Genomic DNA, 55,250 nt, shown 5'->3' on the forward strand with positions numbered 1-55,250 from the left:
ATCATGATAAATTATAACTTCAAAAATGTTTTTTATCATGAAATTATTATGAAATTCTAATTGATATTTTTTCAAATCTTTATCTAGAACTTGCAGGTTTTCCTTATGAAGCCACTATATTTAGATTATTACAAGAAAAATCCTTGCCAATATTATCAACGCCTAGATGATATTTATGACTGCGGTTTTCAAAATAGTGGCTTTAAGATCACATTCTCTTCCAAATCTTAGACTACCCTTTCATTGTCTTGTCTTTAAGGCACCATTCAAATTACCCTTTATTTTACATTCTGATCTGTAAAGGTACAAAATTATCAAACTCTCTTTATCTTATTTGTCAATTTCATGCATAGGAGAATAACAATAATAATAATAATAATAATAATAATAATAATAATAATAATAATATTATTATTATTATTATTATTATTATTATTATTATTATTCTCAACAGATGTTTAAGTCCTACATATCACTCCTTCCTGATATGATTGCTTGACAGTGGGAGGGGGTTAACTTTACGCTGCTGCAAACTGTCTGAAATACAACATCAAAGTTCACATAATTGTGCATGCTTCTTTGATCATAAATCACACTTCAGCTTTCACAAGGGGTGATGCCTATGGTATTTGAACATAAACCACCTGACTAGCAGCCTAGGTCTCATCCCACCACACCAAACCCCTTAGGTGAGGTTTTGGTTAATGCCCAAATTTAGGTATGTTTTTGTTTTAATTTCTCTTCAATGATTTTTATATATTGAAATATCACTACTAATAGTCTTTTTTTCTAAATAAAAAATTAAAAATATAGAGAAAGGATCAGGTGAGAGGCATCTATGCCGTTCATCTTAGAAATGAACGACACCTATCAAATAGTGAACAAGGCTCATTGTGAGTCGCTCATTTTTAAACCATTCAGATGCTGTCCATCCAAAACATGAATAGCATCGAGAAAAAAGTTCGGATTCGGGTCATTCATCTTGAGATCAATGGCATCCAAGGTGTTCGGAATGAGATGCCCATCAACAAGACTCAGGGTTTTTACACCAATGAGCTTGAGAATTAAAGGTGTTTTTTTCTGATTATCAAACAAAAGAAAGGAAAATTTCAACAAAAATATCAACTTTACACTTGACTTAGACCTAGGCTCAGTTGCACCGGGTGTACAAAGCCCACCCTGCAATGCAATTAGGGATGTAAACAGTTCGGATTTGGGTCAGATATAGCTAATACTAATTCCAACTAATCGGTTATTGGCTAATTGGATTCGGATTCAGATTCAAATGAAAAAAACTAATACCAAATCCAAAAAAATACATGTAATCAAATTTCAGGTATCTGTCGGATTCAGTCATGAGATCCTTATACTGAATCCGAATCCGATTAATCAGATATATCTAATCCATTGACATCCCTAAATGCAACCGGACAATCGGAACCCGGACGTAGTCAAAGCTGAGGCCTCCATGAGCCAACTCTGCCAACAACTACAAAGATTAGGGGACTTTTCCTTACTTGACAAAAACTAAACAACACTTCCCAATTGGACCCGACCCGATCCGGATCCTGCACTGATCACAAAATGCGTCAGCCAAACGCGATCGGAGAATTTCCTTGTTTCTCGCCTCCCTCTCCGAAACAGACCGGCGACTTCTCTTCCTCCCCTCAACGAAACTTTCCTTTATTACTTCAACAGATCTCTCGTGTCGCGAATATTAAGCCCCTAAAGATCCGATTTTTTTCTAGTTTTATTGTTAAAATCGTATTGATTAGATAATCTAATCCGTTTTGTTTTTAATCCCATTCCATCGTCAAAGAAACTGTTTGTTTCCTCGTCGAGTCGACATCCATCGATTTCTTAACTATTAAATTACAATATTTTTTATTGGTTATCCTTAATCATTCGTTTCGTGTGTTTCATCTGTTATTAAGAAATCAATAATATCGATCTCTCTTGCATAATGATGTAACTCCGTACGAGAAATGATCGGATTTTCTCCCTTTTTTCTTTATGGCATTAATTTCATGTGAGTTTTGTTTAAATATGGGGGTGAGATTGATGAGAATTGAGAATTACGGGGCTTTTGTGGGGTGCCCAATTTTGGTGATGCTTTGTTTTCTTGATTGGTGAAGGTGGGCATTTATTTTTCCTCTGTTTGGTTTGGTTCTGAATGGATTGTTGATGAATCGGACGTGTAAATTACGCGTCCCATGGTTCGGGTGAGGGATTCATTGGTGTAATTGTTTCTGCAACAATGGATCCTGGCGCTTTGAGTCGTAGCGATTCGAAGAAGAAGAAGAAGAAAATGGTTGTCGGCGTCGAGAAGGCGGAACCGGTACCGCAGCAGGAGGAGGAGGAGGAGGAGGAAGAAGAGGGTGAGATGAGAAGGGAAGTCGGGGAATCGGATGCCTTGTTGTCTTCTTTGCAGAAGAATAGGAGCTCGAAGAGAAGGACTAATGGGCCGACAAAATCGAGGCGGAAAGTTCAGTGGAACGATAAGAACGGCAAAAAACTCGTGCAAGTTCGCGAATTCGTGCCGAGGTAATCTATGTCGAACCCCTTACAGAAAAGTTCATCTTTTTAATCGTGAATTCTGGTTTGTTCATGAGTTTTCAAATGAATGCTTGGCGTACTTCTTGTTTGCTTTTTCTTTGTTTTTTTCTTTTTTTGGTGTACTATTCTTCTTTTCATGGTGTTTGTATCTTTCTGAATTGTTGATGTTGTATGTGAATTATTCTTTGCAGCAAATAACAAATGCATACACAAATTTTAAGGTTATTTTGGCAACGATCAAACGCGTTGTTGGTTTGAGTGGTGACAATCAATCTTCCATGTTCTTTAATTTTGGAACCTTGGTGTTTGTTTCCTTCGTTATGGCATTTGTGTTTCTTCAATTTATCATTGCAGTCGTTGTACAAGTCATCGTAGAGAAGAATGAACATATAGTACACAAGTTGTAAGGTAATTTTGTTTAGGACGTGCAGTCTTTCCTTAAGTTGTTAGTCCAGTTGGTGGCTCTGTAATTCTTTGATCTGTCATTAGATTTCTCACATGAAAAAATAAGTGCTTGGCAATTCAGATACGTAAAAGGGTTCGTATTCCCATATTTTTTAAGGTTAAATCGATCTTTTGAAGTGCGTAACGGAGTGGATGCCATATGGGGGAAATGGAGGTGTCAGTGGGGTCTGCCTTTTAATGATATCGGTCAGGATCTTGAGGGTCTCCACTTATGTTACATGCATATTGACTTCAGATAAATTGACCCTCAAAAAGTCTTTGAGTCACGTCAGAATCAGCATATCAACCCCAGCAGGTCAAGTAGATAAGGTGCTAACAAGGAGCTTTATTATTTTAATTTTCTGCAGCCGAGCTAATATGTTCCGTCATTAACTTCCAAGATGACTAAGATCTTGATGTCATTCACATGGATGATAAAGTTTATTTTTGCGGATTCAAACATTAAATCAATGTCATCACCCATTTTTTCACAAATCATATTGCAAGATCATCAACACCTTTTGATTTGCATCGATCGATATGTTTGGCTTTAAAAATGTGGTATATTAGATCGATAGAAAAATGTGCATGGCGCAGCTGCCAGCTACTTTTGCTTGCGGTACAAGTAGGTTTTATCTTTAATCTCTTTTAATTATAAAATACTTTTGATGAGAAGTTTTTCTAGTGCTTGGTTGTATGTGAAACACTGGATTATTGGTTAATTCAACACATCTTGGTTATAAGAAAGAATGGGAATGTGAAGATTCAGTTGTTATTGGGCATGTCAAGCATCCACAACTGCTCCATATCCTGTGGCAAGACCTGTTGTATTATTGTGCTTCTCCACTGGTTTTGCTGCTTTGAATTGTTTCATATTTTTTGTGGGAGAAGCTGATGCCACATCTTGATGCAGGAACCAATAATAAATTTCCATCGAAGTAAACTACTAGATAGGAAGGGTCTAAAATGTGGCTGATATGGTTGTGAGTTTGGTTTTTCTTCCAATGTATTAAGGATCCTCTTGACAACTCAAATGGACCACAAGGTGAATCTGACAACTATTTTATGAAGATCGTAGAGCACCAGCCAAATTATTGTGATGTATAAGCATTGTTGTGCCCTTCGCCAGCTTAAGAGTCAAGATGCCAAGAGCGTATGTTAGTCTTATGAAAATCTAAACTCAGTCACTTAATAATCTTATATATCTCCACTTGCTGACTCTCTCTGGACCTTCATTGGTCTTCCCCTTCTGCCAGCCCTTCCAACCTCTCTCATCTCACCCTTTTGCATTTACATTGTTTTATCTCTAACATGCCCAGAGGATCTTAACAGACATTCCTAATTTTCTCCTTTATCAGTCATGCGCTAAATTTACTGAAACTTATGTTTTCAATTTTATCAGTAATGCCCTAATTTTACTAAAATGATGTTTCTTGATCATGTTAATTTGTTATAGTCTGCTTACTTTACTCAATCTGCCACGTTCATTTTTTCTTCTACATCTTGTGTTTGTTGCCCATTAGTTGGCACATCCAAACAGTGCATACCTTATTGCAGTCTTATAAGATCACCTTTTTCAGTTTGAGATGCATGGACACCCCATTTCTTTCCACCCATCCATCTAGAAATATTACTATTTGTCTTCCTCAAGCCCATTACCTTGTTACATATCGAAGCTAGAATACTAAAATCTATTGTGATATGATACTACAAGGTTTTGCCTTGCCGCTTGATTTGTATGTCATGTATTTGGGTGTTTGCTTGAGTGTTCCTTGACTTTTCTCCAAGTTGATATAAGAAAAACTTTACATCTTGGGTGTATTCTTATGTTCTCTTCTCCTCTTAATCTTTGCCATGTTAGCTGGCTGCAGATTGCTACCAATTTTTTCTGCTCATTATTAAAAAAGGAAATTTTATGTTTTCATCAGTCTACCTTTGTCAACTTTTATTTTTGCCCTCTTTTTGTGCGTAACACTTGTTTTATTTACTCTTTGCCTGGTATCAATTTTTTTCCTCTAGGGTTCTCACCCTCTTCTCCATGTAACCTAATCCCATTTAACCCTTATCTTTGAGATTTGGGAGCTATTTCTGTTTTCCTTTTCCTGTCCTTTGGCTAAACATCTATATTTTATCTTTTTCCTTTTTCTCTCCTTTTTCTTCTCACTATTTTAACAGAAAATAATGGAACACATAGCAACCCACCTAACTCTGGAACCCTCTGCACATGGTATATTTGAACATTTTATACCTAGTGTAGGAGAACTTGATATAGTATAGTTCCAAAGCTAGCTATATTTCCTTTAAACAAAGAGAGACTGAACTGAAAATGGCATGAATGCCTTTGGACTGTGATGCTATTGCATCTTGTGTTCAGGGGACAGAACCTACAACAGCTTTCGTGGAAGATATAAAAGGAAAAGGTTTCTGCTACTGAGGGTGACAAATATGTAGAAAAAAATGTTAACATTAGAAGTTATAAAAATTTTGTTGACATTGTAAGTTACATCCTAGACATCAGAATGTTAAGAATATACAAGAAAGACATGGTCAAATCTGTTGGTGAAATACTACAGTTCTGTACAACCTGGAGCTCTTGAGTTCAAATCAATGTGGACACACAAAGACACATGAAAGATGTAGGTGGTGAACACTGTATTTGTGTGGGATTACCTGCATCCAAACCATGTAATTGGTATTGAATAAAATGATGATGTAGTTTCTGGACGAGTGCTGCAATCCATGTTTCTGTTGTAAGTCATTCCTAGCTGCATCAGTTATGTATGTTTGATGCATTTAGATGTCTCAAATGTAGCTTTTCATTGGCAGAATTCTCATTGCTTTTAGAATATATGATTGATGGAGTAAAACAATCATCGAAACATTGTTAAAAGAAGTATTGTTTGCTGGTAGATTTACAATGATTTGGAACCTTCACTTACTACGTTTTTACATGCTTAACTATCAGTTACCTTCTAATGCTGATGATTGAATAGAGATTTTTTCTTAGATGACGTGTATGTACATAGGAATGCAGACTTTTTTATGGCTATCACTTGCTCAGGTGACTAGTTATTTGGTTTAGACAGTGAACCTTGCAACTCATGACCCCTGGGTGTACCTGAATCTTTTTTAGCTAAAATTATCTTATCCCTGCATATTAGGGCCTTTGAGCCATGGTGATCTGTGATCTCGAGCCAGTTAACTGGTGCCAGGTCAAGAGCCAATCCTCACCTGAACCTGCGCTTATAGGACCAAGATCTGGATCTATTAAAGCGGTTCAATAGGTTCACTGGGCTGGTTCAGTAGGACTTAATTCCTGGTTGGCTGGAGGTCCAGTTATTTACTTGCAATTCAAACCTGAAGATGACAATCCAATTTTATTTCTGTGTAAGTTTAGGGTTGGTGAGGTTCTACGAGGTGATGCCAACTCAACCTGGACTTGGAATTGATTGTGACAGATCTGATAGGACCTGGAAGGTATGCCTTGTAAGGATTCCTTTGTTGGACCAAGAACTGAGCAGAAGTGGCTACTGCCTGAATCCGACCCATGGATAGCCCCCACATACTTCTGCCTGTAGAATATTTTTCAACCTGCTATGTGGATGAGCTTCATGCTGCAGGCGGCAATGTTAGTTTGGCCCACAAGGGACACCTGGTTAGGTGGGTTGGCTTAAGGCATTGAAGTTGAGTTACATTTGAAACCTGGGGTGGCCATACCTTGCTGCAAGGCTGAAGCCAACAGAAAATTATCTACAGTGGGCAGGGGGAAGTATTCATGGAGTTTTGCACACCAAAACAGGGCCATGGTTAACATGGCACCTCTTGGCCCATAATAAGACATCCAAACCAAAGCAGTGGCCTTGTTACACAAAAGAAAAAGTTACCTTTGCTTCAGCACACTGTAATGCCAAGAAAACTGAGATCTGAACACATTGGTAGTCAAATCCAAGGTTGTAAAAGGCTTATCATAACCGGTATCGGATGGGCCCAACATAAGATAAGTATCGTAGCATATCGTATCGTATCGTCAAAAATCATATGTTTTAAATAAAAAATTTAAAAAATCAGGAAAAATCTAAAAATAATTAATAATACAAGAAACAATGATGAATATCATAAGATAAAACTACAATATCACATAGCAAAACAATTATGTGCAATGAATGACATGCATAAGACATTGGAAGATTCAATAATCAAAATAATATGCTATAAATGGCATGCATATCTAACAAGAAAAATGTGAACTATGAAATAATATGCATATTAAATAATGAATCTAAGATAATAAGTGACAATTCATAATAATGTGTGTTTACATAAACAAAAAAAATTATCATAAAATGCTTTTTCAATACTTAAAATTTTTAAATAACCAAATATATTCAAAATTCAAACAAAAATGAATTAGATAATGTCAAGTATCATCATCATCATCATCATTCTCTTCCTTTTTTTGCAAAAAATCTCCCTAAATCACTCTTAAGCTCTTTAGGGATAAATATGAACTTGCTCCAAGGGACCTTATATGTTTAAAAAAAAATGAAATAAGTGCACTCAAACTGCATTTATAGTGCATCCTAAGATACGCCCCGTATCAGAGTGTATCGTAAGATACACACCCGTATCGAGATATGGGTGTGTATCATATCGGAAAACCGCATATCGTACGATACACTACGATACCTACAACACTAGTCAAATCTGTTACTTTATCACCTCTTTTTGCGGCTTTTAATCTGTGTTGAATGTGAAATTGTATTTGTGGCTTTTTCCTTATTGCCTCACTTTGTGTCTTTTGTTGTGTAGTGATTCAAGTGATGACGATTATGATGATGATCCCTTAGATTCATGTGTATGTGTCATAATGTAAATCTCAGTTGCTGGTTTTGACAAGAGCCACCCAGTTTTTGACTTGAAAGTAATGATGCTGGCAGCAAGCTAACATGATGGAGACGGGTTGAGGACCCCGTTTTCATTCAACTTAAAGGAAAAGTCTGGGACTTAATCATTGCTGAATTATTGGGTATTTGGACTGGATGCAGATCATGAACTGTCATTTACTTTGAAATTTCTATATTACCAGGTCCAATACAATTGTAACCTCATCTGGAGATATATCTAAAGAAGGTGCTGTCCTTGCTGCAGTGTGGTTTGTGTACCATTCAGTGTATATGGAAGGTGCTCAACTAGGTGGCTTTAATGATCACTTAGCAGCACTGCAAGTTGGACAGCAATGATTTGGTGGGGTAAACTGCATTGCAGCAAGGAGAAAGCATTCATATTTGAATTTGAATGTAATTGCGCTTTGGCAATAATCTCTTGGATTTTGATAATCTATAACCATGTACAATGAAAAAGTGGGAGGATGTTTTTTTTTTCTCTACAAGTGTACAAAACTTTAATCCTGTCGACCCTTTCTGTTCCTCTTATGACATTATAACTACTTTCTTCACCTCTAGCATTTCGTATGAACATGAAAAACAGCCTTTTCTGTTGTACATTCACCTTAGACAGCTCTTGCGGTAGTTGTTGGTGTCTATAATGGCTAATGATGTAAAAATGCGCTAGCATTATTTTATGTTGTTATATGTTGATACTGGTTTAAGAAGGTAGAAATGTGCAAGAAGTTTCTGTTTTATTGGCATAATGAAAAGGCTTTGAACGCTGGTAGAAATGCTTTATTTAAAATGAGGTCTGGTCAATTGTTGGAAACACTGAATCTTATACAGAATCAGGAGGTTTAGATTTTTCTTAACTTGATGGGGCTGCTGATAAAGGTCACCACGTTGACGAGAAATCATGAGTTCAGAGGCCATGGGGTATGTCCCTTGCTGCAAAGGTCGAAGCTGGGTGTACTCCCTAGCGGTCAGGTGGAGACCTCAAGGGGTTTACCAACCAGAGGCCTGCCAATGTGTGGTCGGTGATGGGGTTTTCTTTTGTCCAATCTACAAAAAAAAAAAAAAACAGAACAATCTAACTGATGAGGCTTCTGGGAAAATCTGTTGCTACCCCAAGCTTTGTGCACGTCATTGTGTGTTTTGTTCAGCAAGCCAGTGTTAGTTTGCAGTTTATGGCTCTTGAAGACTTAACTAAAACAAAAGAAACCTATTCCCATGACTCATGAGGCCATGACTGTTGATCATTAGAAGAGTTGGAGTACTTGTGAATCTGGATTGTCCGGTTTGGTTCTGCCAACCTATGACCTAAAGATCTAGGGGTGCATTCGGATCAGGCTGGGCTTTGTTTCGGTTGGGCCCACAAAAGGCTGTGCCAGAAACAAGCTTAAGCCAGCTTGTAAACTTTTGGGCTGGGTGATGAGTAGGGATGGCAGTGGACCGGGGGAAAATGGGGCCCCGCCTCACCCCATTTGGACCGGGGATGGAGGACATGAAACGGGGATGGAGGTGGGGATGAAAGTTAAAATAAAAACCCATGCAGAGATGGAGGCGGGGATGGACTTATGCTTTCCCCCACCCCGTCCCCGATCTCCGTTAGTAAAATAACTAAAATGCCTTTAGGGATAGCAGTGGACCGGCGGGGATGGAGGACATGAAACGGGGATGGAGGTTAAAATCAAAATCTGTGCGGAAATGGAGAGAGGAATTTTGAGACGGGGCAGGGGTGGAGACCTTGTCCATCGTCCACTGCCATCCCTAGTGATGAGCATAGCCCAAGCCTTTCTACTCGTCTCTTTAAAATGGGTCAGGATATACATATAATTGGCCTATGCCATGCCTAATTATTTTTAAAGTCAATAAATATATAAAAATATATAAGAATGTAAAGAAAACTTATCAATATAATTAAAAATAAAAAGTGTTAAAAGTATTGCCGGGGTATGATTGAGTCTGGTCTAAAACAATATCCAAACATTGTGCCTTTCTGTAATTTACTCTAAACAATTTTATCATTTGGAGTTGGATGATAAAGACTATTTCATTTGATTAAAAAAAATCTTTTTGGGCGTGGTGCATAAATACGGGATTTGAAAAATAGAACTTTTGAAATAGTATTCCACCTTTTAGTAGTGACCGTAGAGGTGTCAACTGGTCCGGTTTACCGGGACCCAACCTGTACCAAACTCTATAGGGTCCGGGTATGGTGATAAATAAGAAAACCCTGGTCCAGACCTGAAGGTCCGATTAATACATGAATCCGGGTATAGTTTGTGATTTTTTTTACCAAACCCAGCCTGACCTGAGTTTGGATTAAGACCCACAAAATGATAAAAAATAATATTTTACCAGGTATGGCCCGTTCATGTAGTTCTTATTGGGTCCGGGTATGGTTTCTCTTATGGTAGGTCTGATTAAACCTGGGTCCAGATTCGATACCATACCCCAAAATCATGGTCAGGTCTGGTTTCACCTGGGTACGAACCAAACCCGACCCACCTAACCTGTGGACACCCCTAAGTGACCGGATCCTTGATGGCTTTAAATGGAAATGTATCCTTCCACAATGAACAAATTGTCCCAAAATATCCAAATTAGGTTTGGTCGGTTTGCTGCAGGTCTGACATCTCGGCCTAACGGCATAACTTCGGGATTCAGACCAAAGCCAATTTTTTCAGGCCTCCTTATCAAATCCAAGGGCCTGGCTAAAGCCGCGTTCAAAAGTGAGAAAAGGATGGAAAATATTTGTACAAAATTTGAATTCGTACATTTTTCAAACGAGTGAAAACTTTTCCATGAAAAGGTTTTACTTATTTGTGTAAATTTTAGATCTTTGCAAATGAAACATTTATCCACCTGAATAGGTGGAGAAACTGTAATGAAATTTCCCTCAGCCGTACGCCCCATGGTTTTCATATGATAGAAATTCAACTGAAATTTTTACAGCGTCCAAACATGGCGTCTAAAGTCACAAGACATGCTCTATTGTCAGCTAGGCTCAGGCTAAGATTTACAGTCACTTATTAGGACAAAGTCTTTAGGATATTTCTGCGGGCCTGACACCTAGGGCTAATCACTAATGACATACTTTTGGAATTTGAACGAAGCCAGCCAAACCTTATATCCAATTGAAATAACCGGCTCTAGTTTAAATTTTAAACACATGAGAATAAATTAATAAAAAGAAGACATTGGTACACTTTTTTTTTTGCATTCATGCTTTAAGATGGTTCCTGCAATTTGTATTGGTTTTTAAAAGGGCTCATTTGCTGCTGCAGCGACATTCAGTGATGCTCATGCAAATTAGAATATTGTATACAGAATCGAAAGGAAAACTTTCCTTTAAAGACCGGCGCTTAACCTTGCTGAACTATTCTGCCGAAATGACTTCTTGGAAGACCATTGTTTTTGTGCGCGTGGAGAGAGAGAGAGAGAGAGAGAGAGAGAGAGAGAGAGAGAGAGAGAGTTTTCTGAAAGGAAGGGAAAGAGATTCAATTTAAAGATGAGGAGAGAGAAAATGACACACCACATCTGTTTTCCTATACCATATTCACAATTATGAGGCACCGCCCCCACCTCGAAACTTTTCTTTTATCCCCTTCCCCATACGACTACTAACTATGTGTGCCCCGCATCCCCAACAGCTATATTTCTACACCTTGCCTATCCCTCCCCCGTACCAACGGTCAGATTTTTTTTCGAAATATTTGACCGTTTTGTCCTCTCCATTGCACCTAGCATTTTCCCAGAGGTCCAAAGGGCCAACTAAGCCAACCCACTCTCTCCTCTTCCTCCTATGATCACCAACCCTCTCTCCTCATCTCCTAAATCACCCCCCAAAACCCATATCCCCTTTAGAAGCCAACCTGAAAATGGGGTGTTTTCTTGCTTGTTTTGGCGGTTCTAAGGGGAGAAGAGGGCGAAGGCCAACACCCAAAGTCCTTCCAAGAAACACTGTAAGCTTTTCTTTCTTCCGTTATCTTCACTTGCTTTTCTTTGTATGCGAGAAAAAAAATTTATTGGTGCTGACTTATCTTTGCTTTTCATCATTTTCATGGCCTAATCCATGCTCTATTTAGTTGCAGAACCATGAATGCCATGACTCTCAGCTACCCACTTACTCCTTGATTGTTCCAACTTGTTCCTTGAAGCCACCCACCACAGAGATCCAGGGAGGTTCAAATTTAGAATCAAGGTTTAGATATGGGGCTTAATCTTCTATCTTATGGCTGCTTATTCGTTTACATGTTGCATCCTTTTTCTCTTTTAGAATGTTGGTTCAAAGGCCTCTTTTTTTTCCTCAGAGAGGGAACAGAAACAACAGAGGTCTTGAACTCTAGATCCCAGAAGAAGGTCACGTTTGATCTTCAAGTGAAAACATATTCAGAGGTTTCTTCTGAAGAAGAGCCGAAGTTTTCCTCAGAGGAAGAACGTAAAGGAGCTACTCAAGATGAAATAGAAGAGAAAGACCATACTTTGACTTCTTCCAAAGATTATTCAACTGCTTCTACCACTGGTTCATACCCTGCTTCTCACAGATATCAGAATTGCAGAAACAGTGATGATGAAGATGATGATCCTACTGATGACGACTATGATGATGATGATGATGATGATGGTGAAAATGATGATGATGCAGATCATGAACGTGAGGTGTTGTTTGAATGGTATTCTTCTTCTTTTGAGTCAGAAACAAAAAGTGATTCACCTCCATCTATCAAGAAAGAAGCTGATGCTGTGAACCAGAGACCAACAATGGTGGTTAGTCATCCACGCGACCGGAGTCAGTATGTTCATTCTGTGCTAAACCCAGTTGAAAATCTTTCGCAGTGGAAAGTACTAAAGAGTAGAGACTCGAAGCCGCTATTGAAAGAGAGGAAGGAAAATATTCCATGCAACCAAGAAACACTGATCAAATTCCAATCGGAACCAAGAGAGGAAATGCGGGTTGATGCTAGTCTCTCAAACTGGTTAAGCCCCTCTGAGACTGCTGCAGAGGCCTATTTCGGCATTACCCATGCTGGAATTTCTGAAAAATCCAAGGATGGTACTATTTGCTCGAATAAGATTGATGGAGAACGAAATTTTTTTGGTGCATTGACAAATGAACCGATCAATAGAACACCTCCTCAAAGATCACCATACTGGTCCCCTGATGGAAATTGGAACAAACCATTTGCCATGGAAGAATTTTCAGGAAAATCTGGTCGTGAGATTAAAGGAATACCAAATACAACCAGTAAATACAGAGAGGTACCAAGTCAAACAGAAGGCTGGCTTAAAATGTGAGTTTATGGGTTTGATAAGAAATGAAGCTAAAACTTGTGCAATTTATATGTTGTAGGATCAGAGAGTGTACTGGCATTCAACTCCATTTGAAGTGAGATTGGAAAGGGCCTTATGTAAGGGTTCAGCTGAAACATACTCCAGTCATCGTCCTGGTGTGCATTGAGAGTCTAGATATTGGAGTTTGGTTTTGTTTGTTGTGTCATTAGAGCTTGAATCTGTTTTGTGAAATTTATAGAAGACAGTTTGAAAATTTAGAGGGTTTTAGGATTTAAAGGATTCGAGTTCTCCGAGTTTGTGTGTGTTTGATGCATATCGTTAGTTGTTGTATGACAATAGGAATTCCTCTTTCGTTGTTGTATGACAATAGGAATTCCTCTTTCATTGTTGTATGGAAATAGGAATTCAAATAGGGTAACAGTGAATCATTTGGGTTTGTGTCAGTATAATTTGTATTCTTTAAGAACCATGAGTGAAATGAAATAAGGATGAAAACTTCTAGTGCATTCCATTCCAAGGAATAAACTTGCACCCTTTTGTGCAGTGAAATTTTGCTCTTACTCCTAACTTTCCCAGCTCTTGAAAAAACAAAATTTACATATACTTGCTAGTTAGCACTTCCAAAACTTGTGGTAATGCATATGAAATCTCTTGGAACCTGATGTCAGCAACTATGAAAATGCCTTCGCAATCTGCAGTACATATTTTCTTAAATTTTCAGTGGAGGAGGGTTACCCTTATTTTGCTATTGGAGTGGTCAAAGCAAGATATGATTATTCTTAGTGATGGTGAGCTAATCTTATAGGAAGATGATTGACGTCCAATATCCTCAAATTAATGTTGATCTCTTTCATGAAGCTTGTGAGTACCAGTTGGCTGAGTTTACAAACTTCTATCAAAGAGTTCTGAATTATTATTGGCTGCTAATTAAGTGCTTTGGTTCAAAGAGATGGCCTGGTATGTAAAATCTTCTGTTTATTGAAAATAATTTTTCACAGAACCTGTAGAATATTTCAGAATTAAACGAGATAGATGGAAGGTTAGGCCACATTATCATAACTGAGTGGTCTTGGGATTGAATCCCACCAGGATTATTCCCCCAGTTTGCTTATCAAGGAAAAGGAAAAAAAGCCCTGTAGATTATTTGGTGATCTTACACAATACTAGTTTCTTTCTTTCACTAGATCGCATGAAGAATTGTATAAAATGCTGATATATTTGCAACTTCCATGAAGCTCTAGTCGTTCCAATACAGATTTTTGAATTTGATAAAGGGAGATTAGTCAATTAATTCTATAATGTTATTTGGAATTTTTGTTATTTTATTCAAGGAAATATTTGTCATGAAATAGAACTACAAGATGCACTAGGGACTAGTTCAGCCTAGTGCCTAAGGGCACGTTTGGAAGCAAGAAAAATACTCATAGGATTTTTTTTTTGCCTGAGATGTTTTGATATGATAATTTTTCTAAATAAAAAATTTTCACTTGTTTGCGTAGCATGAGAAAAACAATATATAAAATCAACATTACTCTAAACTGAAAAAAACTCACTTCCGTCATCACTCCTCTTGAACAAAAACCCTCGTTCTATAGATCAAAATCACCAAAACCTAATTAAACCTACCCATATAACACATAAAACTTGTTAATCAAGTGTTATGAAACCATAAAAACCCCAAAAAATAAGAGACATGAAAAAACTGCAATATTCAGTTTAAAGTTCCCCCACACTCCCTTTCACGACCCACTTCGATTCGAAGCCATCGATTCGAAGGTCGTGGTCATCTTCACCATCGATTTGAAACCATCTCACGACCCACTTCGTTTTTTACATAAATATTCCTTTCCATGAAGTTCTCATGGCTCCCACATTACTGAATTGAGTACAAGCGAGACCCATCCTCGTTTTTCATCCCAGTGACAGAGTATTCTTCTCTCTCATCACAACCATCAAAGATTTCTCGGCCTCCCATCGATTCCTCTTCAATCGAAGACTCTCGGACGGATCTCTCCTCAGTAGCCATGTCACAGGAATCACCAAGATGAGAATGCTCAGACCCATCAATACTCCTGCCGGTGATCTCTGCCGCCGGTGGTGGTGGTGGTGAGATGAGGTTGGAAGAAGAGCAGCATTGGTTATAGTGGTGGGGTGGGGTAAGAAACATTCTTTCACCATCCAAGTGGAGGTACTTTTTAAAAAAACTCTCAGAGAAAAGATCTCTTTGGAACATTCAGAAAATCTATACATTTTTCTTTCCTACATTTTTTTTACATCTTTCTCCCTTCCAAACCTGTCTTAAAGCTTTTTCCTCTATTCATTTTTTTTATGACAAGAAACCAGGGCCGGCTGCCCTCTTTGAGATTTGAGGTCACCGCTAGGGCCTCAAATGAAAATAAATAAATATAAGGCTTATATTTTACATGCTGAGGGCCTCTAAACATGGCTCATGCTGAGGGCCTCCACTGAAAAAAAAAATATGAAGAAATGTGAGCCTCCAATAAAATATGCCTATGGCCTCAACTTCTCTTAAGCGGCCCCTGCAAGGAACCTTCACTGAAGCAAAGGAAAACCCCGGGCAGGGCCCCATGCCTATGACCACCCTGCCTTACGTGGCCCACCTCTGAAAGGAATAAACTGCCATGTGATTCAGCTATTTATAAATGTTTTGACAATAAACTGTCGTGTGATGATCACCAGATAGAAAAACTATATATTAGCTGAACCAACTGCATAAAAATTACTACTCCAGGCTTGCACTAATCATGTATTTAGAAATAATCTGGTGTTTTCCTGTTCATTTATCTCAATTGTTAGCTTGTATTCTTAAATCTTGTTGATATTTTCTTTAAAAAGACCAATATAGTTTGACCATCTACCACAAGAAAATGTACTTTGAGGGTTCATAAACCTAGAAATCTAGGATTTCTAAAATCAACAGAAAGTACTGGTTAAGAAAACAAGTCGCCCTTTGATTATTAGGAGGAAAAAAAACTTGCTTTGAACACTAGTACTAAGTAGGTTCGAGCCAAGCTGAAACTTTCCATGTGTTTCATATTGTGAGGGGAAATTCTACATAACCATTTAAAAAACTTACAGATGAGATAGTACGATTGAGTCCATGTATATATGAACTTCGATTGAGCTACTTAGGATTACTGGAACATACCTGATTGATCTACTGAGATGTGAATCAGCACATTTCAAGCTGTCCTTGGCAAGAGCTGTCCAAAGTCATGAATCTGGACATCATGTTCCAGTAGATACCAAGTTTCATTGCTCTACTATTAAGTCATCATGTTCTAGTAGGTACCAAGCTTCATGATTCTACTATTTTGTTTTATATTTACTGGTCCAATCGGTCTGCAGATGAACCAAGTTAACTGAGCTGTCATGAACAACTTTTAGATATTGATCTGAACCAAGTCCCAGCTCAGATTGCCCATTCAAATGGCCAAGGCTTTCAAGCTCAGATATTCAACAAGAAACATTCAAATCCATACTGAGTTTAGTAATGAAAAGAAAAGAAAAACTTATAGTTTTAGATGTAAAGTAGGAAAAACTCTTGGCTAGGGCCAAGGTTCACACACAATCTTCTGGCAAGGTCAGAGCCTCATGTAAAATGCTTAGAACTTGCAACCCCTAGAGGGCGGAAACCATGAAGAATTGCAGCATCCCATACTTTCTTCATATCCAGCATCTTCTCGCCAGCCTCGTGCATGTCCCACCCTTCTAGTGCATGCACAATTCCGGCAACTCTCCATGCACTCATCACCCTTCTTGGCAGCCAATTCTACACCACATACACAAACATGCACACATTAGACATAGTGATATTGTATGTATTAAACATTTATTTATACTTGTTTATTCAAAGGTAAATCATAATGTATCCTGGTTTCAAGTAGCCATTAAGAATAGTTTCATATCCATAGGGCCCGAGATTCGTTCTTGTGATAAATATCCTATAAAAATGTCTGGAATTTTGGTTATAGACTCCAATACCATTTAGATAAGGATGGTCAGGTATACATTCATAAGGACAAGTGTCGTCATCGTCTTATCTGAAACATCCCATCTAAAATTGGAATCAGAATCACCATCCTTCCCCTTTGCAAAATTAAGATATTCATGTTCTTGTTTGGTGCTGTGGCCCTATTCTTGAAGGTTAACGATCTTATCAAGTGTGGGTTTGCTATTCTCTAAAGTTCACCAACGTTCAAGTGCATTTTCAACACTGTACTAAAAAATAAGCAGCCAGTTGAAAACATAAGGGAATGTCTTGACTAATGCCCTCAAATTATATGACAAAGAAATATATTGTATACCGTGTAGAAGAATTCACAAGGCAACTAGGTGTTATATATACAGCTGGATGTTCCACATGACTGTTTTTAATTCCACTAAAAAGAAAAAATTGTTTCAAAAGTAGAAAATGAGTTGTGGAACTACAGGACTCACCTCACACGAGTGCACATTCTCGAACCCTTTAGGGATGGCCATGGCTGGAGTGGTGTGATAAGTGCAGTCCGGGCGCACAGCCATCGGTGGGAACTGTGAGAATGGAACAAAAATTGTCCCTTTTGGTGCCTTCCTTTGCTCTTTGGTGCTCAACCCGTCTCCCACTAGCCACACCTAAAAATGAATGAGTGAAGTGAATAAACTTGTGCCATGTAAATTGAATAAACTTGTACTAGCACATGAAGAGGCAGAGCACCTTGCAGTCATAGTAGTTAACAAGTCCAAGATGGGTATGGAGATCAACTGGGATCTTCGATTTGAGTCCCTGAAGCTCATCGTTTGTGACTGTGAGAACCTGGGGAGCATCCAGGAAAGTACATATGTCAAAAGAAAATATCAATGAACGATGTGCCATTCATTTTTGTTTACTCCAATACAAACCCCATAAAATGACTTTCTTACATTGAAAAATCACAAAATTTTTGCATCTACATGTACGACTGATATTAGGAATGGGATCACCAAAAAGAAGGATTTTGTGGCATGCTACAGCATATTTTGGATGCAGAAACTCGGATCAAATAAAAAAATCTCTTTGATTTGTGGTTCCTGCTGGTATTAATAAATAACTTATTTGGAATATATAGGTCATCTGTTGGCCTATTGTGGTACTGAACTACCACAGCATATGGTGGCACGCTCTTCATTTACGTAGATCTAATCTCCGGAAGCAAAATGCTGACATCTGGATCATGTTTAGCATGTTCTATTTACTCTGCATTCACGTGTTTGAGTTGATTACAACATTATTATGTTTGGGGCCATCTTTAAATCACCCTTGTATTCATGAATTCTAAGCTGTCCATTTTATGTCAGATTGAATCTTGTGGTATTTTCTTTGAGATTCAAATCTTTTTTGGAATTTTTTATTTGATTGAACCCACTGACATAGTTATAAACTGTGTTAAACACATGTATGGTTAGATCAAAACATTGGATATGATTGTACTGCTGTTGGTCAAGCCTGGTTAGTGGTTATAATTATACAGTTAAATAAGAAGCATTTAATAAGGATGTCACCTTGGTCCCACGCTGGCATAAAGCATGGACAACGGCATAACCGGTTTTAGTGAGCCTGCCGCACACCAGAACCTGCCTTGCCCCTTGAGGGATGTTATTCATCACCACTGCTGCAGCTAAAGAGCAACCATCCACCACTTTCACCTTCACGTTCTCAACCCCCTCCAAATAAGTCTTCCCATTTCCATTCAGCTCCTCGCTCTAGTCCAATGAACAGATTAAAAGCTGTCAATTCTCCTATAATAATGCTTGCACCAATCACCTCGGTGTTACTGGTAAAAAGTATCACAAAGTTTACCTGGTTATGAAGGCCTAGAGTTATGACTTTCACGCCTCTTGCATCTGCTTCTTGGATGGCTTTCTTTATCATTTTGTTGATTGTACCCTTTTGCCAATCGAGGTGGTACTGTACATAAATGCAACAATAAGTAAATATTAAAAAAAAGACAACAATAAGTGAAACAACTTTACCACATTAATTAGTTTGTCAAAGACATTAGGCCCAACAATGATATTTAACCAAGTTTTAGTCTTGTAGGCTTGTCAAGTAAGGCCCCAAATGCAAGTCGATTTTTTTTTCAGGAGGGAGGTCTTCTTTGCATATCAAACAGTGTGTATACCCAGCTTCAGCCTTGCGGCAAAGGGTGCAAATCTGTAGGTTTCAAAACTAGTAACATCCGGCTAACTTGGTCATGTTCACAAGTTATCCCTAGTCAGTTAATTGCAATTAAAAGTTGGTAAACCAAAGTTCAGATCCAGATGCATAGGTGAAAGAATAGACTTGATTTCTACCTCCATCGATTCAATTTAAGACGCCAACAATAAAGCATGCAAGTCTATTTTGTTGGATCGTTTTTCAGATCACGCAGTTTCACAATCAACAGCAATACAAATCATGATTAACAGTAGATCGAAACAAAAACAGGGAGCAAGCATGTCGGGTTCCGCATTCCACCAAAATCCAGACAAAAGCAAATCAACAAACAGTTGCATAGAACACAATAAGAACGACGAAAGCATGTTAATATTGAGTAAAAAGCTAAGGCGTACTCTGAAGCGCCGAGACCCGTTAACGGAATCCGAAGAGTCGAGATCTGTTAACGGAATCTGAAGAGACAAGACCCATTAACAGGCACTGAATTTTCAAATTTAAAAAAAACATGTTTTTATGTTAAAAAACTATGATCCAAGGATTGATTTCTATTATTTTGATCATACTGAACACATTCATAAGATCAAATTTGGTCAAAACAATCTCTCCCTATGAGTTTCAACTAAAGGTCAAAAAAATCACACAATCAATTATTACTTTTATGTTTTAGTGACTTTGGCAAAAGGATTATTCTTTTCCACTTTTTTTTTTTTTTCGTCTCACTTTGTTCCTTTTCATCTTGAATGATGTGGGGAGAGGAAGTTATTAGATGGGGGTGTGACAATCATAGGTTACCAAACTCCAAATGAATGGGCCTACCCAAGTCACTACACCATGGGTGCACTTAGAAGGGTACTGGGTCTTACATGAAAGTTGAAGCGTGGGATCGCCCATGTTTGGATCTTGAGCTTGTCAAGTCGGATCTTCTCCACAGTGAAGGTAACCCCCAACATCCATGTCAGCAGTGCCAAGACAGCAGTGAAGGGCCACATAAGCCAGAAGTACCACTTGGTGCAATACGGTTCAGCTGCCAAGTAGGCAAAGCCGAGTCGAATTTGCCAAATGGAGTGGATGGTAGTTGGATGTGTCAGATGGATGACATCTGTCATCTCTTCCCTTCCTTGGATCGACGTCTCGTATAGGGAGTCTGTGGTCTTGTCGACAGTACCATACATGTAATCGTATACGGGCATGAACAGAGAGAAATTGGTGTGAACTTGAGAGTGATGGAGGGAGTGAAACCTGTTAATTAGATAAAATAACACAGAAAGCCAATGTCAGTGCACCGCCAATCAAAGTTTTAGTTGTAAAACCTGGCTTGGGCTCACCTACCACATGGGTGGGGTCCTAATATACCATGTATTGAGAAAACACTTTGATTTAGAATCCAGATTTGTTTGAACAGCCAATTCAAAATTAAACAAAGATATCGACTTACCAAGTCAACCGAGAAGGTAAGCTCGGTCTGAGTCAGTTAAGACTAGACCAGGTAATGTGTTGCCTAGTCAATTATTGAACCTTGATTTGGTGATTCACTCACTCAAAAGGTAGTAGACCACCAATCAAATTAATTAACACAGCCATGGGTTTGAATCTGAGACCGACTTGGTACTTGCCTGACCCCATGAATTGGCCTGGCTTTCTAAGATCAGGGAAGGAGAGCTTGTTGGTATGTTCTTGAGTTCCAAGACTCGTTAGTAAATCAGGAGAGTCATCTTAGCTCGAGCTTAGGAATTTACCAGGCCCAAATAAAGACTGTGACTCACAAATCATAGACTGAAAATGACCAATAATCAATGTCTTTTAGTGTTTCCAAACAAGAATATATGTTGAAGCCATCAAATGTCTCCCAGCCTTTACAAACTCAACTAGGCCTAGTGGTTAGAAGTACAAATCAAGGTTGTTAAATGCGATGAGGGCGAGGCGTTGAGCCTGCGCTTCGCTTCTGAGGCGTACGCCTCTCACAATGTGAGACTCTCAAGCAAGGTTGTAAATGCGATGAGGCGAAGCGAGGCGTTGAGCCTGCGCTTCGCCTCTGAGGCATAGGCGTACGCCTCTCACAACACTGGTACAAATGGCTTCCAGGCTCCCCTAACTCATACAAGTTGGTCATACCACCCATGTGATCTCATTGTTTTGATTAAATCTGACCTTATAGATGGATTCAACATGGTTGATTTGTTAGAAACCGACCGATTGGATTGAGTTTTTCAACAAAAAAATATGATTTTTTAAATCATAATTTTTTGGTATTTTTAGGGCATTGTTTTTTGAAGTGTGGAAGATCTTGTAAACGGGCTGGATTCTGCGATGTAAATAGCAATCTTTACTAAAAGAATGACAGGTTGGAATTCAGACCCAAATACCAATCTTTACTAAAAGAACTGCGTAGATCACATCTACAGGGTCAGATTTAATTAGGGATGGCAGTGGACCGGGGGACAACAGGGCTCTGCCCTGCCTCGCCCGGTTTGGACCGGGGATGAAGGGCATGAAATGGGGATGGAGGCGGGGATGGACTTACGCTTTTCCCCGCCCCATCCCCATCCCAATCCCTGCCTAGCCCCACCCCGTCCCCAATCCTTTAAGGAATGACTATAGACTAAGGGGAAACGGGGCCGCCTCACCCCCGTTTGGACCGGGGATGGAGGACATGAACCGGGGATGGAGGCAGGGTTGGAGGTTAAAATCCATCCCCGTGCGGGGAATGGAGGCGGGGGTGGAGTTTCGGATTTTGAAACGGGGCAGGGGTGGAGACCTTCTCCCCTGCCCCCGCCCCGATCCACTGCCATCTCTAGATTTAATAGCAAAAACACACAACAATGAGATCCCAGGGTCCAGACAAAGTCATTCAAGCTAACCCTAACATGACTGGCTGAATGTAATTGCACAGCCTTCGAAAATACAAGCCTACATCAAACCCTCATAAAGTCAATGACCCAGTCAGCCACTGGCTGGGCTAGGGGCCACCACCAAGCCTAAGTCAACTCCCTTTGTTTGAGAACAAATTTTGGCCCCGTGTTGCAATCAACACACACACGCACACACAGAGTACTTACGTGGGAGTATACATGAGGTACTTAAGGGGAGGAAAAATGGTAAACAGCCATTTGGGGATGAACTCAAAGTTGCAGTGGCCCAAGTTGTTCATAAGATCAATAAAAGTAAGGTAACCACATGAGGTGATGAGGGAACCCGTTCCAGTGATCCAAGGGGCCACAAATGATGGAGCAAAGATTGCCAGGTACAGTAAGTGCTCCGCGAACGGATGAACCACAGCTGTCAAAGCAAAAATATGTTGTTATGACCATGATGGATTAAGAAACACTTAATTAGCTAGCCATCCTGCCATTAGAAGCTTTATGGGTTAGAAGGCAAAAGATCACACTAAACTATTCCATAAACCATACTTTCTACTGGATCTTTATTCCTTAACCACAATATGCACTTGAAAATCACAAAGTTACTAAGCTAACATGTCATGTTAAAGACATAAAGATTGAACATGGAAAGAAAAAACATACAGGGAAATTCTAGCCCTTTCATCATCAAGTGGCACAATTTTATACCATAACAGTAATGATCCCGGAACGCGGTAGGACTAAAAATAAATCTCCGATAATATTCATGTTGGTCCTTTTTTTGTGTTAAGGATTTTTTTCTTTGCACAAATATTTAACACACATCATTAAGTAATACCGAAAATAAGATGTGTGAGAGAGAGCATATATATATATATATATATATATATATATATATATATATAGAGAGAGAGAGAGAGAGAGAGAGAGAGAGAGAGAGGAAAACTTACAAGTAATGGGCTCCGTAACGAAAGAGGAATGGTGATGGGAATGGTAGCGGGTAAAGAGGAAGTGATGATGAAGGGCTCTGTGAGCCCAGTAATACACAAACTCCACCGGTCCCACATGCACCAGAGCGGCAATAAGCGCCCCTTTCCCGTTCCAAAGTGGCAGGTGTGAGGCTCCCGGAATCACCAAATGCGCTGCGTAAAGGAAGATGACGTGCATGATGGCTTGGTCATCCCTGCAGTTCACCACAATGTCAATCACAACCACCATCCACACTCTGTCCCCCCCCCCCCCCCCCCCCCAAGCAGCATCAGAGCTCACACCAAGCTGACCTGATCGAACCACTCTGGGTTCAGCCAACCTATTTGGTTGGTCATGCTAGAATTCTGGTTCAAACCTATTTGACCAACTTTGCCCTGGATTCCAAAGTTGTTCCGAGTCCCTGATGAACTCGACCAACTTGGTCATATGCAGAATATTTGAGTTCATTAATTAGCCACAGTTCTTGCTTGGGACTGGAAGAAGGATTCACAGTAGACAGCTTTGAGCAATAAACAGAACTTATCAAACATAATCACATGCATTTTAAGAGAAAGAGAGAGAGAGACTCTGACCAGCGCCTCTCCCGGTCCACCTGCTGGAACTCGATGCCCCTGCTCTGAATTCGGTGCTTGCTTCTTGCATTCTGAAACCGTGACCAACTTATCCATGCTTGGTCATGGACAAGCCTGCTCACAAGCAGATAAAACGGGGACAAGAGCGTGTAGTCCCTGCTGTCTTTGGCTTCACTGTTGTAGAGAGTGTGGATGGCATGCCCAATGAATGGCAACAACACGGTATACTGCCAAACAAACCAAAGAAAAGAGAACAAAAGGACGTCAATACACAAGGCCGTCTAAGAAATGGTAACTTGAAGCGTAGTCAGCTGTGCTGTTTCTTAATCTATCACATAGAGCGTTACCTTGTAAGAACCAAGTTTCTCCCATGGCCAATCGGTAAGAGGCCCTGGTTTTGAAGCCATCCCTCCCTCACTTTTTCACGTAGTGATGCCAATCTTCTGCCCGTATTTATAAAGGCCACTTGGAAAACGTACTCGTAGATTCATATGGTTTATGAATGCCCCAAGTCACGCCCATACGAGTGTTATCTCTGTCTTGCTCGTACCAATCCAACTGTCTTCTTTGGTCAGGTCCTATGGGTCTATGTCCTGCGACAGTGCCGATATGCAGATCGTGCCACGTGGCATACTATGAAAATTTTAATAAGAGAAAACCTTCTGACTGGTGGACACGTGGCAAGATCTGGACTTTGACAGGGGATCCGTGTCCATGGACGTAAGGGCTCCCCAGAAATTGTGGTACATCGTTGCCCTGCGTGTACAGTACCGTGGCCCTTATTGGGGAAGCAGATCAGGTCATGCTGAAAATGAGCGTTTTTACTCATGCGGACATCGTGGCCGTCTGTTTGCATTTTGGATGAATGCCACGTGGTTTTGTTGACTTTTGAGCTTTTTTAAAATGCAAATCGGATGGCCACGATGTCAGGATGAGCAAAAACGCTCATGTTCAGCATGACCAGATCTGCTTCCCCTTATTGGGGTGCTAGGTAGGAAAGGAGATCATGTGCTCGGGACCATCAACTCGAGCACAATCTGATCTCACAGCAAACACTCTCCACAGGTTGGTTGTTCAGGTGGAAAAAGGGTGATAGTCTAGAGCACCTGATCTCCCTTCTGCTGGGTAGCCAAGGATTGCTGTGGTAATTAAGTTTTTTCACATTAAGGATGTGAACCCTAAATGGTAGGGTTGGTTGGGCTCTTTGAGTGGGACCAACAACTAAAGCAGGCAAATGGAAATAGAGGACATGAAATGCATGACAGAAGCCTGCGCCGAGCAATTAAGACGGGTGAAGGACTTCTTTGTAGACCTCGTTCCCTCATCTTACGTACACACTGGGAGGCACATGGTGTGATTAGTGCATAGGTTGGCCCATGCACCACTTTCACCTGAACCGGGGTCAAATGTATCATCGAGTGCTTAACAGGATTGTATGGGGACACGCTATGGAGGTAGGGGTGGGCAACGGGATCGTCTGGCTCGCTAATGGACTGGGCCAGACTGGTCAAAACCCGGCCCATCAATTGATGGGCTGGGCCAACAGCCAGGTTCGAGCTGGCCCATGGCCAACCCATTGGCCCATGGGTCTATTGGGCGGGCCTGGTTGGGCTGAACTTTCTTTTTTTCGAATTCACATCGGTAATGACAAAACGGATGCAAGAAAACCTGCTAAACTACCCAGATCACTGAGAGGGTGTTGCGTGTTCTCCCCGGAACATGCACTGTAGCTACAGTGCATGTTTCGGGGTCCCGACTGAGCGCCGTGTGGTGCTCAGTCGTGTGTATGTGTGCACCGTACACCGCCGTACATCCCGCAGCAGAGTGTATGATGCACCTGTACACCCGACTAAGCGCCACGCGACGCTCAGTTGGGACCTGAAACACACACTGTAGCCACAATGCGTATTCTGGGGGGAACATATAACCTGCCCCTCAGATCGCTGGTCGCCAGCGAGACCACAACAACCTAAAAACAGGTTTGCATACCTGGATAAGGTAGTTGAAACATGAAACACCTAGGGGGCTCTGCATGGTTAGTAGGAGCTTTCAGTGCATGTCTCTCCCTGTGGTGGGACGTTGCAGGTTCAAAACCTTAGTGGTACGATTGAATAATAACCGGTGGGCATATGCCCATCATATCTTGCCTTAAAAAAAAAAGTAGTTGAAACATGAAAGATAAAACACAACAACGTCATGTGCAAAAACAAGGAAAAACAACAACAAAAAAAACAGCATGCCTGCCTGCTAGATTACATAGATCTTCCTCGAAGACGGCCATTAGCCACATTGCGTGTTTGGAGAGGGGGGGGGGGTCCCAATGAACGTCACACATATAAGCACACGGGGCTCGTATTCCCCTGCGTGTCGGCATCACTTAGCATCGGAGTCCGGTGCAGTTGCAAAGACTTAAGTACCATTTCTTGCTATTCTTGCCATGAAGCGACAGTTCGAGAAAATGACAAAAACAACTTTTCAAAAAAGGTAAAATGACTGTTCGAGAAAAAGATAAAAAAGTTCTTCATCCAGAAAGTCAAGGATGATGTTAACTCTTTAAAGTCCAAACAACAAAACAAACATGAAACACTCTCTTTCTTTTTCATTTAAACTTTCCGTCGTCATCTTCTTCTTCTTCCTTCTCTGTGAAACATTGCAAAACTCTCTCTCTCTCTCTCTCTCTTGAGAAGAAATTAAGAGAGGCAAAGAGCCGGTGATCTGATGGTGATCATCGTCCTCTTTCTGCTAGCAGTGGTCGGAATGCTTCCCTCGTCCAGTGGGCAACCGACTACGACGACCCCTCCACCACCTTCGAGGAACACCTACAATAGAATCTTCCTCCAATATACCTACAATAGAGTCTTTCAAAGTACAATCCGTCTACCCCTAAATCGGCACTACTTTCAATCAGGGCTATGCCTTCCATGCCACCCTAACGCTGCTCAACACAAGCGTTCGCACCCTCAAGTCATGGAGGGCATTCATCGAGTTCTGGTACTACGAGGTCCTCAACTCGACCTCTAGCGTCGTGCTCTTCGACAGGACCCACCTCCCCGCCAATGTCGGGAATGACACGTTTCTCTCCGGCTTCCCCATCACGAACCTCAAGACTGCCATTGGGACGGTTGACAACTACAACGTTCTTGAAAAATTGCAAAATCGAGTAGCAATTTATGAAAATCACGTAGTAAAAAAATAAATAAATGGCAAATCGCTATGCGATTTTCGTAAATCGCTATATCGAGTAGCGATTTACGAAAATCGCGTAGCAAAAAAAATGACAAATCGCTAAAGCGAGTAGCGATTTACGAAAAAGCGCGTAGCAAAAAAAAACAAAAAAAAACTTGGGAAATGGTGTTATGAAAACCTCAAGCAAGAAACAACTGAAGGAAACATATGAGCGCCCACGATCAAACAAAACACTTCATTGCTCTTTTTCGATAATTACAAGAGGGAAAGAAAATAAAGAATTTATACAAGGCCCAAATAAAAATTTTGTTCTAGGGGGCACTACCCCCAAGAGACCCCCCCCCTAGGGGCGCCCCCTCTGGACCCGCGGCGGGGGGAGCCCCCGAACCCTCCTCCTGTAGGGGCAAAAACTTTGAATTAGGCTCTAGAACTCATCAAGTTGAACCATGCTACAGTCACTGTGCATGTCAGTCGGTGCTTGATGGAGCAGTGTAGGATCGTCAGCTGGATGTGCAGAGAGAGAGAGAGAGAGAGAGAGAGAGAGAGAGAGAGAGAGAGAGAGAGAGAGAGAGAGAGAGTTGATGTTCATGGCCTTCTTCAAGGGAGGATTCCTTTTTCGGATAATCCTGCAGTGCAGGGATTGGGTCTTAAATAACCATCTTCGGGGTACTTAAGTCTTTGCAACCGCTTCTTTTCTAGAATTATTGTTTTATGGCACCAATGAAGGGTACTTAAGTCTTTGCAATCGCACCGAACTCTGACACTAATTAATGCTGACAAACATGGGGATATGAGCCGCACATGCTTACATACGTGGCGCTCATTGGGACCCCCTGAACACGTGATGTAGCTAACGGCCGTCTTTTGGGGTGGGGTGGGGGGTGTATAACCTGCTTCGCCGATAAACGATCTCTAATCACCGTTCGGTGATCACGGGTGGGAGGAGAAGGTGCATGTGAAGAGCGTTGTGCTTGTGATACTGTGAAACCCTGCGTGAGAAACCTAAAACCCTACCTACGTGGAAATTTAAACACAATAAAAAAAAGAAATAATAGGCTGGACCAGTCCAGCTTGTTTCAGGCCTGGCTGGGCCGAGCCATGGACAAATATACTAGCCCATGGAGGGCTGGGAGGTATGCACATTGTGTTAAGAATAGGTAGGGGACCTCAACGGGGGTTCTACTTGTCTGGTAGAAGCAGCTAGTGCACGTCACCTTGTGTTGGGATGTTGCAAGTAGGGTGGGCAACAGGCCAAGCAGCCCGATAGCCAAGCCAACCTGGCAGGCCATGGGCATGGTATGGGCCAGGATTTTAGGCCCGGGCCTGTTAGGAACCGGATTGAAACCCATCCCGGTCCATTAGCGAGCCGGCCCGCGGGCTATCGGACAGGGCCTGGGCTATCAGCCCGAACTACCGGGCAGGCCGATGTGCCTGAATTATAAAAAAAAAGTAAAATTAATTATTTATGTAAACTAGAAATCACATAATAACTTGGGTACATGGGAGCTTGTTAATTACTTTTAATTACATAATTAATTGCATTAATTTTAAGAGAATGATAATTAATTGCACCAAATCACATTAATTGCACACACAGTGACCTAGAATTATTTTGTATAGGAATCGTTTTATTTGAGCCCGACCAGGCCAGCCCAGACCAGGCCCACTTCACATTGGGCCAATGGGTCGGGCCATGGCCTATCTTCAAACCCAAGCTCGTTAAGAACCAGGCCAAAACCTGGCCCGATAGTAAATGGGCCGAGCCGTTGACCATGCCGGCCCGGCCCGGCCCTAAGCCCACCCCTAAGCCCACCCCTAGTTGCAAGTTCAAATTTCCATGGTATCGTAGTATGATTGGTAGGGGTCTGCCTAACCCCAGCTTGCCTTAAAAAAAAAGGAAGAATTGGTAGGGGCGTTATCCATGCATAGTATTCCAATAACTCGCCCATGTTAAAAAAAACGATGTAGGTCTCATCTTCTTAAGCAACTGTCAAGCAGACGTGAAGTTAATTTCGTCGTTACCATTTAATCTCCATTTGAATACCAAAGTAAAAAGATGATATAAAGTTCCCCAAACTAATAATTGTCTATATATAATTTTATTCCAACTTGCTACGTCCGAATCTTCTGCCTACCATTAACATATGACAATTAAAATTTCATTTATCAGTAAAATTAATATCCCATACTCGCACACAAAATGGTAAAAGAAAAGTATATACAAAAAGATCATGAACTTTTTAAACTATATGAATATGAGAAGAAAAAGAGACGACCAAGAAGTGACTTAATAATGGAAGACACATTGATTATGGCCGCCTCCTAGCGAAAATCTAGTCTTTGCTGTCCCGGAAGATAATGCGGACTAACTGCCTTTTTTTTTGTACACATTTGTCCGTTCCTTATTAATTTGTCCCTTATTGTGCTTGCATAATTTTGTGAATATAATTAGGTGGGATTCTTCTGTTCCTGAGAGAAAAGAAAGTCTCTCCTCTTTGGCATTTTTGCCAACGACCACCAGAACCTATCTCTTATGCCGGTTCAACCATTAAAACACTTTAGGTCCTTCATACGCTAGCAAGATCTTAATGTATATCTCATAAAAAAAAAGAAGAAGAAAAGCCCTGTACTTTGTCCCCTGACAATCAAAACAACATCATCTACAGCCTTACATCACGATTTTTTCACCAGCAATTCTTGGCATTTTATAAGAAAATGGTTGTTTTTTTCACATGAAACAAAGTTGGGAGTTGGGGGAGTGGTATCTATCAATAGAAAAAAAAATTCAAAGGATTCGCTCTTTGATTTTTGTTTCTTTCTTACCACTTTCATGAAAGTGTAATGATTATTTTTCATAAAAGATTTGGAAGACAATGCTTGGTATATATTCTCATCCATCATTTCATAGTGACAAATGAACTTATCTATTAGCATTTTTGCATAGAAACCACAATTTCATTTTATAAAGACATTTTTATTAGGATTTTTGATATTATAATTCATAAAAAATTTATTGTACAGTAATTAATTGATTTACATATTATGATTAACTATTTTAATTTATAGGTATCTTTGTAAAAATATCCACATCGTATCGACTTGTACCAATTCTTTTAGAAACTGTATTTTTTATTAAGAACATGTATCACTGTTTTTTGGAATCATACATGTTAGAAAGTTACACAACCCAATAAACACTACAAAGAGAGAGAGAGAGAGAAAATGTCACACGATTTGCGTGATTTGGCCAGAGGCCTACGTCCACGGGCGACGGAGGAGCAGTGATTTTCACTATGTCAAAAAAGGGATTACAAAGGTAGATGACAGTTCTTTGTTGCAGAAAACCCTAAAACCGCACAGAACAAAAATAAGTTATCTTAACAAAAAAACCCTAAAAAAGTATTTATAGGACCTTGTTACAAACGGATCGGGTCCATACCGTCGGGCCGAAGGCACATCTCAACAATATCAATATAAGTTTCAAATAAAAATGTATCAGAAACTTTTTAAGCCCTCACATACCCGTTTTTGGCAACTATGGTTAAAAAACACTACTTATGAACTCTTGTCTTGAGAAACCTTGGAGTAATGAATTTGATCACCTTCTATGTGTCAATCAAACATACATTTAAATTCAAGAACCCATGATTAACTTGAAAAACCCGAAAAAACTTACATCTGAATCGTGAGTATGAAAAGCCTTTGAGCTATCCTTTTTTTTGTTGGTAAAAAAAGAGAAGCAAAAAAGCCCTTTGTGACCAACTCCGCTTGTCTGGTAGGAGCAGAGTTAGTGCATGTCACCTTGTGTTGGGACATTGCAAATTCAAATCCCAATGGTATCATTGTATAACTGGTAGGGGTCTACCTAACCCCAGCTTGCCTTTAAAAAAAAGAAGTCCTTTGGTAGGAGCTATCAGTGCACGTCTCCTTGTGGTTCAAACCCTAGTGGTACGTTGAATAATAACTGGTGGGGTCTGCCTAACCCCAGCTTGCCTTTCAAAAAAAAAAAAAAGAGAAGCCCTTTTGGATCCATATTCCTGCCAAACAGTAGGAGGTCCGTGTTCCTGGCTTCAACACCATCCGTAGTCTTACTCGATTACCTGCTTCTAAAGGTAAAGACCTCCAAAATTTACTGCAGCCACTGCCCAGTAGCAAATTTACCAAAACTTGAGACAATTATTAGCTTTGAAACGTGAAGGCTTAGACTGACAAATTTGACCATTTTCAATTTATGCACCTCAAATGTTCTGCAGGATTTCTGTCCTTTGTTACCAAAATGGTTCTTTGATCTCAATCACTGTGTGTCAATGTTGTGACCGAAGCGTTGAAGGGCCAAGCCTCAGATCAGACCAGGACACTGCTTAGGCCTGCATCCTCCCTAACGTGCCTCAGAAAAGTTTCCATAGATGGAACCTCTCTGTGGACCAGTAATTATCATGGTGGGGAGGGGGGAGGTGGTCCTGCCTCCTTCATCTAACACTGAGGCCAACAAATGCTAAGCAATGCGGTCGTTCCAAAGTGATGCACACACCTATACTGTGAATTGAGTGCAAGCTTATACTACTTAACAGTAATCATGCATGTTTATATCGACACGCTACGTCATTGTGGAAATACAAGGATGGGGTTTGTCACTTTGGTGCAACAATCAACCCACTTGCTGTTCCTGTGACACCAAACCTGCAGCCGCTACTCTCTTTCATTCTCTCTTTTTATATCTTTTTCAACAATTGTCATCAGGTATTTCTTCTCTGTGTCTTCAAGGAGTTGCAAAACCACTCACAGTGACAATTTTCTACCAATGATCATAAGCCACAGGAACAGTAATTAAATGGTCGTCACCTACAGTCAAGTAGCAATAGAGTGTAAGCACTGTTCTTTCTGATTAGTGTGGGCCAGAACAATGGTTGGCTTCACTCCATGCTTGTGAAAGCCAAGTTGATATAAACAAGGACGTAAAAGCCACATGGTTTGCTTTAAGAATCAAGCTACCAATGGTCACTCACAATTAGGGAAGAAACTATAAAGAAAACACTTCCAGGTGGTAGAAACGATTCAAAATGATGCGCTTTCCTTGAATTTTAAATATAAATGATAGGAGGTGCGAACCACCACAGTTGGAAGGTGGCTATCAAGGTCAAAGTTCGATCAATTTAATACTTCAATTGAGAGAAAGAGGGAGACTTTTGTTTGTGCGGATGTAGCCACCAAATGCTAGTTCTAACCATACAAATATATAGCCGTAAAAGAGTTTGGCTTAATTAGTGGTAAGGGACGTAGACTGGACTAGGTTCAAATCTCATGGGCGTCAACCGTGGTGACTCCATGGGTATGGGACATAGATTGATAGGCAGGTGGTCTAGGTTCAAATCTCATGGGCGTTAAGTGTGGCGAACTCCACGGAGGCAAGTGCTAAGCCCATAGAGTTAATTTTACATTGCCAGGACAGCAGCTGTAAGTCCGGCAGGAAGAGCCAGCACAGCTAGGTCTCTAATCATGGGGGGTGGTTTCTCCGTGTAATATTAAAAAAAACATGCAAATATATATTTAATATTGATTTATGTACAAGTAAATTTAATCATATTCAATATAAAAAAATTCTAAACTATCGTAATTCATGAAGGTAGGGATGGTTTTAAAATAGCCCAAATGATCATATATGTTTGAGCCAATTTTAATGAAAAAAATAGTAAATAAAACATATTAAACATTATTCAAAGGTACATTTTTTATGAAATTAAATTTATGTAAATCAAGAGCATACCACCATAAGTAATGGTGGTTCAATTACCATAATAAATAAAAGCGCCCATATATAGAATAGGGATAATCCTATCCCCTTTTAGTTAAGCCATCTTCATGGCCATCCAAAAACCCTAATCGAAAACACGTAGTTGATAAGATATTTGCCATATATACATGTTTTTAAAATGATTAAAAAATAACAACTAATATTGCAAATGTGCATACAATATCAATGAGTTGAAACAAGGAATTTATTATTGCTTAAGTGAATTTAACCTTAAAATATAATCTGCATGGTCTGTTTGTATGGATCAGCTTTTGAATCACCGAAATCTAGTGTCTACAAGTCTTTTTGGTAATTTAAAAATCAACAGCTGTAAATATACTAAATTTTCATGACTTTGTTTTTTTTTGTTAAAAAAACACAATCCAAGAGTCAATCTCTAATAAATTGACTATGTCGAACACATCTTAGGTCATATTTGAGTCAAAACAATTTGTACCTTTGTTCGAGCTCATTGATACTTTATGCATTTACAACAAAGACCTTTCTAAAGGAAACCTATGGTTGGAACTCATAAGGGGAGGTTGTTTGATCCTATGAATCTGTTCACGGACAAAATAGTCATAATCGACACTTAGATCATATTTTTTGAAAATAAAAATATTGTTTTTCAAGTATTTAACTAACGTGCTAAAAACCATAGCTGCAAGCCGTACCGACTCAATGTAACCACATAGATGTGTTCAACATGGTTTGTTTGCTAAAGATCAAGCCTTACATCATGCTTTTCTAATGTAAAATTGTAATTTTTTGAGTTATGAAATTTTGGTACACTGTGGGCGGTTGATTTTTTGAACCCCCTTTAAAGACCTAATTACTTGTCATAATCAGATGATTCAAAACAAGTTTCCTACTAAACAAACCATGTTGAACACATCCACAACATTTGATCTAAAAAAAATTAGATTTTTTTGAAGAAAATAGTGATTTCTGTTAATTAGTTCCTTACCTTTACTATGAATGAATGAAATGATCCAACGTAATAGGTAGTGAGTCAAGTTTGGATCAGGTCAGATCCAAAATAGGCTGGGTCCATACTCATAAAGTACCAATACCATTGTTGACACGGCCTGACCTGGGTACTGTAGCTCCTGCCTACAGGTACCCTTGTTTACATATCAAATACGCCACTAAATTACCAAGGGGGGCTCCGCTTGTTTGGTAGGAGTTGTTAGTGCACATCACACATTGCAAGTTCAAAACCCAATGGTATGTTGTGTAACTGGTGGGAGTCAGCCCTAACCCTAGCTTGCCTTTAAAAAAAATAATAAAATACGCCGCTAAATTACAGGCTAATCACAACAAAATCTTAAGTGCCCGTTCCATGGATCATAAAAATAAAAATATTCCAAGCATACCCTGTTCACCTTACTCAATCATAGTTTTCTCTTTCTTTTTTTTTCGACATGCAACATTTCTTTTAAAAAGAGAAAGCCTGGGTTAGGCAGACCCCTACCAGTTATACAACCATACCACATACCATTTGAGGTTCGAACTTGCAACTTCCCAACACAAGGAGACGTGCACTAACTGCTCCTGCCAGACAAGCGACACCCCCCCTTACAGGTAACCATCCTCAATCGTAGTTAGAGCTTAAGCTCCTAACAACTACTAACCTAAGGCTAGCAGACAGCTGCATTCAATGCCCATCAAACCCAAATGTATATTGAGCTTGAATTTCAAAGTTGGCAGTCATTTTCAAAGATTGGGATGCTTAGCTGCAAACCGTGACTATATTTGTACAAGCACTTAAAAAGGTTCCTTGATCAAAATATTTGCAAATCTTGCATATTTAGCAAAGGACTGGTCCCAATTGCTGAACAATAAACACTCGATAGCCATTCCAGTGAATCAGATTCTTTTAGCTAAAATGCATTGCATTTCTTTTTCCTATTCTTCAGAGCTCGTTATGCAATCAATGCTTTTTATTGAAAGTAGATGGGCTGACGAAACAAAACAAACACGTAACACCACCACCCACGACTAGGGGTGGCTCGCTAATGGACTGGTTCTTAACGGGCTCGGGTTTGAAGAGAAACTCATGACCCCCAGTCCGTTGGCCCAATGAGCCAATGTGAAGCGGGCCGGGTCTGGCTTAGCCAAATCCTAAAATGCATAAATGCTTGACTAAAATTATGGGTTAATGAGAGAATAGCACTTTGCCATGCACTTAATTAGGTAAATAGTAATAATTAATAAATAGGAAGTTTTCATGCAACTAATTAGGTAAATAATGATAGTTATTTAAGTTATTATGTAATAGTTAATTTTTTAAAAAAATATATTATTAAAAAGTTAATAAATAACTCAGGCCTGGCCTGGTAGCTCGAGCCCGGCCCACATATATAACGGGCTGGGGCCTAAAATCATAGCCCAAACCCAGCCCATGATGTGCCAAGTGGGCTTGGCCCATCAAGCCGGTTGCCCACCCCTACCCACGACAGCCAAACGAGAACATACACACACACGTGCTCACACTGCACACATTTTTAACATCATAACTCTCATCCAACTAATAATGGGTTTTCAACACTAGCAAGGTCACAATGGCCACAATCTTGATGAGAGGCCTCTAATTAAAGGCACTTCATATTTTGTGGGTTAAAAAATGTCAGGTTTGTGAGGGCACATTTGCAAGTGAGAAAACTCTGATAAGGAAAGCAAGTTTTGGCTACGAGAAGTTTTGATATGATAATTTTTCTAAATGAAAGGTTTTCTCTTGTTTGTGTAGCATGAGAAATTTTTTTTTTCTTGATGGGTGGTAGTGATGGTGGGGAGTGTAAATCACTATTTTCTCTTGCTAAGAAACATTCCTCCACCTGCTTAGAGGAATGTTTTTTATTAAAAAGTGTACTTTTTAGAAAAACTCTCTCAGCAAAAAAAAAAGTCTCGTTTGAAAGGGTCAAAAATTCCGTATAGATTTTTCATTTTCCTACATTTTTCTCGCTTCCAAACGTGCCCCCGAAAGTCCATCCAGCTTATAGCCCACTTCCAATAGCTGGATTGAAAAGTGGGAGCTGTCCACTTCGGCCATTCCTGGCTCGGATCTTGGGCTTGGCATTGACAAAGCTGAAAAAAAAACAAAACATCACACTATGAATGCGAGCCTACATTGACTTTTATATACTCAAGTTAGATTCGATGTTGACCCCAAAAGATTTTTTTTTGAAGTGGGTAACTATGTACACGAACCTCACCAATGGTTGGCAAAAAAAATGAATGTACCATTTATTTGTCACACTCTTAGGTATGGTTGCCGATGGATGGCACTTTCGAGCGAACCATACAGTTGGATCACTTAGTTGGTTGGCAAACAAGTTTGTTATTTCTTGGATTTGAAATGGGTAACTAATAGGTCTCGTTCTTCATTGGCCGGCAAAAAAACATAAATATGATATGGACATCTTGTTCTGCACTTTCAAGCCTTGCAGGGCTGCTTCGCTCACCATCTATGTTGTTTGAAAGGTCAACTCATTCTCAATAGCTTTGCCTCACGAATCACTTAACCGTGATCTCCGCTCACTTTTGATAGGATGAGTGTTTGAAAGTGTTTGTTGTATGGGTGGCACCCTCTCAGGTATATGGTTACAATGTTGGGACACCTATGCTTTTGTGACCCTTTTTTTTAAACGATGACCATTTTCTTAGTTTTTTTTAGAAAAGGGTCTCATGTAGAGAGAAACTAGGTAAAAGAAATATTATAATGAGAAGAGGTTTTGTATCTACTTCTTCTGTACCAAGAGGAGGGCCTTGTTAAACCAATCTGACGCAGCCCAATTTGTTGGCTCACTAAAAGTTGTTGAATGGCTTTCAAAGAAGTCGACAGACATTGGTTGAACTGTAACAAGTTGGTATCCTGCTAGGTAGGTTTTTAACCCTCCCTCTTAACCAATCAAAGGGCCTCTCACTCCTCAATCTTCTTTGTAATTAGAGAAAGAATAGCTCTTGCCTTCTCTTTCGGCAGGCCAAACAACATCAGAAGCATTCCGTTGGTTGGTTTACTACATGTAAGGATAGGTCCTCTATTCATAGAATTATATCGATTTGAGCTAAGCAAACATTGAAAGCAAATGCCAAAATTACTCTTTAAACTGAATGATGTAATAAGCTGCCATTAAGACTGGTTCTCATCACTCACATGATAGCTAAGCACCACTTCCTAAATCAAGTAGTTGAAGGAGGTCATTCGGCTCTCAAAGGAAAAGAATAAAGTCGTTCCCTTCCTGACCCAAACGACTTGCATTCAAAGAGCCAAAGTCCTCCATCAAACAAAGCGTCCGATAGAGTGAGCGAGCAAAGTGGTAGAATATACCAACCTAAGAATCTTAGGAGGCCCCTGTCCGAGAAGAAGTCATGGCAGGGGAGGGCCTTAGTTCGAGAAGCGCCTTCACTATGAGGCGGAGCCGGTTATATGTTACCCCCCGAACAAGGCATCTCATGCTCGGGGGTCCCAAAAAGCACCACGTATTTAAGCATTTGCATTTCGTATCTTCATGTTTGTCAGCATTAATTAACGTTAGAGTTTGATGCGATTACAAAGACTTAAGTACCCTCTCCTCCATTGGTGCCAAAAAAATGACGATTCTAAAAAAAGAGTGGTTGTAAAGACTTAAGTGCTTCAAAGATGATTATTTAAGACCCAGTCTCTGCACTGCAGGATTATCCAAGAAAGAAAGAGGGGTTTGGGGGCCTGATTTAGAGTTTTTGCCTTGATGAGTTGTGGAGCCTGATTTAGAGTTTTTGCCCTTACAGAAGAGGGGTTTGGGGGCTTCTCCCAGCGTGGGTAGCATCGAAATGAACCTTAATCATTTCGCCGATGGTGATCCAGCGAAACGATGGTGAGCCAACGATCCGATGGTGAGCCAGCGATCCGATGGTCATTCGGCGAAACGAACCTGAGCCATCAAAAATGTCTGTTTAAACTTTTCATTGTCATATTCTTCTTATTCCTTCTCCGTAAAACACTGTAAAACCCTCTCTCTCTCTAGAGAAGAAATCAAGGGAGACAAAGAGTTCCCCCTGGAGAAGGCCATGAACATCAACCCTCTCACTCTCTCTCCCTTCTCTTTCTACTTCTGTGCACATTCAGCGATTTGAAATATGACTTCCGGTTAAGAAGATATGACCCTGACAAGTTGATCCTAATTCGGGTAGCGATTTACAGCGATTTGTTTACTGAATAACACTACAAATCACTATAGTGATTTGCGTAAGACACTACAAATTGCTATAGTGAGATCCAACAATGCCATAAATCATTGTGAGACTCAATGGAGACCCAAAAATACTATAAATCGGTATAGTGATTTGTGAAAGACACTACAAATCGCTGTTGGAAGACCAGATAACACTATAAATCACCGTGGGGCTTGTTGGACACCTGAAAACACTACAAATCGCTGTAGGAAGGTCCAACATTACTACAAGTCGCTGTTGAAAGGCCAGATAACACTATAAATCGTTGTTGGGCTCATTGGAGACCTGAAAACACTACAAATTGTTGTAGGAAGACTCGACAATACTACAAATCGTTGTTGGAAGACCAGACAACACTATAAATCGTTGTAGAGCTCGTTGGAGACCCGACAATAATAAAAATCGTTATAGGGGAGTCATTGAAAAAATCGTGGGAAAGAAACAGAAAAAGAAAAATAGAAAAATCGTGGGAAGGGGTGTGAGACGCGCCGGGGGGAGCCCCCGGACCCCCCTCCTGTAAGGGAAAAAACTCTAAATCAGACTCCATAACTCATCAAGTTGAATGATGCTACCCACGCTGGGAGGAGCCTCCAAACCCCCTCCTGTAAGGGCAAAAAATATGAATCAGGCTCCACAACTCATCAAGTTGAACGATGCTATAGTCAGTGTGTAGGTCAGTCGGTGTTTGATGGAGCAAAGAAGGATCATCTGCTGGATATGCACAGAAGTAGAGAGAGAAGGGAGAGAGAGTGAGAGGGTTGATGTTCATGGCCTTCTCCAGGGGGAACTCTTTGCCTCCCTTGATTTCTTCTCTAGAGAGAGAGAGAGAGAGAGAGAGAGAGAGAGAGAGAGAGAGAGAGGGTTTTACAGTGTTTTACGGAGAAGGAAGAAGAAAAAGATGATGATGAAAAGTTCAAACAGACATTTTTGATGGCTCATATTCGTTTCGCCGGATGACCATCGGATCGCCGACTCACCATCGGATCGTCGACTCACCATCGTTTCGCCGGATCACCATCGACGAAACGATTAAGGTTTGTCTCGCTGTGTAGACTTTGAAGAGTCAAAATCATCCTCGACTTTCTGGATGGAGGACATGTTTGTCCTTTTTTTGAACCGTTTGTTTTTTCTTTTTTGAATAAAGGGCATTTTTGTCATTTTCTCAAACATCATTTTATGAGAAGAATAGCAAGAAAGGGTACTTAAGTCTTTGCAACCACATTAGACTCCAATGCTAAGTGATGTCAACATACATGAGAATACGAGCCCCATGTGCTTGTATACGTGGTGCTCATTCAGACCCCCGAACACAGACGTGGGATTCAGTGAATCATCGAGGGAGAACATACACCACCCTCCCACTACGAGGCATCAACAAACGAGAAAAGGAGGGAGTTTTATTGCTAGACCTTTAGTTTAAGTGCATGAGTTGTGTGGCATGCAAACTACACCTACTGCTTGAAAGTCACCCTCGACTTTCAGCTGTCATGCTAACCAAAACTTAGTGTCCCTAGTGCTTGACAATTCGAACGAAACTCAAAAACTCTCTACAATCTATGACACCTGCCATGGGCTCTAGTTACTACTGACCGTAAGACCGTCAATTGGGTTGGTTAGTTACTCTACAAAAAACCTACTCAAGGGTAAGCTAAAACTAGAAGACAAAAGAAATATCTAGTAGGTGTGAGTGAGCAATAAGCTTAAAGAGATCCACCGTTCTCAAATTACTCCCATTTATTCTGGCAAGGCCCCCGGTTACATTCGTATCTCAGTTTTTTATCCATTTGTGTCTGAATAAATTTATTGTTATTATTATTTCTTCATTTTTTATTTATTTGATAAAAAAAAGTAATATGAATCAATTTAGATTATTGTATATCAAAGCAAAATAATTATTATTCTTTATTAATTGGGAAGATTCATAATCATGGGAAGCCCTAATACATTTTGAGTGCTATGGAGCTAGATAAATGAGATATTACTCTTTCTTCAAAGGCTAGTTGCTTGCAAGCCCATCTCTTGGTTGTCACATTGCTTAGAGACCTTAGCATACAATCTCGGTTGTTTCCCTCTCGACCTTGATTTAGGATTAGGGTTTAGGGTTTAAGGTTAGAGTTTAGTAAAATATTAAGGGTTTATGGTTTAGGTTAAGGGTTAGGGTTTAGTAAGATATTAAAGGTTTAAGTTAAAGGTTTAGGGTCTAGGATTAAGGTTTTAGGGTTCCTGCTTTAAACATACAAATCGGTACTTCAAACATACAAATCAACTTAAAAATTACACCATATAGTTGTAACGTTTGAACTTCAACATTAAACATCTTTTGAGTGGTGTGTTACAAAATGCCCAAAACCCAACAATAGTTATGATGGATTGGCATCAGGTTTCGTCAATGGACCCAGCAGCTGCCCTGGGGATTACCCTTCACACCCCCTTAACAAAAGACGGGCTCGGGTAAGGAACCACGCATTATGATGACACATTTCTTTGAAAAAGAAAACACAAGACACCCACCACGGACAGAAAGTGAATAAAAAAACCATCTTCCACGATATCCACCCTCCACGGAAACCCAAAAGGCTATATATAATAATAGAGGTCGTTTAAATTTTAATCCATGAGAGGTACCCGGGGGAGCGTGTCCATTGAGGATATAAAGACAAAGAATCATTTAAATGTATGATTTTTATGCATTAATAAAGAAAACCTAACAGTAATTAATATCATGTTTTTTTAATGATGTGAAACATTCACCGAAGCAAGGAAACCCTTACCACCGAGGTGGTATCCCATGTGGTAAGCGGGGTCCTGTGCCAAGATGAAGGCCCAGGTTCGAATCCCACTGCCACATGGGGCTTAGCCTTTCAAGAAAAAAAAAAAAGGAAAATCCAGCCCGGGTAGGGCCCCACAACCACTCTAAATTACGTGGCCCACCTCTGACTTCAGACACAACCGTGCCCCAGCAGGGTTTGATCCCGTGCCTTCATCCAGAACCCTCACAACCAGCTCACTGGCCAAGCGGGTGACCACACGGTGGTAAAAGAAACCACATGTTAATTCAACATTTATTAAATTAATAACTAAATTATATGAACCTGTTAACCTTCATTAAAGACTGTATATTAGCAACATGTACGTGTGTGTGTGTTTGTGGCATCTCTTTTAAGAAGCGATTCATTTGCATTTCGCTTGGACTTCTTTTTCAGTTTTCTGTAGCCCTCTTTTATTATCGTTGGAATTGGCCGTAGAGGAAAACATGCAGGACCACTTCTGACTTCTGAGACCTCATCTGCCTTTTACCAATGTTACATGCTGACTGCACATGCAAACAAAAAGTGGTGCATGTGATAATAATAAATATTTGTACTTTTCTGTCAAGTCGAAGGTCCCTGCAAGGCAAATCGGTGTCACTCATGCCTGACAGAACACAACATTTTGTGATTTAAAAAACATTTTTCATTGAAAAATACGATCCAATCATCCATTCTTGTTAAATCCACCATGCTATACCCATCATCTATAAGGTCAAATTTGATCAAAACAACTTGAAAATTTTACAAAAACATGCCTAACCTTTGAAAATTTACAAATACCCACCTGAGTTAAAAAACTAACACTCAAGGACATGATTCCCCTAACTTAAATGGTTTTCCTATGGCTAAACCATGTTTACACGTGGTAAAATTACTATACTGCCTTCGTCTGATTCTGTTTTTTTTATAAAGGCAAGCTGGGGTTAGTCTGACCCCACCAGTTATTCAACGTACCATTGGGGTTTGAAACTGCAACGTCCCACCACAAGGAGACGTGCACTGAAAGCTCACCAACCACGTGGAGCCCTTGTCTGATTCTCTCTTAACAAGGATTCGATTCTTATTGCGGTTTCATGGCTGCCACCATTGCTGCAACAACAAATATGTTACAAAAACTGAGTTTTCATTGGCCATTTGGTTAAAGACTCAATCATTACTTTCCCCCTCTCTCAGCACACCCAACTTTGACCTATCTTCTTTTTTTCAAGGAGAAACACATCTCAGCATTAGTGTGTGTGTGAGAGAGAGATGATGATCATCATCATCTATCATCTATTTCACAACAAACATCATGATCGCCATCTCTTTTTATTCCATCTCCTCCCTCCATTGCTTGACTAGATTTCAGTGAGCACTCGGTTTCAAAATTAGGGTTCCACCCCAGCCTCTGCATCCTCGACCACACCCAAGTGCGATTAGGAGCACACGATCCAGCTTCGGTGAGAAGGCATTGTTAGCACGCGCACACACACACAAAAACAGAGTAATTATGACCATAGCTGCTGTTCCAGTAAAAGATTAGGAGAAATAAGAAGGGCAACAGAGTAATTTTACCGTGTTAGACCATGGTGAAACGAACTTAGTTAGGAGAGGCATGTATCTGTAAATTTTAAAAAGGCATGCCGGCTTTTATAAATAAATAAAAAGTCAAGCATGTTTTTTGTAAAATTTCAAACTTTGCAGCATAAGATTTAAGAGGGGTATGAAGATGAGGGATGAGTGAAACCAAACAGAATGCAAGTGCATTTGTGCAAAGCTTCTTGCTTTTAAGAGTTTGTACCATTAGGGGTATGCTAAAACAACTACATGTATAGCATGCCTAGCAAAAGCATGCAACGGGGAAACAGGATAAAAATCAACGTCAGGATGTAGTTGAAAGTGCCTTGGTAATGACTGAACCATATCTTAGTGACAAGCAGAAGCTGCAGAACCATGGAAGAATGGACCTATTGTGCTAATTTGTCTAGCCCTGCACAACCACGACCCAAGGTTCACTGTCAAAATCGGTTGTGGAACTTATAATCTATACCCGTATGTTGTTGAGAGTGTGAGAGATGCTACTTTCGGCTGTCTTCCTATGGAAAATTGATTCACATGTTTGCCAACTTTGAGAAAAAGTCTATGACGCAGTTAAGAAAGTGGGGAATTCTACTTTGGAACTAACAGGGATAGATGTTTAATAGTATAAATTGAAATTTAAACCAGCCCCAAGGGGTTAGGCGCAGTGAAAGGGGGCCTTGGCCACCAGGCAAGTGGTCAGGGTTTCATTCCCATGAGTAGGGGTGTCAAAATCTGACACGCCCCGCCAACCCACTTCTTAGACGGGTTCGGGTTTGGCTTAAACGGGTTCGTGTCATAAACGGGTCGACCTGCCTAACCCATTTATTAAACGGGTCGGGTTCGTGTTAGGGGTATGCCAACCCGGCTGACCCGTTTAATAAACGGGTTAGGCGGGCGGGTCAACCCGTTTACCCAAACCTGACACGCCAACCCGTTTACCTGACCCGTCCCGACCCGCCCGCCAACCCGTTTACTCGAACCCGACCCACCAACCCGTTTACGCGTTTACCCAAACCCGACCCGCTAACCCGCCAACCCGACCCGTTTATTAAACGGGTTAACCGTGTCGTGTCGGGTTACCCGTTTAATAAACGGGCCTGGTTCGTGTTGAGGTATGCTGACACGCCAACCCGACCGATTGCCACCCCTACCCATGAGCATCAGCCCCTTGAATTAATGAGGTAAGAGATGAGCCCTTGCTCAGCCGAAGCTTGAATACTCACCAGGAGCAAGGGCTGCGCCATTGGTTTACACCATGTGAACAGCAACCATATGTACGGCAGGCTTAACCAGCGCAACTATGTCCCTAATTCTGATGCTGGCTTCCCCATCCTTCATGGGAAATAAATTTGAAGTCTAAATTCAAAGATGGTATCAATACTGTCTAGTTGGATGGACAGCACCGTATGGAACTTATCACGACTCCTTCCTCTGTCCAGGATATCGATCACAAGTTGGCCATAAAGCATCCAGATTATGGGCACCACTCAAACATACAAAATACATAGCAAAAAATCTAAGATGCAAGTAAAATACCGTCTATGAACATCATAGCCTATTATCTTTAAACTTTTCAGTTCAGGCATAAAGACATTATGAAGTGTAACAAATGTTCAATTTTCCCTTAGCTAAAATGCAGGTTTAGACACTCAATTATTCATATCTACCTTAATTTCTTTTAATAATTTTCTAAACACGTCATATATGGGTCGTAATATCTTCGGGGTATGGCCTATGTCAAAACATGGACTCAAGTCACTCAGCACTATATAAATATGAGAACGCATTTGAAAACTTTCACAAAATTAAGATACAAGGACATACATATAAACAAACTAATAGCAATGCATACAAGTTAAATCTTCTAATCGATGTCCACCAGAAGAGGAAACAACAACGCAAAATAATTCAATCACATATAATACTCTAACCAAATATAGTGCTTAAGAAATTTTAAATTATAAGCATTAATAGCACATTTGCTAAGGGCATAGGATCCATTAAATGTCCCGAGGCCTCAAGATGCTATCAATCTCTTTGTTTGTTGATACAAAGGTTACAGCTAAACCAAAGAAAAAAAAAGTTTGATGATGTCTTGTGTCACTAAATGAGTCTTCACAAATGTCCACCAATTGGAATTCCAAATGAACATGCACAAAAAGTGAGCCACAAAGACAACACTCACAACACCCACAAAGGGCACACACACAAATAAGACTCTCAAATATAAAATAATATTTTATTGAACTTTCAAATATGCTTGTAAAAGCATTACAAGAATAAGAGGATTAATCCCCTTTATATACACATACACATGAGGGCCAAATGGGCACAAAATAGAGTCAATTGTAGCCGTTGGAGCTAGTCCCACTTGAGCTGGTTGGCTTGTTTTGGCATCAGAGTGCATGGGGTATCCGTGTGTAGTACAAATCCCCTATGGGATGTGAGAATTGGCTTTGGGTGAGCAGAGAGGCGGCCCTTGGTGTTGCGGTACTGTTCCAACCATGCATGGTGGCACAAGACCATGTGAGTGCGTGCACAATGCCAGCGAACGAGTCTAGATGATACTATTCGGTATGGCTTGCAATCATCAATTGGTCTTCGGATTGGAGGTTGAAAGACCTTGTCCCTTTGGTAGTGAGGTTATGCTGAGGACATGCTCATGGGGTCGCTACACGCTCCATGGCACACGAGGCTAAGACATCCGTGCGATGTTGGATTCAGATAGCAGGAACTAAGGAATAGTGTCTCGAAAGGATATTCGGAGGCTTGGCATGTGTTGGCGATGCACAAGGGACGTGCCATGCACCTCATGACTCGCATTGGATGTTGGTTAAGTCCACAGTGCCCGGCTAAGTTAGAGTTCATTTGGAAAACTCTCAATGATACTTAAACTAGAAAGAAGCAAATAAACAATGAGCAATTCTTTCAATTTATGAGAAGGTTGTGACCCGAGTTTGAACAAATGAGAAACAACATTATACATAGAAAACGAGATGAGTTTCCTCTTATCCAAAAAGTCTTAGCTCAAGTTTGCATGAAAGAGACTAGATTAAGGTCTCAAAATGAAGCAAAAGAAGCTAAGGACAATGTGTTGTCCATTTCAAAATTGGGTGCCAACACTCATACATTCAAACCCCCACACTTTTATAAGAACAATAACTATATAAATAATCTTTTGTATGAAGGAAATGAAAGAAAAAGAAGAGGTATTGTTTGCCATAATTATAGAGAATCAGGACATATTAAACCATTTTGTCTGGAATTCAAGAACAAAGATGAAAATAAAGTTGCTTCGGTTGGTACTTCACAACTTGACCAAGATTCTTCAAGTAAATCAATTTTGAACATGCCTTTCTCAATTCGTGGAGGCCTTTAACCTTTACTCAAAGGACAATATGTGACTGGTGCTACCATCTTCTCTTCTCCTTCATGTATAACTTCTTGGCTTTTAGACTCAGGTGCATCATTTCATATGACATATGATAAGTCTATACTTTCCAATTATAGAAGTTCTACTAGTAAAACAAATATTTGCAAAGTAAAGTCCTTATGGTTTCTATGGCATGCCTATGTTTTTCTTAGCCAAACTATTTTGTTGTGGTGTGTGAGGACATGATATTTGGTGTGCGATACCATGAAGGTTTAGGTAACCTTTAAATTCTTTCGATAAAAGTTCTTCCCTTGAATCAGTGCGAAAGATAGAAATATCATTTTTAAATTTATTTTTGACTAAGTTATAAAATATTTAAAAATATGAGAAAACTTCGTATTTATGTCTAAGAAAATAAATCAAGTATGCTTAGAGAAATCATCAACAAAAATTACATACTAAGCATATCCACCCTTAGACATAAGGGGTGTCAGACTCCATACATATGAATGTATTAACTCAAAACATCTAGAAGCAATAAAAGTTCTTTTTTGAAAATGTAATCTCTTCATTTTGCCAAAAATACAAATTTCATAAGTAAATTTTTTATAATCACAAAGTCATTTCAATTTTGAAAAATACTGAATTTTGGATATACTAGGATAGCCAAGTCTTTTATGTCATAAATCTAAATCTATTTTATACACATTATAACAAAAAATATTCTTGAATAATTCCAAAAAATCCATGTAATATAAGTCTTAATCCCTATGGCCTTCCCCAATCAACTTTCCTGACTGGTGATTCGGCACCCAACAACCATCAAAGTAAAAAAAGACATTACATCTATACTCAGAAATTTGGAAAACAGATAAAAAATTTAAATTCAATTTAGGAATCTATCTAACAATTGTAAGAGAAAACTTTTTTTAGTTTTTAAAAATACTTTTGAAATTTTCTATTCTTTTAATTTCAAGAGATGTATCATGATTGAATTAGTACGATATTCAGATAAGATATCACTATTAGGTGTCATATGAAACGAAACATCGAAGTCAAGAAGCCAAGGATTTTTACCAGGATCGAAAAAGGCTGAGACAGTAGCTCCAGTTGATGAAGACACTCATTTGAGGAGAGGTTGAAGCACTTCTATTAGTTGAGTCAAGGATATAATGTTTTCAATGGATGAATCTTATGCAGGAGCAATGTCACTTGACTCTTGTGGAAAGTTAACAGAGGCAACCTTCTTCTCATCTTTCCTTCTAAGTTTTGGACATTGAGGCTTGATGTGTCCTAGTTAATGACAATAGTAAAAAATTATCTTTTTCATGTCATACTCACTACCTTGTCATCCATAACATGGTGGCTTATGTGTACATATGTAATTTTCCAACCTAGAAGCGGTTAGGACCAGGTCATCCTTATTTTTGGTAATGCTCTTTTTATGTCAATTCTCCTCCATACTCAATTCTTCAATAGTGTTTTCAATAGAGGGAACTTTTTTCTCTATGAAGAAGTGTTGATTTGGCATATTTGAATTCCTGTCACAAATCGTTAATGAATTGATAGACATATTCTGCATCCATTTGCTTTTGGTAGAGTTTTATATCTTCAGGACAATACTATTTTGGCTCTAAAAAAGCTAACTCTTTCTATAGTTTAGATAATTCATTATGATATTCTTTAATACTCTTATCTCATTGAGCCTTACTTTGAACTTTATCTTGTAATTTGCACACATGTGCAATATCCTTAAGGAAATACATTTTCTTAAGATATTACCAAGCCTTATTTGCATGTTCAAACTTAGTAAGGCTAAAACCTTTTTGATATCCACACTACTAATAAGCCAAGTCATGATCTTGACTTGTCCCATCATTCACTCCTTCCACTTCTTCTCATAAGTAACTATAGCTTTATTTTTTTCACGTTTCTTAAGAGGCACCTCTTTCTCATTTTCTACCTTAGTGAGAACTAATCTAAGTTCTAAATCAATCTCATTTATTAGTCCACATAACCCTTTCCCACAATATGGTGTTTCATAATTGAAGACCATATTACATAATTTGAATCATTGAGTTTTATGGGCATAATGGTGATATTTTCATGGGCATCCATTTTTTATAAGTGGTAAGGGAGAGAGAGAAAGAGAGGAGAGAAAATAGAGAATAAGAATGTGTGCACTCTACCAAGAGCCTTGAAGTAGGAGCACCACCAATGATCCACACGAGCACTTGAATCTTCAAATGCATAATCTCGATCCAAGAACACCACCAAGCTCTGATACCATGTAATGAAATAATAGTCTTCAAATATCATCGACAATGTCCACCAAATTAATACAAAAGTGGATAATCATCAAGAAGGAACACAATATGGAGTTTACTTACAAAACCCACAAAGGGGCAATGTAACGCCCCAAAAATTTGGATCCTTGGAAAATACATAAAAATGTTTTTTTTTAAACATTTAAAATCATCAACGAAAATATTTTCAAGCAGGAGTTCAAAACCTCAAGCGGGTTATGTTTCACTCAAAATGATTATACTGAATTCAAAAGAGAATAATATAAAACAATTAAAATAATTTTATTCTAAAGAAAGGTGTATCATTTAAAATATTACAAAACCAATACAATATCATGTGTCTGAATTCAGTGCATGGAAAAGAAAAATGATTGGCTCATCGACAACATTCAGCATTCCGCATTCGCTCTGCAATTATATCGTATTTCTTCACCTACAATCGTCTGACCATAAAAAGAGTCAGACTTGTGAAAGCCTAGTAGGGTTCTGTACCAATTTCAAGTAAAAACACAATATTTAATATTTACATGACAGTGTTATAGATGATATTTTTATAAATTCAATGGATATGCAGAAAAACATGATTTAGAAATGTTAATGCAGTGATCAAAAAATTCAGATGTCATAATAAAATACCATTTAAATGCCACGGTTCATAAACATGTATGCATGCTTTAATCAGAGGAAGGAACATGCTTTAAGTACAACAACAATAATTAGTATAAGCAGTAAGTTCTTATGTTTCGATAATTAACTCTCATTGTGGGTACTCAAAGGAGAAACTTTGAGTCAACTGAGACCACAAGGGAGTTTATTATGCTATATGTTTTAATACCCCGTATGACTAACTGGTTCTGTGACTCCGTAGGAGGTAGTTCAATAACTGGGAGAGAAGTTTACCCTAAGTCGTAAACAAGAATGCACCATAACCTTCTGCAGAAGTATGAAAACTATCCACCTAGGATTCATCTGTGGTAGATCATGTCCCGTATCTCTAATGGCCAAGGACGTCGAGTCATTACCACTTGAGGGGCATATTAACAATAATATTCATCAAAGTTTGTATCCCTTACCTTCTCCAAAGTAGGCCAAGCTCTGACTGGGAAACAAAGAGTTTTTGTTTCTTAGTAAGTGTTCTATTATTGTGTTTGCCTCTCATGGGCATTCTAGGGCATTGATGGACCGCGTACCCCATTTGGGTACCAAATATTTTATGACACGGTTGTATGTTTTCTCTCATTCAGTGAAAGCTCTGTATACATTCGAATATGCGCCTATGAAGGCGGATGCCACTTTATGTATGTGTGTATGGATCATCTTATCTTTCAGTGTTGCTCTGACACTCTTGGCCTTTCTGAGCACCTTGTCTGTTCAGGCGGATCTAATTATCACATTCGATATACATATAGTCAAAATATCATAAGTTTCATAGTTTTTAACATATCATAAATCACACAGTATTTAAATTGAATTACAGAGGTTTCTCGAGCCTTGGCTTCATTTTTATCTGTATCTTTCTCATGCATGCTCATAGATAATTGTCCTTACATAATTACATATATGCATGACCTGTAGGGTTTCGCAAACCCTAGCAATATAATTGAAATATTCATTTATTGGATGTAAATCATGATTTTCACGTAAATGATTGCACGTGAGTACAAAACAATACATGTAAACTAGTGTATGCAAGCATGAAAGAATGTATGCAAATGCATTTCTTCGTAATATCATATATACGAGAATATTTTATTTCTTTGAAAAATATACATTTTCCTCGTAATATATCCATTGCCTTGAAAATATCTGTTTTCCTCATAAAATATTTGTAAAAGATTCATTTTCTTAAAAAATGTTTGTATCGGTGCATTGATCAAATAAAACAATCGATCATAAAGTCAAACATTATAATTTTATAAGCATTTAGTAGGAAAAGAACCTACCTCAGAACGTTTGTCGATAGAAGTGGAAAATTCCCAAAATAACCTGGGAGAATTTTCCTCTGAAGACTTCAGTGATTCCTTCGAGGGCATAACTTCATCGAAGGAGGCATGAACCATGCTGGGTTAAGCTAACTTGGGTAGAGCTTAGCTAGGGTGGAAGAAGGTGGAGCCTAGTCAAGCCAAACATAGTAGGGTTTTGATCAAACCGGAAGTACTTAAGGGGAGGCTAAGTAGGTCAAGGATTAGGCTCAAACCGGGCTAGCTCTTAGGTGAACGTAGACTAGGTTAGGGAAGGGTTCAGACCAAGGACTTAGCTAGGTTTGAACCTAAGGGTTGGGTTAACTTAGTGGCTACGAGGGAGAGGTGGTGACTAAGGGAAGGAGAGTTGGGGGTTAAAGGAGGGGAAAACCACCACAGGGGGGGCATCTAGGGGAATAGAGGAGAGAGGGGAGAGCAAGGTAGTGGGAGAAGAGAGAGCTGGATGGAATGAGAAAAAGAGAGCTGGATGGTATTTATAGGGGGGTAGAGGAGGAGGAGATGATGACAAGTGGCAAGAGCCACTTGCCAAGTGAAGAGACCAAGAGGGAGTACCCTTCCCTTTGGAATTCAAGAGGCTCAAAACCATGGATTACCCTATGGTTTTGAGAGGTAGTTTAGTTAGGTTTTAACTAGGCTAGTTAGTTTTTTAGTCTAGTTACTTAGGTTAATTTAGTTAACTTTTTTCTTAGTTTTGTTTTCTAAGTAAGTCTCTAATGAAAATTTTATTTCACTTCTAGGCTCATTTTATATTAAAAGGCATGGTTTTAAATAAAGAGGAGTTTTATAGAGTATAACTGAATCTGGTCAATCAGAGATTAGGACAACCATGACCTTCATGTTATATTTCTCCCTAAAATTCAAAAGAATTATCAATATGCCCCCGAAACTTGTTGGGAGCGCTCCGGATGCGTTATAACTTCGATTTTTATGAAATCAAGAATGTTCTTCTTAGAATTTTGATACGAATGAAATCTCATATTAAATTTATAAAAATATATTAGTAAAGTTATGAATTTTTTCTTGAAGTTTTCTTGCATGCTCAGGACTTGTACGAACTCAAATGAAGTCACTTTTGTTCTCTTTAAAATTTTGATGTGAATGCCATTGTATATTCAAATAACATAAATTAGATCTTTAACTATGTTCATAACTTACTTTAACTTGGGTTCGATCCAAACTCAAATTTTAATTTAAAACGGGTTCACTCAATGGATCTAATTAAAAATACAATATCTAGATCCTTAAATAATTTAGTAGTTTTTTCGATAATCAGATTTTCCCTAAAATTTCTCAGATAATAAAAATTAACTATTACATATCCGAGATTCAATGATCCAATAACTGAAATATTATCTATAAATAATTTGATTGCAACATCCAACGATAATTAATATCAAAGTAGTTTATTTATAAATCCAAAAAAATTATGAGTATTACAGGGAAACTCATGAAACCCACTTAAGGTTACACACAAGATAAAAAATATTAATATTTTATTAAATGAGGTATGCAAGAATCACAACATAAAAGAGGGGGGTCACCCCTATTTATATACAACCAAAAGAGCTCAAAAGAGTTGTTGGAGTTGGTTTAACGGACCTAAATAGAGTTGTCGAAACAATAGAGTTGTTAGAACAATTTCAACAACTCTTTTTGACTAGTCAACTTTATGTTGACTGGTCAAAAAATAACCAAACAAAAAAAAGAAGAATACAAAAAAGGTAAAAAGCTAATGCAAAAAGGAACTACAGAAAAGACAAAATGAAAAATACAAAAAGCGCAAAAAGTTACAATATATATATATAGAGAGATATATACAATTTAACAATAAGAAGGCATGTAAACTCATGAAACAGATAGTTTATCATTCTATTTTATACATGGAATAAAATAAAGCATAAAATCAAATACTGGCCATATCTCATGAATGCCCACTTTACCCTTTCCCTTTGTATTATTTTCACAACTTCAAACCACAGAAGACCTAATACAGACTTTATAGGTATCCGATCTCACCTTTTGATCCTTGCAACTTTCCATATCATCAAGTTCATAATTCTTTGGATGTACTTCCTTATAGTTTAATGTTCAGTGTGCGATCAATAAGCATACTCCTTTTTATCCATAAAATCAAATTTTTGTTCTACATATCTAACATTTTCCAATGAAAGCAGAGCTCCCTCATGATGTCATTCATATACAAAGTATCCATATTCAGATTATCCACTTTGTACCGAGAATTAAACCATTAATGTTAAACAGTAACATTACACTAGTCTGTCTATGTCAGACTCTTGATCACACAATCCATCTTCCTGGTAAAAAAAAAAAACTAGAATAGAAAAAGTAGTGAAAAAAAACCTAGACTTTTAGTGCCAACTCACTTCAATATGAGACCTTCATCCTCATCTTTTTGGCATCAATAACTAAGAAATGTTTGGAAAGGAAAGGAGATGGAACAAATTTTACAAGTAATTGAACATCTACATTTATGTCAGTGATTTTTTTAACTAATCATTATCACATCATACCTGTTCCAATAAAACCATACATAAGTTTCTTTCATTTCACATCACTTCTCATTCCAAAGATCAAATTGAACTTTGCTCTTCCAAAATAAATCCAGTATTGATGCAACCCTATTGACTCAAACGAGTTGCCATGTTTTAAAACTATGCCTAGGAGTATAAAGTTATGTTTCTATTGACTCAAACGAGTTGCCATGTTTTAAAACTATGCCTAAGAGTATGCGGTTATGTTTATGGATCTTCTAACCCCAACTACATTTTACAACTATTGAAGAAGCAAACACCAACATAAGATATTGCCACAATGAATTCTTCTTGTGAAGATTTTGTGACTATCATCAGTGACTTAATTGATGAATCAACCAACCTTGTATATTAAGTTGTTGCTACAGGGATGAAGTGAGAAGAGTCACAGTAAATGTTATGCATTTGTGCCAAGAAATACTCATCACAGAATATACTAAGCATTGTTGCAAAATACGTGAGTAAAAGTAGGAAAATGCTTATTTCCACGTAACTCACAAAGATCAAGGCCATATTTGGTTTAAGTGGCCATGATGCACCTTGAAAGAATTCAGTGAGAAGTATAAAAGCCACCATGTGGCTAGTGATTTTATATTGTAAAAGAAGGAAAAACTTAGAAATTATCACAAGATGTACATAGATGCCCATAGCACTCAAACCTCACCACCCTTTGCATAAACACTTTCTAACCCAAGCGGCAGAGACCTGCCCCCCAATGACAAAAGGATATTTTGTCAATTTGCACATATTCCCAATTCCAACGTTGAACCTAAACATGGCAGCAGGAAACATATTGATAGCTTATGTCCATGTAGGGAAATTACCAACCAAGTTTAATTATTTTAGTGACTGCAGTAAAGTACAAAAAGTACCACGCTATAAAAATTTATGAACATGTACATTACATTCATTATTTACAAGAAAAAGAAACATAAATAACTCTGAATAATGTATGTCTATGAACAAGGGATACCAAAGTTCTCAATAATACCATATGTTAATATGGACGAATGGTGCTAGCACCTTAGTCAGAGTTACAAGAAAAATTGTTAATTTGCTCGTGAAGAAACACTCAGAGAGCAACAAATGGGCGTTGTCATGGCATGAATTTTGATTCGTATAATTCCAATGATACTTATTGCATCTCAATGAGATATAGTATACCAAGCTTTCCCTATCAATAAAAACCACATGACATTAATCACATTTATTTTCCTTTTTGCAATTTCCCTAAACCCATATGATCAAACGATATAGGTTAGCATATACCCTGATCATTTGGTGCACAGTTCTCAACTGCATATAATTAATGTTTCCAAAAGTAAAACTTGTCAGCAAAACTAAATGCATGTATTCACACACATGAGCACACGGAGATTTAAAAGCACAAGAAAAATGGAGGCGATCTGTATAGTGTGTTTTTTCATAGTTTTAAATTCTAAAATTCTAGCTAAGTGTTTTATAAAGTTGATAAAATCATGAAAAATATCCTCAATTATAGGTGACGTCAGCCAGGTCTGGGCGTGGCCCAGGGCTCACTGACAAGACCAAAATGAGGTGAATAATATTTGAGAAACTTTTTATTTTTAACCTTTAAAATCAAGCAAAAATCGTGCAAAATTCAGGTTAAATTCAAGCAAAATTCAGAGGCAAAAATCAGGTAAGTATATCGTTAGATGCATCTCGTAATTCTGAGAATATTGATATTTTGTTTTTCTGAAATCGGGTTACGGTTAGCTCGAAAATCATGTTTTTTAAAAATGACCTGCCTCTATTTTTACATTTTTTGGATTGAATCGAATCAGATCTGATCTATTTGATCCAAATTGATATAGATCTGAACTCAGTCCATGATCCATATTAATTAGGATCTGGTCCAGGTTGGATCCATATGAATTTTAGATATGGATTTAGATCTTTGATTTGAATTCGGATCTGAAATCCAAGAGTAACCACTTTAAAGCTTTAAAATCAATTTAAAGGTTAAATTAAGTAAGAATTCTGCTATGAGAGGACATTCAGAGGGGGGAGACACCCTCTGAAATATTTTAAAAATTAATTATTTAATAATTTAATATTAAATAATTAATTAAATTAGTAATTAATTAAAATTTAAAATTTTATTTATTAGATAAGATGGAGTTCTATATGGAATAGAACTCTACCTAGATAGGTGTCTAGATAGATCCCAAATTAGTTAATAATAAATAAAATAAAATATAAGAGATAATAAGATGATAAGTAGGAGTAGTTAGAGAGAGATAGAGTTCTGCATTTTGTATAATTTTATCTTTTATAAAAAGGACTTTAGATGGGACGTCATCCTCTCCTTAGAAGAACAAAAAAAAATCTAAGATGGTCTAACTCGTCTCTTTCTCTAGATTTCATTTTAGAGAGAGAGAGAGGGAGTGTAAAACCCATAATTTTTTGATATTTCATGCGAAATAACAGTAAATTTAAGACTAAAATATTATTTAAATTTTAGATAAAAAATAAAATTATAATTCAAGCATTAATTATAATCAAAATAAATCTCAAGTTGAGAATTTATTTTGAATCAGGGTTTTGATTTCAATTGAGTTTAATTTGGGTTTAAGCTTAACTTAACTGGAATTTAATTTGAGTTTTAATATAAGTCAGGATTTGAATTGAGTGTATATTTCAATTAGAAATCTT

The 55,250-nt window shown here is 38.9% G+C and overlaps 1 protein-coding gene across 1 annotated transcript; it reads right to left on the bottom strand.

Annotated features, from left to right (window-relative positions):
- Positions 1-16,573: 16,573 nt before the first annotated feature.
- On the bottom strand, positions 16,574-24,260 carry LOC149821927 (very-long-chain aldehyde decarbonylase GL1-5-like). Its single transcript, XM_089980911.1, has 10 exons — positions 24,148-24,260; positions 23,801-24,027; positions 23,189-23,421; positions 22,437-22,656; positions 20,244-20,619; positions 19,024-19,131; positions 18,726-18,926; positions 17,902-18,000; positions 17,646-17,819; positions 16,574-16,977 (listed from the first exon to the last, which is right to left on the bottom strand). Exons 1-10 carry the CDS (start codon positions 24,205-24,207, stop codon positions 16,798-16,800), a joined length of 1,878 nt encoding a protein of 625 aa, XP_089837037.1. The 5' UTR covers positions 24,208-24,260; the 3' UTR covers positions 16,574-16,797.
- Positions 24,261-55,250: the final 30,990 nt, after the last annotated feature.

This window comes from Nuphar pumila, chromosome 11 (genome assembly GCF_984573655.1).
Source record: "Nuphar pumila chromosome 11, dmNupPumi1.hap1.1, whole genome shotgun sequence".
Taxonomy (NCBI): domain Eukaryota; kingdom Viridiplantae; phylum Streptophyta; class Magnoliopsida; order Nymphaeales; family Nymphaeaceae; genus Nuphar; species Nuphar pumila.

Bases quoted from the DNA above. Each gene is read 5' to 3' on its own strand.
- LOC149821927 (XM_089980911.1), bottom strand. From the start codon at position 24,207: ATGGCTTCAAAACCAGGGCCTCTTACCGATTGGCCATGGGAGAAACTT. The intron at 22,657-23,188 runs GTAAGTTTTCCT...TTGCTTTGACAG, and splicing joins CGTTACGGAGCCCATTACTT to CTGTGGTTCATCCGTTCGCG. The intron at 18,001-18,725 runs GTGACATCCTTA...GATGCTCCCCAG, and splicing joins TATGCCAGCGTGGGACCAAG to GTTCTCACAGTCACAAACGA.